Source organism: Oncorhynchus nerka, linkage group LG11 (assembly GCF_034236695.1).
Source record: "Oncorhynchus nerka isolate Pitt River linkage group LG11, Oner_Uvic_2.0, whole genome shotgun sequence".
Classification (NCBI taxonomy): Eukaryota; Metazoa; Chordata; class Actinopteri; order Salmoniformes; family Salmonidae; genus Oncorhynchus; species Oncorhynchus nerka.
The window spans coordinates 42,176,499-42,248,108 of NC_088406.1; the positions used below are offsets into that span (position 1 = coordinate 42,176,499).

Here is a 71,610-nt window from a genome sequence, read left to right on the forward strand (position 1 = left end):
CTATAACCACAGAAGGAACTGTAGCTCTGGTGGCAGTATAAAGAGGCACACTGTTTGTTTTGATTTTGTGAGAAACAACATGTCTGACTGCGCTCTTGGCCTGTAGCCTGGTTGAGCTAGTGTTAACATTTTTTATGTGAACTGACATTGTGGAGTGTTTGTGAAACAAGAGGGGGCCTTGAAGGAGCATCCACTTGAACATTGTCTCTTCTCCTCTTTGGGCTTTACTATTTGACCACCGATTTGGGCCCGGTACACTGGACAGAACACTGAGGTGCCTGGGAACTTGCACCCTGGAACAAGCTCAGGATTGGTGGAGGAAATAGAACTGTGCTTGGAGGGGGCCGTTCTCGCCTCTCTAGCGATGGGGACACCTTTAGGCCATCTGCTTCTTCTTCACTACCCCCTGGATGGGGTTAGAGGCCATCTGGCTCATTGGTGCCATGGGTGGAAGGTAGGCTTCTTAGACCAGGGGCCCTTAGGGTCCAAGGCTCTCTGCTGCCCTGGGCTCGCAGCCTGAGGGCTGGGCGTCTGGGGATCTTAAAGGTTGAGAGGGTCGACCTGCTGCAGCCTGGGCGAAGGTGCGGTGAGGCACAGGGGAGGCACTGGGTTGTGTCTTCCTAAGCAGACAGAGCTGGAGGGCTTCACCCTCCCTCTTTTATCCTCTCACAGTTTCTGTATCATCTCGACAGTGGGAATGAAAAGGCCTTTATGGTCTACTGGAGCATCCAGGATCTTCAGCTTCTCACTATCAGACACCATGGATAGATTGAGCCAACGCACCCTCTCCTGGAATGTCATGAGCCTCCTCACCCTTCCTGACACCTGAATGACGGCATTAAGCAGATGCAGGTTGAGGTTTGTGGCAATGTAGATCTTATCCCATAAACCCAGCACCAGTGTGACTGCTTTCTCCTCCTGTAGATCAGTTTGGTATGCTGAGAGAATTGAGGTGGTGCTGAGAGCCCTCACGACTGTGGCGACAGCCTGTATACCTTCTCTTTCATGGAGGACTGGAAGCGTTTGTACTTGGTTGGTAAGGTGGGGCTAGTCGAAGTCATGGAGTAGTTCTGGCTGGGGTGTAGATGGAAAGCCACAAAGTGTTCGATGGGTGGCATTTGGGCAAGCACAATCCCTTCCATGTCAACACAGTCCAACAACGACCCAACTTGAACAGGGTTCTTGGAGAAAGGTTTACTCCAGGTATGGGTAACCTCATGCAGCCATTCTGGGAAGACTGGTAGTAATTGCCTGGCCGCCCATTTGGATTTGAGTAGCCTCTTACCCTCATATCGGGACACGGTAGTCTCTGGTACTGCATTGGGCCAGAGAATCACCAGTCTTCATTTCCGTCAGATGATTCTGAAAGGAGGCTGTCGGAAAACCCTATGGACTCGTTGTCGTCTCCAATCAGGAAGCCTGGCAGGGAGGTTGCTGGGTCGTTGCTGGAGTCAGCGGGGCAATGGCATTGAGCTGGTCACCCCAGCTAGCGCTAACAGTCAGTCCAGTACTCCTCAAGGGGATATCCATGGTCTTTGATGAGCCATTGGGGATGCCAGCCCCCATGTTAGGGTCCTGTTGACGCAGGCTAGCTTGGCGTGCTAGCCTGAAATGGAGGCACAGTGTGGACAAAAGGCAGGGGAGGCTAACGCTTCTTGGGCATGTTGCAGCCCAAGGCAAGCGGAGCACACTGAGTCAGTGTCCTTGGCCAATACCCTGTTTCCACAGGAGCAGATTCGTGCCGAAAATTAGCTAAAATAACAATGAGATTGTAAAAAAAAAAAGCCTTTGTATAGGCTTTGTGTAGCAGGGTTATATTGGTGATTCCCCTTGCCACTTTATTGTTAAGCCAATGGGTTTTTGGTTTGAGTTTTGTCTTGCCTTCACCTACTCAATATCGCATCTTATTGGCTGGTTTGCGTAGCTTGCTTACGAGGGGGGATGTTCCAGTTAGAATCGTCCCAGTGAACAAGCACCAAACCAGCGGTAAATTTTTGGTTGCAAAGCACTGTACGTCAAAAGTGATTTTTATACTCCCAAGTGATGATTTAAATGTACAATTGATATCAATTTGTTTGTAAATGTTATTCGAACATCACACATAAGATGCAGCGTTTTTTGGAGAATATTTGTTGTGCAGTTTGTTGTAAAGAATTCCCGCCAGTACTAGCTAGCAACTTACTGTGTCTGGTGGGGGGGTTCATATATTTTGTACAGTGCGTGAGTGCAGAGTTGGATGGTGAGCCGTGCATTGCATGACGTGCAATTTTGTGCTGTTCCTATCAGGTACATTGTTAAAGATATTATATTGTATATTGTAATTGTATTATTTTGGTAACTAGTCCCAGTGAACAAGCACCAAACCAGCGTGCGTGAGTGCAGAGTTGGATGGTGAGCCGTACATTGCATGACGTGCAAATTTGTGCCGTTCCTATCAGAATAAATCTCCATGACTGGTGCTACATGTTGGAGTTCCGTGTCGATGACTGATTGTACACAACGCAAGTAGAGTACTGTTACATTTGCAAAACCAAATATGACATTTTCAAGTACACAGACAAAATGGGCATGTACATGATCTACAACAAATCTACAGGTATCTTAACACAGCTTCCGGGTATAAGAGCAATACCAAAATAATTGTAAAGCAGTCTCCGGTTGTTCATTACAGAAGGTACAGGAAACATCCATGTATTTTTTTGTAACTTTTCGAGATAATGTTTAGTACTTGTGGCTTAATTTTGTATGAAAAGTATTCCATCTATTCCATCTTATTAGTTAAAAGAAACTTATGAGAATGAGACCAAACATTTTTCCAATGAATATTTCTGATAAGGCCATTCCAGAAACACATGACATATGGGACAGAAACAAAATCACATTGGAATAAGGGACGTATTTTCCTATTGTTGTTAAAAACGGAAATATATATTGCCTACATTGCCTATATATTGCCTACTGGTGAGTCAGTTGGATCAACTGTCTGCATCCTTAAACTCTAGAGGTGATTGCATCAAAAACAACAACATTATCATTTGTAGTTATTGGTATTTTTTACCCCTTTTTCTCACCAATTTCATGGTATCCAATTGCTGGTAGTTACTGTCTTGTCTCATTGCTACAACGGGAGTATGGGCTCGGGAGAGACGAAGGTCGAGAGCCATGCGTCCTCTGAAACACAACCCAACCAGGCCTAATAAAATACCTTCATCATTGATCAGTTGACTCACCAATAGAAGATTGTTTTCAACCAAAGACCAGATTCTTTAGAGAATGAGTTAATCACATTAGGCACAATTGGTGGTGTTATCTGCTAACTGACTAATAATAATCTTCCTGTCTGCAGTAGAAATACCCTTTAAAACATTTGTCTTAATATGATAATTAAGAAGCTGTGTGGCTAATAGGGAAAAATAAGGTGATATTGGACACCCTTGTCTGACACCCCACATTAATTCAAACCTTGGAGAGGTACATGCGTTCAATTTGATAGAGCTATTACTATTTGTATACAGAGTTTAATAGTTTTACAAAATACATCTCCAAAGCCACATTTTGAAAGGGCATGAAAACAAAGCCATGTTTTACTGTAACAAAGGCTTTATAAAAATCCAAATGGAGCATAAAACTAATCAGAGTCCAAATCTGAGTAATCTATGATATCTAATACCAGTCTGACATTATTCAAGATGTGTCTATTTCTCATCAACCCTGACTTAGACTAATCTATAATGGCATCCAAAAAAGTGATTCATCGTTTAGCAAGGACAGGTGCTATTAGCTCATAATCGTTATTTAGGAATTTGAGTAACTAAACCTTATGTTAAAGTGGATGGGAGTGCTTCATTGGCTACCATTTTAAAGTACACTTCCAATAGAAAGGGAGCCAATTCTTTGGAAAATAAACTTTGTAGAATTCTGCAGTAAAACAATCAAACCCAGGGGATTTGTTAATTTTAAGGTGATTGATAGCCACTACAATTTCCTCTAAAAAGATGGGATTATCACATAATTTGTGATTGGAAGAATCAATGGAGATAACATTTCCAAGAGAATCAAAGAACTGAGATGTAGACTCTTCACAGTACCTAGACGTACACAATTCCCATAAAAATTAGCACTGTAGTTGGAAATTGTCCTATTCACCTTTACATTTTTAACAGTGTTACTTTTAGAGTGACATTACTCCAGTCTGAAAAAAATAAGCATAGTTCTGCTCTCCTTCTTCAAGACATTTTTTTCCGTGACCTGATGAAAGCACCCTTTGCCTTTAAATTGTACATTTTATCCAGTTTATTTTGCTACTTAATTAACTCGGATTTATCCGTGTCTGAAAGACTATTAAAAGGTCTCTGGAAGAGCCAGGTAAATCTTGATATAACAGTTCCCTCTTTTATCCTTCTGGTCTTTGCAACATCACTACTATAGATTCTTAAGTATTTATCCATTTCAAATTGTAGAAGTTCCCAGTTTGTCCTATAGAGATGTTCACTCTGGTCTTTATTGCACAAATACAGTATATAATAAAACCTATAATATTACATTTCATGTTTTAAGATGGAGCTATTAAGTTTCCAGTATGAAGCTTTGCGTTGAATGTCATTACAAGGAAATATTTTAACTTGTAAGCGAATTGCTCTTTGGGCTGTTAGAGGCGTGTCAAGAATATGAACAGATACATAATTTCTTAAGCCCTTTGAAACCAGCTAATAGTCAATAAGTGAACATCTGGTACATGTTTTGTTACACCAGGTATAGAATCTCTCAATAGGAAACCACTCTCTCCATATATCCACTAGATCAAACCTCTGCATAAATAACTTTAGACTGGCATTCAGAGAAGTAGACTGTCACGGAGGCCACCCATGAAGGGCAATATTAAAATCTCCACCTATTACTATAAGAGTAAGATTTAGGTAACCAATATAACATTTGATTTCCTACATCCTCCAGAAGGAAATCATTTTCTTGTTTTGAGTTGTACCAATACATATTTACAGTAACCAAAATTGTTTGACTAATTTCAATTACTAGACAAAGATAATGACCACTTGAGTCATGATCTGAATGAAAAATGACCGGCAAAACCATTTTTTATGTAGCGACATCTGCTGATCGTTCTGAACCATTTAAAAGCCAAATATCATTACCCCATTGGTCTACTGACATATATCTTGTATCTCCACCTTGGGTACCGCCTGCAGTTTCAGGTTCCAACGCCTCAAGTAGCTCTCTATTTCGGCGATCCATCTCCCACACGCATCCCACCTTCTTCTTTCTGGATGCGCTTTTCAAGGTGGGTAACCTTTCTTTCATATCTTTTATCTCTGCACAAGTCAACCTTATTTTTCAACGCTACAATTTGAACCGCGTTGCTACCAATAATTTCTTACCAGGGCATCAGATCTACTGTTGATTAAATGTGAAAACGTGGTATTGATGTCCGCCGAGTTGAAGTTACTATAAGACCTGCCTTTTTTAGGGGCAGGAGGTTTGCTGGAGTGATGGGTAGAGGTGGAAAGTCCTCAGTGTCCATAAGAGACAGTTGGGGAGTATCCACTGGGGCAACAGCGTAATCGTGGCAGCTAGCGATTACAACATTAGCTTGAGCTTCAGGAGCTTGTCTGGACATGTCCATTCGATGTGATGCTGTGTCCATGCTAGCCGTTTGTCTGTCTTTACGTTTCACCAGGGCTGAACTAAGCAATACGATTAAACTGTTTTAATAAATAATCTCAAATTGTTAAACAGTCAAAGGAAAGATAACTATAGCTAATTTGTAGGAGTTTAACACATTCACCATGAATTCCAAGTTTTAATACGGAGCTCGGTGAAAAGTGTGCGCTCACAGCGCCATCTTGGCGAGACCGCACGGTGCCTAGCGAGTCTAACAGCTTACCTTGCTCACCGCCTGTAATTATTATCTTAACATGATGCTCTGGCACTACCTGAAGGAGCAGAGTCTAACAGCGTACCTTGCTCACCGCCTGTAATTATTATCTTAACATGATGCTACCCTGAAGGAGCAGAGTCTAACAGCGTACCTTGCTCACCGCCTGTAATTATTATCTTAACATGATGCTACCCTGAAGGAGCAGAGTCTAACAGCGTACCTTGCTCACCGCCTGTAATTATTATCTTAACATGATGCTACCCTGAAGGAGCAGAGTCTAACAGCGTACCTTGCTCACCGCCTGTAATTATTATCTTAACATGATGCTACCCTGAAGGAGCAGAGTCTAACAGCGTACCTTGCTCACCGCCTGTAATTATTATCTTAACATGATGCTACCCTGAAGGAGCAGAGTCTAAAGCCAAGACAACTGGTAACAGTGTACCTTGCTCACTGCCTGTAATTATTATCTTAACATGATGCTACCCTGAAGGAGCAGAGTCTAACGCCAAGACAACGTATTGCATGTATTGTAATCTTTCAAATAAATGGTTAAACAAATACGTGGTGTTTCCTGTCTGAACTTGCCTCAACCACATCTTTCCATGCCTTATCTACACCATTAGCTCAATAAATGATTGTCATTAGTGCATTAGCATACATTCAAAATAGAGATTATTGAGAGAACATTTGCACATCTTCGTACAGTTGGCAACACTGATTAACAGTACATTGCAGCTCTCTGGAACTTAACAAATACAATAATTTGTTCCAAAATGTAGGCTATAGTTTTTTATCCTTTGATATGGTCTAGTATAGTGGTTCTCTTTAAATTTAATGTACCCCCCATTCACATATTGATCTGTGTATGAGTCTTCCCATTTCCCCCTTGTGGATAGGCCAGATACTGCCATGGGTACTTAGCCCAGGAAGAGACCCACTGTCTTACATAAAGCCTTTCAATACACTCCTGAGCCTATATCGTGGAACTAATTTCTTGCCACAGTGTGACATCACAACGTACACGCAAAACAATCTGGATACATTTTTTAAAGAAAAAGTGTTTTAATGAAAAACTTTGATTACAGAAAGTTACATCATTTACTTTAGAGCTTGAAAGATGTCTCAAGGGTTGCAGGTGAATGTCATTTTCTTCTTACATCTGCAGAGGGGAAAATGCAATGAATAGGTAGATATAGTACATGTAAGAAATTAATGATTTAACAAACTGACCAGCATTTGGGTAAAAGGATTGGAGGAATATTGACTCAGTTAACTAAATAATGTATAGCACATACTGTATACCATATGAGTCAGACACACCACACTACCAAAAGTATGTGGACAACTGCTCATTGAACATCTCATTCTAAAATCATGGGCATTAATATGGAGTTGGTCCCCCCTTTGCTGCTATAACAACCTCCACGCTACTCGCTTCAGCACTCGGCGGTCCTGTTCTGTGACCTTGTGTGGCCTAAAACTTTGCAGCTGAGCTGTTGTTGCTCCTAGACGTTTCCACTTCAGAACAGCAGCACCTACAGTTGACCGGGACAGCTCTCGCAGAGCAGAAATTGTATGAAATGACTATGACGTTGAAAGTCACTGAGGTCTTCAGTAAGGCCATTCTACTGCCAATGTTTCTCTACTGAGATTGCATGGCTGTGTGTTCGATTTTATACATGAAATGGCTGAATCCACAAATAGTTTTGTGCAGTGCATTCGTAAAGTATTCAGACCGCTTGAACTTTTTCCATATTTTGTTATGTTACAGCCTATTCTAAAATGGATAAAACATGTAACAAATGTCATCAATATACACACAATACCCCTAAATGACAAAGCAAAAACTTATTTTTATTTGTATAGATTCCTGCTAATTTATAAAAAATACATTTACATAAGTATTCAGACTTTGTTAAAGCACAGTTGGCAGCGATTACAGCCTCAAGTCTTCTACAAGCTTGGCACACTTGTATTTGGGGAGTTTCTCCCATTCTTCTCTGCAGATCCTTTCAAGCTCTGTCAGGTTGGATGGTCACTGTACAGCTATTTTCAGGTCTCTCCAGAGATCAAATCAAATTGTATTGGTCACATACACATGGTTAGCAGATGTTAATGCAAAGTGTAGCGAAATGCTTGTGCTTCTAGTTCCGACAGTGCAGTAATATCTAACAAGTAATTTAACAATTCCCCAACAACTACCTAATACACATAAATCTAAAGGGGTAAATGAGAATATGTACATATAAATATATAGATGAGCGATGGCCGAGCGGCATAGGCAAGGTGCAATAGATGGTATAAAATACATTATATACTGTACATATGGTATGAGTAATAAGAATATGTAAATGTTGTTAAAGTGGCAGTATTTAAAGTGACTAGTGATCCATTTATTAAAGTGGCCAGTGATTGGATCTCAATGTAGGCAGCAGCCTCTCTGAGTTAGTGATTGCTGTTTAGTAGTCTGATGGCCTTGAGATAGAAGCTGTTTTTCAGTCTCTCGGTACCAGCTTTGATGCACCTGTATGAACCTCGCCTTCTGTATGGTAGCGGTGTGAACAGGCAGTGGCTCGGGTGGGTGTTGTCTCTTTGGCCTTCCTGTGACATCGAGTGCTGTAGGTGTCATGGAGGGCTGGTAGTTTGCCCACGGTGATGCGTTGTGCAGACCCTCTGGAGAGCCTTGCTGTTGAGGGCGGTGCAGTTGCCATTCCAGGCCAAACCAGGCCGTGATACAGCCTGACAGGAAGCTCTCGATTGTGCAACTGTAAAAGCTTGTCAGGGTTTTGGGTGACAAGGAACATTTCTTCAGCCTCCTGAGGTTGAAGAGGCGCTATTGCGCCTTCTTCGCCACACTGTCTGTGTGCGTGGACCATTTCAGTTTGTCTGATGTATACGCAGAGGATCTTAAAACTTTTCACCTTCTCCACTGCTGTCCCTTCGATGTGGATGGGGGGTGCTCCCTCTGCTGTTTCCTGAAGTCCACGATCATCTCCTTTGTTTTGTTGACATTGAGTGAGAGGTTGTTTTCCTGACACCACACTCTGAGTGCCCTCACCTTCTCCCTGTGGGCTCTCTTGTCGTTGTTGGTAATCAAGCCCACTACCGTTGTGTCATTTGCAAACTTGATGATTGAGTTGGAGGCGTGCATGGCCACGCACTCGTGGTGAACAGGGAGTACAGTACAGGAGGGAGCTGAGCATGCACTCTTGTGGGTCCCCAGTGTTGAGGGTCAGCGAAGTGGAGATGTTGTTTCCTACCTTCACCACCTGGGGGCGACCCATCAGAAAGTCCAGGACCTAATTGCACAGGGCGGGGTTGAGGCCCAGGGCCTCCAGATTGATGATGAGCTTGGAGGGTACTATGGTTTTGAATGCTGAGCTGTAGTCAATGAACAGCATTCTTACATAAGTATTCCTCTTGTCCAGATGGGATAGGGCAGTGTGCAGTGTGATGGCGATTGCATCATGTGTGGACCTGTTGGGGCTGTATGCAAAGTGAAGTGGGTCTAGGTTGGCCGGTAAGGTGGAAGTGATATGATCCTTGACTAGTCTCTCAAAGCACTTAATGATGACAGAAGTGAGTGCTACGGGGCGATAGTCATTTAGTTATTTTTGTAGTCCGTGATCTCCTGTAGACCCTGCCACACACGTTTTGTGTCTGAGCCGTTGAATTGCGACTCCACTTTGTCCCTGTACCAGCATTTCGCTTGTTTGATTGCCTTGCGGAAGGAATAACTACATTGTTTATATTCAGCCATATTCCCAGTCCTCTTTCCATGGCTAAATGCGGTGGTTCGCACTTTCAGTTGCCATCCATCCATGCTGTTAGTTTTGCGAGAATGCCACTATCCATCCACGGTTTCTGGTTAGGGTATGTTTTAAATAGTCACAGTGGGTACCACATCTCCAATGCACTTCCTTATAAACTCACTCACAGAGTCAGCAATACTGTATGTCGGGTGAGCAGAAGGACTTGAGTTCCTGTATGTTCTTATGATTACACCATGAGTCGTTAATCATGAAGCATACACCCCCGCCCTTCCTCTTCCCAGAGAGGTGTTTATTTCTGTTGGCGTGAAGCATGGAGAAGCCCGGTGGCTGAACGGATTCCGACAACATCTCCCGAGAGAGCCATGTTTCTGTGAAACAGAGAATGTTACAATCTCCGATGTCTCTCTGGAATGCAACCCTTGCTCAAATTTCATCGACCTTCTTGTCAAGAGACTGGACATTGGAGAGTAGTATACTCGGGAGCGGTGAGCGACGTGCACGTCTAGGGAGCCTGACCAGGAGGCCGCTCCGCCTGCCCCTTCTGCAGCGCCGTTGTTTTGGGTCGGCTTCTGGGATTAGATCCATTGTTCTGGGTGGTGGTCCAAACAGAGGATTCGCTTCGGGAAAGTTGTATTCCTGGTCGTAATGTTGGTAAGTTGATGTCGCACTTATATCCAATAGTTCTTCCCGGCTGTATGTAATAAGACTTAAGATTTCCTGGGGTAACAATGTAAGAAATAATACATAAAACAACAAAATACTGCACAGTTTCTGTTACGTTCCCCAGTTTCTGTGTTGTGGTTTGTGTATTTTCATGTATGTATTTCAGGAAATGGCTTCCTGAAATTCTCCCCAAGCAGCTGATTGGTCAGCCCCATTGATGATTGGAGAGCTGACCCCGCCCCCTTGTCAAGACGCAGCTGTCTCCAATTACCAACTCCTTCTGAAGCTATATAAGTTCTGTTGCTCCGAAGAGAGAGGAGGCTGATGACAGAGGGGTATATCATATTTTGGTTGTTTTTCAGAGAGATTAGATACTTTTGTATGTACTATGTTAGTTGTTGCTGAGAGAGGTGATTGGTATGTTCCGGGTTAGGTTGGTGCTCAGAGAGCGAGAGCTTCTTTAATGTCCGGAGTTAGTTTTTTCTCAGTTTTGTTGTGAAGTAGTTTGTAATATTCTGTTTCATTTGTTCCCAGGGGGGAAGGGGAAGGCACCTAGGGAGTGCTTAGGCAAAAGGCCCACGGGCATACATAGACCCATAGTATATACTCTGTCTATGCACACTAGGTAAGACCTGGGCGGACCACCCCCTGTATTTTGGTTAGCGCACCAGGTGGTGCTAAGTTAGATAAGTAGTGGGTAGGCAGGTAAGATAGGAGGGGGGCTTTGACATTTACTTTCTTTGCTTTGGTTCCGTCCAGCCCCTTTTCCCTGTATCACTGTGTGAAGGAATACATTCCCAGTAAACGGTAAATTCTCTGCCTTTTGTCATCCTTACTCGCACCTACAGTCCCATACCTCTTTCACACCACGGAGAGTTGAGTTGTAGCAGGGTGTTACGTTCCCTCTTCCTAGAGGCGTATGTAACAGTTTCCTAAGGACTCGAAGCGAGGCGACAATCTCTGTCAGCAGCATCTTGCTAACTTTAGGTGGGTTCAAATCCGGGCTCTGGCTGGGCCAATCACGGACCTTCAGATACAGGTCCCGAAGCCACTCCTGCATTGTCTTGGCTGTGTGCTTAGGGTTGTTGTCCAGTTGGGTGAACCTTCGCCCCAGGCTGAGGTGCTGAACAGGTTTTCATCAAGGATCTCTCTGTGCTTTGCTCTGTTCATCTTTCCCTCGATCCTGACTAGTCTCCCAGTCCCTGCCGCTGAAAAACATACCCACAGCATGATGTTGCAACCACCATGCTTCCAGACGTGACGCTTGGCATTCAGGCCAAAGAGTTCAATCTTGGTTTCATCAGACAAGAGAATCTTGTTTCTCATGGTCTGAGTCATTTAAGTGACTTTTGGCATACTCCAAGCGGGCTGTCATGTGCCTATTACTGAGGAGTGGCTTCCGTCTGGCAACTATACCATAAAGGCCTGATTGGTGGAGTGCTGCAGAGATGGGACAACCTTCCAGAAGGACAACCATCTCCACAGAGGAACTCTGGTGCTCTGTCAGAGTGACCATCGGTTCTTGATCACCTCCCTGACCCAAGGCCCTTCTCCCCCGATTGCTCCATTTCGCCAGGCAGCGAGCTCTAGGAATAGTCTGGGTGGTTCCAAACTTCTTCCATTTAAGAATGATGAAGACCACTGTGTTCTTGGGGACCTTCAATGCTGCAGAAATGTATTGGTACCCTTCCCCAGATCTATGCCTCGACTCAATCCTGTCTCAGAGCTGTACGAACAATACTTTCGACCTCACGGCTTGGTTTTTGCTCTAAAATGCACTGTCAACTATGGGACCTTATATAGACTGTGGGCCTTTCCAAATCATGTCCAAGCAATTTAATTTACCACAGGTGGACTCCAATCAAGTTGTAGAAACATCTCAAGAAGGATCAATGGAAATAGGATGCACCTGAGCTCAATTTCGAGTCTCATAGCAAAGTGTCTGAATACTTATATGGCATCTGTTTTTTATTTGTAATACATTTGCAAACCTTTGTCATTATGGGGTATTTAAAAAAATATATATATATATATTTTTTTTTAATTCACCTTTTATTTAACCAGGTAGGCTAGTTGAACAAGTTCTCATTTACAACTGCGACCTGGCCAAGAAAAAGCAAAGCAGTGCGACAAAAACAACAACAGTTACACATGGAATAAACAGTCAGTAACACAATAGAAAAATACTATATACAGTGTGTACAAATGAGGTAAGATAAGGGAGGTAAGGCAATAAATAGGCCATAGTGGTGAAATAATTACAATTTAGCAATTAAACACTGGAGGGATAGATGTGCAGAACATGAATGTGCAAGTAGAGATACTGGGGTGCAAATAAAACAAAATAAATAAATAACAGTATGCGGATGAGGTAGTTGGATGGCCTATTTACAGGTGCAGTGATCTGTGAGCTGCTCTGACAGCTGGTGCTTAAAGTTAGTGTGGGAGATATGAGGCTTCAGTGATTTTTGCAATTCATTCCAGTCATTGGCAGCAGAGAACTGGAAGGAAAGGCGGCCAAAGGAGAAGTTGGCTTTGGGGGTGACCAGTGAAATATACCTGCTGGAGCGCGTGCTCTAGGTGGGTCCTGCTATGGTGACCAGTGAGCTGAGATAAGGCGGGGCTTTACCTAGCAAAGACTTATAGATGACCTGGAGCCAGTGGGTTTGGCAACGAATATGAAGCGAGGGCCAGCCAGGATAGTCAGTTTTACGAGGGTTTGGCAGCATGAGTGAAGGATGCTTTGTTGCGAAATAGGAAGCTGATTCTAGATGTCATTTTAGATGTAATTTTGTATTGGAGATGCTTAATGTGAGTCTGGAAGGAGAGTTCACAGTCTAACCAGACACCTAGGTATTTGTAGTTGTCCACATATTCTAAGTCAGAACCATCCAGAGTAGTGATGCTGGATGGGCGGGCAGCTCGGTTGAAGAGCATGCATTTAGTTTAACTTGCATTTAAGAGCAGATGGAGGCCACGGAAGGAGAGTTGTATGGTATTGAAGCTCATCTGGAGGTGAGTTAACACAGTGTCCAAAGAAGGGCCAGAAGTATACAGAATGGTGTTGTCTGCGTAGAGGTGGATCAGAGAATCACTAGCAGCCAGAACGACATCATTTGATGTATACAGAGAAAGGAGTCAGCCCGAGAATTGAACCCTGTGGCATAGAGACTGCCAGAGGTCCGAACAACAGGCCCTCCGATTTGACACACTGAACTCTATCTGAGAAGTAGTTGGTGAATCAGGCGAGGCAGTCATTTGAGAAACAAAGGCATTGTCTATTGTCTGTAGATTGATGTTAAAAATGTTAATTTAATACATTTTAGAATAAGGCTGTAACGTAACAAAATGTGGAAAAAGTGAAGGGGTCTGAATACTTTCCTAATGCACTGTATAGCGTATCTAAAATGATCATTAATTCAAGATTTTAAATAGATTACCAGCTTGTAACCCCTACTTGCAAAGGAAGACATATTCTGTCTCTGCCTGGTCACCTGAATAAAATCACAAGACAGGTAAGTCCCAGTAAATGAACACAAGTTAACCAAATGTTAGTAATAAGAAGAGCGAAAAATACTTTGGGGAGGGGGTTTAGGTTTAAACTTACTTGGCTGGTAGTAGTCGTAGATCTTGATCACCGCTGGCTTTAGATTCTTTACTCGGACCTCCTGCGTGATGTCCAGTGTGTGGTTGAAAGGAAATAATGATGGTAACTGTTCGGAGGAAAAAACATTGGTCACAATTATTTAAACGTTATTCAAAAGTTTCCAATCAACTTTGCTGACTGAAGGACATTCCACACAAAACAATTCCAGAGTAGATATACAGTACAAGTCTAAAGTTTAGACACACCTGCTCATTCAAGGGTTTTTCTTTATGTTTACTATTTTCCACATTGTAGAACAATAGTGAGGACATCAAAACAATTAATAACACATATGAAATCATGTAGTAACCAAAAAAGTGTTAAACAAATATTATATTTGAGATTATTCAAAGTAGCCACCCTTTGCCTTGCACACACACTTGGCATTCTCTCTACCAGCTGCATGGAATGCATTTTAAAGAACAGGTGTGCCTTGTTAAAAGTTAACTTGTGGAATTTATTTCCTTCTTAATGCGTTTGAGCCAATCAGTTGTGTTGTGTCAAAGGTAGGGGTGGTATACAGAAGATAGCCCTATTTGGTAAAAGACCAAGGCCATATTAATTTTTAACGAACTCTATCTACATGTATAGTTGAAGTCTTAAGTTTACATACACCTTAGCCAAATACATTTAAACTCAGTTTTTCACAATTCCTGACATTTAATACTAGTAAAAATTCCCTGTTTTAGGTCAGTTAGGATCACCACTTTATTTTAAGAATGTGAAATGTCAGAATAACAGTAGAGAGAATGATTTATTTCAGCTTTTATTTCTTTCATCACATTCCCAGTGGGTCAGTGGTTTACATACACTCAATTAGTATTTGTTAACATTGCCTTTAAATTGTTTAACTTGGGTCAAATGTTTCAGGTAGCCTTCCACAAGCTTCCCACAATAAGTGAATTTTGGCCCATTCCTCCTGACAGCTGGTGTAACTGAGTCAGGTTTGTAGGCCTCCTTGCTCGCATACGCTTTTTCAGTTCTGCCCACACATTTTCTATGGGATTGAGGTCAGGGCTTTGTGATGGCCACTCCAATACCTTGACTTTGTTGTCCTTAAGCCATTTTGCCACAACTTTGGAAGTATGCTTGAGGTCATTGTCTATTTGGAAGACCTATTTGCGACCAAGCTTTAACTTCCTGACTGATGTCTTGAGATGTTGCTTCAATATATCCACATAATTTTCCAACCTCATGATGCCATCTATTTTGTGAAGTACACCAGTCCCACCTGCAGCAAAGCAGCCCCACAACATGATGCTGCCACCCCCGTGCTTCACGTTTGGGATGGTATTCTTCGGCTTGCAAGCCTCCCCATTTTTCCTCCAAACATAACGATGGTCATTATGTCCAAACAGTTCTATTTTTGTTTCATCAGACCAGAGGACATTTCTCCAAAAAGTACAAACTTTGTTCCCATGTGCAGTTGCAAACCGTAGTCTGGTGGTTTTGGAGCAGTGGCTTCTTCCTTGCTGAGCGGCCTTTCAGATTATGTCGATATAGGACTCGTTTTACTGTGCATATAGATACTTTTGTACCTGTTTCCTCCAGCATCTTCACAAGGTCCTTTGCTGTTATTCTGGGATTGATTTGCACTTTTCGCACCAAAGTACAATCATCTCAAGGAGACAGAACGCGTCTCCTTCCAGAACAGGAATGACGGCTGCATGGTCCCATGGTGTTTATACGTGCGTACTATTGTATACAGAATATTTCAAGAACTTTGAACGTTTCTTAAAGTGCAGTCGAAAAACCATCAAGCGCTATGATGAAACTGTCTCTCATGAGGACCGCCAAAGGAAAGGAAGACCCAGAGTTACCTCTGCTGCAGAGGATAAGTTCATTAGAGTTTACTGCACCTCAGATTGTAGGCAAAATAAATGCTTCACAGAGTTCAAGTAACAGACACATCTCAACATCAACTGTTAAGAGGAGACTGCGTGAATCAGGCCTACATGGTTCAATTGCTGCAAAGAAACAACCACTAAAGGACACCAATAAGAAGAAGAGACTTGCTTCGGCCAAGAAACATGAGCAATGGACATTAGATCAGTGGAAATCTGTCCTTTGGTCTGATGAGTCCAAATTTGCTAAAGAAAAAAAGTTTGTTCCAACTGCAATGTCTTTGTGAGACGCAGTGTCATGTTATGTCTTGTCCCTGTGCTTTCTCTTCTCTTCGTTTCCCCCTGCTGGTCGTATTAGGTTACTATCTCTCTCTCTCTCTATCGTTCCGTTCCTGCTCCCAGCTGTTCCCCATTCTCCTAACGACCTTGTTTACTCTCTCACACCTGTCTCCTCTTTTGCCCTCTGATTAAGTCTCTATTTCTCTCTCTGTTTCTGCTTCTGTCCTTGTCGGATTCTTGTTTGCTTTGCCCTTGTCCCGTCCTGTCGTAATCTGCCTCTTCATCAGATGCTGCGTGTGAGCAGGTGTCTCTGTCCTCTACGGCCCGCGCCTACCCAGAGGGACCTGCAGTCTGTTGCCGCTAGCCCTGCAATTCTCCTCTACTACTAGAAGGAGGACTCTCCTGCAAAGATAGAGGATTTATGTTTTCCCTGTTTGGACATCTCCTGTAAAGATTGAGGATTTATGTTTTCCCTGTTTGGACATTAAAAGACTCTGTTTCTGTTGAATCGCTGTTGGGTCCTCACTCACCTGCATAACAGAAGAATCCGACCAAGAATGGACCCAGCGACTTCGGATCATCTCTACTCAGCCGTCGAGATCCAGGGAGCGATGCTAGGCAGACACGAGCAGGAATTGTCTGCTGCTCGACATGCCGTTGAGACCCTGGCCGCCCAAGTCTCCGACCTCTCGAAACATATTCACAATCTCCGCCTCGATCCACCGGCTACTTCCAGGGCTTCCGAGTCTCCGGAGCCCAGAATTAATAACCCACCGTGTTACTCTGGGGAGCCCACTGAATGCCGCTCGTTCATCACCCAGTGTGATATTGTGTTCTCTCTCCAGCCCAACACGTACTCCAGGGGTACAGCTCGTATAGCCTACGTCATATCTCTCCTTACTGGACGGGCTCGTGAGTGGGGCACGGCAATCTGGGAGGCAAGGGCTGAGTGTACTAACCAGTATCAGAACTTTAAGGAGGAGATGATACGGGTTTTTGATCGTTCAGTTTTTGGGAAAGAAGCTTCCAGGGTCCTGTCTTCCCTATGTCAAGGTAATCGATCCATAACGGACTACTCTATAGAGTTTCGCACTCTTGCTGCCTCCAGTGACTGGAACGAGCCGGCGTTGCTCGCTCGTTTTCTGGAGGGTCTCCACGCGGAGGTAAAGGATGAGATTCTCTCCCGGGAGGTTCCTTCCAGCGTGGATTCTTTGATTGAACTCGCTATTCGCATAGAACGACGGGTAGATCTTCGTCACCGAGCTCGTGGAAGAGAGCTCGCGTTATCCGTTTCCCCCCTCTCCGCATCACTACCATCTTCCTCCACTGGCTCAGGTGCTGAGCCCATGCAGCTGGGGGGTATTCGCATCTCGACTAAGGAGAGGGAAAGAAGAATCACCAACCGCCTCTGTCTCTATTGCGGTTCCGCTGGTCATTTTGTCATTTCATGTCCAGTAAGCGGAGGGCTACTGGTGAGCGCTACTACTCAGGTCTCTCCTTCAAGATCCTGTACTACCTTGTCGGTCCATCTACGCTGGACCGGTTCGGCAGCTTCCTGCAGTGCCTTGATAGACTCTGGGGCGGAGGGCTGTTTTATGGACGAAGCCTGGGCTCGGGAACATGACATTCCTCTCAGACAGTTAGGGGAGCCCACGGCCATGTTCGCCTTGGATGGTAGTCCTCTCCCCAGGATTCAGCGTGAAACGCTACCTTTAACCCTCACTGTCTCTGGTAATCATAGCGAAACCATTTCTTTTTTGATTTTTCGTTCACCTTTTACACCTGTTGTTTTGGGCCATCCCTGGCTAGTGTGTCATAATCCTTCTATTAATTGGTCTAGTAACTCTATCCTCTCCTGGAACGTCTCTTGTCATGTGAAGTGTTTAATGTCTGCTATTCCACCTGTTTCTTCTGCCCCCTCTTCACAGGAGGAGCCTGGTGATTTGACAGGGTGCCGGAGGAATATCATGATCTGCGCACGGTCTTCAGTCGGTCCAGGGCCACCTCCCTTCCTCCTCACCGGTCGTATGATTGTAGTATTGATCTCCTTCCGGGTACCACTCCCCCCGGGGTAGACTATACTCTCTGTCGGCTCCCGAACGTAAGGCTCTCGAAGATTATTTGTCTGTAGCTCTCGACGCCGGTACCGTAGTCCCTTCCTCCTCTCCCGCCGGAGCGGGGTTTTTTGTTAAGAAAAAGGACGGGACCCTGCGCCCCTGCGTGGATTATCGAGGGCTGAATGACATAACGGTTAAGAATCGTTATCCGCTGCCCCTTATGTCTTCAGCCTTCGAGATCCTGCAGGGAGCCAGGTTTTTCACTAAGTTGGACCTTCGTAACGCTTACCATCTCGTGCGCATCAGGGAGGGGGACGAGTGGAAAACGGCGTTTAACACTCCGTTAGGGCACTTTGAATACCGGGTTCTGCCGTTCGGTCTCTCTAACGCTCCAGCTGTCTTTCAGGCATTAGTGAATGATGTACTGAGAGACATGCTGAACATCTTTGTTTTCGTTTACCTTGACGATATCCTGATTTTTTTTTTCCGTCACTCCAGATTCATGTTCAGCACGTTCGACGTGTCCTCCAGCGCCTTTTAGAGAATTGTCTTTATGTGAAGGCTGAGAAGTGCGCTTTTCATGTCTCCTCCATCACATTTCTCGGTTCTGTTATTTCCGCTGAAGGCATTCAGATGGATCCCGCTAAGGTCCAAGCTGTCAGCGATTGGCCCGTCCCTAAGTCACGTGTCGAGCTGCAGCGCTTTCTCGGTTTCGCGAATTTCTATCGTCGTTTTATTCGTAATTTCGGTCAGGTGGCAGCTCCTCTCACAGCCCTTACTTCTGTCAAGACGTGCTTTAAGTGGTCCGTTTCCGCCCAGGGAGCTTTTGATCTCCTCAAGAAGCGTTTTACATCCGCTCCTATCCTTGTTACACCTGACGTCTCTAGACAGTTCATTGTCGAGGTTGACGCGTCAGAGGTGGGCGTGGGAGCCATTCTGTCCCAGCGCTCCCATTCTGACGATAAGGTCCACCCTTGCGCGTATTTTTCTCATCGCCTGTCGCCGTCAGAACGTAACTATGATGTGGGAAACCGCGAACTGCTCGCCATCCGCTTAGCCCTAGGCGAATGGCGACAGTGGTTGGAGGGGGCGACCGTTCCTTTTGTCGTTTGGACTGACCAAAAGAACCTTGAGTACATCCGTTCTGCCAAACGACTTAATGCGCGTCAGGCTCGTTGGGCGCTGTTTTTCGCTCATTTCGAGTTCGTTATTTCTTATCGTCCGGGCTCAAAGAACACCAAGCCTGATGCTTTATCCCGTCTCTTCAGTTCTTCAGTAGCCTCCACCGACCCCGAGGGGATTCTCCCTGAGGGGCGTGTTGTCGGGTTGACTGTCTGGGGAATTGAGAGGCAGGTAAAGCAAGCACTCACTCACACTCCGTCGCCGCGCGCTTGTCCTAGGAACCTTCTTTTCGTTCCCGTTCCTACTCGTCTGGCCGTTCTTCAGTGGGCTCACTCTGCCAAGTTAGCCGGCCACCCGCTAACTTGGCAGAGTGAGCCGGGTACGTTCGGGGTACGCTTGCTTCTATTCGCCAGCGTTTTTGGTGGCCCACTCAGGAGCGTGACACGCGTCGTTTCGTGGCTGCTTGTTCGGACTGCGCGCAGACTAAGTCCAGTAACTCTCCTCCTGCCGGCCTTCTCAGACCGCTTTCCATTCCCTCTCGACCGTGGTCTCACATCGCCTTAGACTTTATTACCGGTCTGCCTTCGTCAGCGGGGAAGGCTGTTATTCTAACGGTTGTCGATAGGTTCTCTAAGGCGGCTCATTTTATTCCCCTCGCTAAGCTTCCTTCTGCTAAAGAGACGGCACAAATCATCATTGAGAATGTTTTCAGAATTCATGGCCTTCCGTCAGACGCCGTTTCGGACAGGGGTCCGCAATTCACGTCTCAATTTTGGAGGGAGTTTTGCCGTTTGATTGGGGCTTCCGTCAGTCTCTCTTCCGGTTTTCACCCCCAGTCTAACGGTCAAGCAGAACGGGCCAATCAGACTATTGGTCGCATCTTACGCAGTCTTTCCTTTCGAAACCCTGCGTCTTGGGCAGAACAGCTCCCCTGGGCAGAATACGCTCACAACTCGCTTCCTTCGTCTGCGACCGGGCTATCTCCTTTTCAGAGTAGCCTCGGGTACCAGCCTCCTCTGTTCTCGTCCCAGCTCGCCGAGTCCAGCGTCCCCTCCGCTCAGGCTTTTGTCCAACGTTGTGAGCGCACCTGGAAGAGGGTCAGGTCTGCACTTTGCCGTTATAGGGCGCAGACTGTGAGAGCCGCTAATAAGCGTAGGACTAAGAGTCCTAGGTATTGTCGCGGTCAGAGAGTTTGGCTCTCCACTCGTAACCTTCCCCTTATGACAGCTTCTCGCAAGTTGACCCCGCGGTTCATTGGTCCGTTCCGTATTTCTCAGGTCGTTAATCCTGTCGCAGTGCGACTTCTTCTTCCGCGACATGTTCGTCGCGTCCACCCGGTCTTCCATGTCTCCTGTGTCAAGCCTTTTCTTCGCGCCCCCGTTCGTCTCCCCCCGTCCTTGTCGAGGGCGCACCTATCTACAGGGTCCGGAAGATTATGGACATGCGTCCTCGCGGCCGTGGTCATCAGTACCTAGTGGATTGGGAGGGTTACGGTCCTGAGGAAAGGAGTTGGGTTCCATCTCGGGACGTGCTGGACCGTTCGCTGATCGATGATTTCCTCTGTTGCCGCCAGGTTTCCTCCTCGAGTGCGCCAGGAGGCGCTCGGTGAGTGGGGGGGTACTGTCATGTTATGTCTTGTCCCTGTGCTTTCTCTTCTCTTCGTTTCCCCCTGCTGGTCGTATTAGGTTACTATCTCTCTCTATCGTTCCGTTCCTGCTCCCAGCTGTTCCCCATTCTCCTAACGACCTTGTTTACTCTCTCACACCTGTCTCCTCTTTTGCCCTCTGATTAAGTCTCTATTTCTCTCTCTGTTTCTGCTTCTGTCCTTGTCGGATTCTTGTTTGCTTTGCCCTTGTCCCGTCCTGTCGTAATCTGCCTCTTCATCAGATGCTGCATGTGAGCAGGTGTCTCTGTCCTCTACGGCCCGCGCCTACCCAGAGGGACCTGCAGTCTGTTGCCGCTAGCCCTGCAATTCTCCTCTACTACTAGAAGGAGGACTCTCCTGCAAAGATAGAGGATTTATGTTTTCCCTGTTTGGACATCTCCTGTAAAGATTGAGGATTTATGTTTTCCCTGTTTGGACATTAAAAGACTCTGTTTCTGTTGAATCGCTGTTGGGTCCTCACTCACCTGCATAACACGCAGAGTAGGTGAACGGATTATCTCTGCATGTGTGGTTCCCCCCGTGAAGCATGGAGCAGGAGGTGTGATGGTGTGGGGGTGTTTTGCTGGTGACACTGTCAGTGATTCATTTAGAATTCAAGGCACACTTAACCAGCATGGCTACCACCGCATTCTGCAGCGACACTCCATCCCATCTGGTTTGCGCTTAGTGGGTCAATCATTTGTTTTTCAACAGGACAATGACCCAAAACACACCTCCAGTCTGTTTAAGGGCTATTTGACCAAGCAGGAGAGTGATGGAGTGCTGCAACAGATAACCTGGCCTCCACAATCACCCAACCCCAACCCAATTGAAAGGGTTTGGGATGAGTTGGACCGCAGAGTGAAGGAAAAGCAGCCAACAAGTGCCCAGCATATGTGGGAACTCTTTCAAGACTGTTGGAAAAGCATTCCTCATGAAGTTGGTTGAGAGAATGCCAAAAGTGTGCAAAGCTGTCATCAAGGCAAAGGGTGGCTACTTTGAAGAATCTAAAATCTAAAATATATTTTGATTTGTTTAACACTTTTGTGGTTACTACATGATTCCATGTGTTATTTAATAGTTTTGATCTCTTCACTATTATTATACAATGTAGAAAATAGTGAAAATAAATAAAAACCCTTGAATGAGTAGGTGTGTCCAAACTTTTGACTGGTACTGTATGTGTAAGGGCCGACGCCGGACAGGAGAAGCAGGTATGGGGAGTCAAACATTTATTCAGGAACTGACATAGAACACGACAGGAACAGCGTCAGCACACGGGTAAACAAGGACATATGACAAACAATCCCGAAGCAGGGAACAGAGCTAGGAAACAGACAGATATAGGGAAGGATATTAAACAAGTAATTGATCCCAAATGAGTCCAATGAGTGCTGATGCATGTGATGGGGAAAGGCAGGTGTGCGTACTGAAGGTGGCTTTAGTGAGTAATGTTGGGGAGTCTGGCGCCCTCGAGGGCCAGAGGGAGGAAGAGCGGGAGCAGGCGTGACAGTATTTCAACAGAATTACATCAATATATACAGTATATGTTATTTAAAATGAATTTCATTATATTGAGAGTGCTATGTGCACTGTTCAAACTGGTCTCACCTCTCTCAAGTACATTAACACATGGTCATCTTTGGTATCGACACGATCCACTCGACCTGAACCCCTCAGCTGTGAAGACAGGCCATTCACTGATTATTCATATGGCATGGACAAAAAAGGTCAGTTTCTGAAAAGTTCACAGATGAGAGGCAAGAGCTACATGGAAAAAGGTTATAGGTAACACCATAAATGTATGATAATCACAAAAACTCACCCTCCCCAAAGACTCTGGGTCTGGGACAAACCCAGAAAGCATTTTCAAATCCACTATAATCATATTGGTGGTCAGCTCCTTTCCATGATATCTGTGAAAGCAAAGAGATGCCTGTGATATCAAAGTGAGATTTTTACAATTGCTTGAAATAAAACGAATAGATAAAATCGATACTTTTATTATATTAGCCATAAAAAAGACATGGTTGTCTGATGTGTTTTCGTACTGTTACTGGTAGAAACTAGAAATTCCATAACCTATAGGAAACCAAGTAAGTTGGGCCAAGCCCATTCTGTAAGACATGCTCCAAAATAAAAACTGAGTGTCATCAATAAACTGATTGAAAGAATGCTTCTGTGAACGCAAATGTGTCATTCATTCTTACTGAGACTGGAGTTTCAGCGTGACTCTGGGTCTCAAAGAGTTACTGTTGCAGTCCACCTCTGGCTTCACCTGGATACTGAGCGTTGTGCTGTCAGTAGGAGTAGGGATGTTGTAGTGGAGCGCCACCTGGGAAAGAGGGAAGAACAAGTCAGGGAAACCAACCTGTCCAGAAATATACAATTTAAAACTTAGGGAAAAAATAAACATTTCATAAACCAACTATCAAGCCAGACAACGCTTCTTAAATGTTTGAAATTCACAGTAATATACAAATCCATATCTTGCACTTTAGTATTGGGAGGAGTGTATTCACTGACCTGCACTGAGGCACAAGCACTGCCCTTCACTTCCATGCTGTACTTCCCTTCTGTGTCCTGCAGCGCCCTCTCCTGGTAGAGAAGCTTGTTGTTTTGGTTCACTTCGAAGAGGTGCTGTGCCCCACTGGGAGAATGTACTGTGACTGTGCTGGCACCCTCTCTACTGTACACCCTGGTGGAGTAGAGAGCCAGGGCCTGGAGGGCCACCACTGTGTCCTAAACACACACACCAACAGACCACAGACATATGTTCAAAATGAATGAAAAAAGCCCATTTTACATAAAGGGGGGATTTTTACATTGATCTGTTACTAGAGTGACTATTTCCCATTTCCATCCATTATGCTTTCTTGCCTCCATTTCAGTGCAAGTTATCCTCGCCAGGCTTGACATGACAAGAAGCACATACATGCCTGTTGTGAAGTCAAGGTGGTAATAATGCCTCACTACTAGTGCACAGCACAGGGTGCCGCTTCAGAACGGAGGTGTTTTGGAAGTATACCTGTGTGGAAGAGAAGCCTCCGTAGGCGTTCTGCTGTCTCACCAGCCACCTGACGATGCGGGAGGCGTAGCCAAGGTCAGTGGTAGACAGAGGGGAGGCACTGAGGGAAGCCAGCAGAACATAGGAGCTGATTTCCACCGCCAGGGAGGCTGAGGTCTCTAAGGAGGTCTGAGTCCAGTGCAGGAGACCCTCTGAGGGGTGAGGAACACTATAAAATACTTTGGGTGTTTGATTGAGCCTATCTGGAGTGCCAGATGGGAGGAGGGTTTGCACTTTTGGGATTACTCCATTGGGTCCATTGCCCAGGTAAGCTCAATCAAGGCAAAACACCACAAACAGATCTTGGACCAGGATATGTCTCACCTTCTTGTAATGCGATCGTGTCCAGGTGCTGCAGAAGCTGGGCCCGGGTCTCCATGTCCCCTGCCAGGGTAAAGGTGTAGGCTAGCAGAGCAGTAGTGTAAGTGTTAGACAAATCACTGGTGGAGTTCCTCAGGCAAGACAAGCTGCGGTACACAACAGGATCCTGGAGCACAAAATAACAGAGCAGCACATTAAGAGACATGATAGCCTGGTCCCAGATCTGTTTGTAATGGCAAGGTAATACAAACAGATCTGGGACCAGGCTAGACACATTCATGCTTGAGCACTTTTAGTTTTTCAGTTTACATTATTATAACTATGCCTGTACTTTTTATGTTAACAGCACACTGTCATTCAGGACTGCTTATGGTAACAGCTATTCTTATTTATATTCCATATGCTACATTTTAGAATATCTAAAAGACAGTTGACATAAAAAATAATAATAACAATTTTACCTTTATTTAACTAGGCAAGTCAGTTGAGAACAAATTCTTATTTTCAATGACAGCCTAGGAACAGTGGGTTAACTGCCTGTTCAGGGGCAGAACGACAGATTTGTACCTTGTCAGCTCGGGGATTCGAACTTGCAACCTTTCGGTTACTAGTCCATGCTCTAACCTCTAGGCTACCTTGCTGCCCCAATGTATACAATAGACTTCATACAGGAGGCTAAATCAGTTTCCTGTAATGGACGTTGTTGAAGTGAGAAACAATAGTTATGTGGAGATGCTACGTACCGACACTGACATGTTGAGCTCCAGCATTGAAGCAGTGATGTAGGCCGTCAGTGTGACTTCATCTGTCACCCCACCCTACAAAACAATATGCCAAATACTAAAACATGTGTAAACTGTAGCCTGATACAAGTCTGTAGAAATCATCATTCCCAACTTTATGGCTGGTCCGACGAGACGTAAAACGACATCTTCTTCTATCAGTTTATTATCAATATAAATACCTTCATTCTGTTGTTAAAGAGTTTCCCCAATCTAATGAAACAGCCACGTTCGCCTTGTTGACGTTTCAACCAAGTCTTGGTTTGCTCAATTGTTACTGGATCAATATAAATGAAAGATTTTGCTTTGCCAAAGGATCTCAAAACAAAAGCAGTCAGCCTGAGAAAAGAGAACTTGATTTGAATGTCCCGTCATAATACCCACATAAGGTTGTTATAAACATGACAGAGCTTGACATTACAAGCAACAAAAGATTATTTTAATTTATGTCACATCCATGGTCTCCCTGTCAGAGACAATGCCATTTGATTGGTCAATACTTAATTGAAACAGACACAGTTATAATGTGTTTACCAGTAGGTGAAACACAATACTTACCAAGTGTTCCCTGAACCTTGTCCAAATGTGCTGTATGCACCATCAACATGCTTGTAGTTCAGCTGCCTTTGGTAACCTGTCGGTGAGTTTTTAAAGCAAACAACAGTAACCAAGTGTGTTTTATATTCACTGAGGGTGCGCCCCAAATGGCACCCTATTCCCTAGTGTACTCTTTTTGCCAGGAAAAAAGTAGTGCACTATGTATGGAATAGGGTGACATTTGGGATTTAAAAAAAAATCTATATTCTATAATCAAATGATTTTAGCAAAACATCTGGAAGTCCCAACATGTGTTGGGTCAGTGATGCTCTGTTGATAACACTGTAATGTCATCTGTGCTGTAGCTCTATAATTTACATGATAGCAGGGTTGTAGTCACTAGGGCACACTGTGGTGAAATGTTTAAAAATGTTCTTCAACGGAAAAAAAAGGGGCTCTTATTGGACAAATCCAGCTCTGTTTCAGTCAGTTTTCTTCCGTTTGGTGCCTAATCAATACGACCCATATTTTGAGGAACTCTCTTACCACTAGTGAGGAACTTGATGGCCTTGTCTTGGATGGCTGGAGTGAGCTGCTCTGTGTTCCTCAGGTACTCCAGGATGTAGATATTGGGGGCGAGGAGGGCCATATTCTGCTCTCCACACCCATACGGCATCTGCAACAGTCCATCCAGGTTCTTCAGGGCCCGACCCAGGATGTCACCTACAGGTAAACATGGGACTTCTGTGATACTGTCGTCTTTAGCAAACAGCAGCATTATCACTGGATAAGGGCTGCTTTTCCCACCAAAACTCCTGTCTAAACTCACCAAGCCTCTCTAAATAATACAATGGTTTATTTTACCCAGGACTGAGAGAGAAATTCGATCAGATCCATCCACCACATTCTTGGGGAGTTGCAGTTCCACCTCCTCTGTCATAGTTACTCCTGTGGACACACAGATGATAAGATTAATGGAGATAATCAGTTCAACCAAAGTGAACATTCAACGTTCATGTATTACTGACCAGTTGGACACAGCAACCAGTTGTAGGTGTCGGTCTTCTCTGTTCCCTCAGCCTGAGAAGAGAGGATATTATTTTCAGTCAGAGGTAGTTACACTAGGTATCTGTACAACAGTATGTTCCGTCACAACAGTAGGCTACATACCTTCACCAGCAGGCTCTGTGTGACTGTGTCGATGCGTCCTCTCTCCGGTACGTTCACAATCTCATTGTCACACGCAGCGTGGGACTGGACAGCCTCTGCACTAACGGACACATTCATAACCCCTACACACACGTTGACAGACAGAGTGCAGCACAGGTTACACAACATCCAATATGGTGACAGAGTACACAACTCAGGCTGACATCCATTCTGCTGTTTGAACGGTTGAATGAAGACTGGTGATTTACCCAGGATAGAGGGTGCCATTGTCCAACTGAAGGTCTTTCGTCCCTTGGCACACAAGCATGATGAGTACTGGACATCCTTCAAGGGTGTGAGAGTGTAGTCTAAGGAGTGAGCTGGAGTCACAGAAACCTGCCAAATAGGAACACTTGTAAGTTAACATGGAAAACTAATGAAACAACTTAAGAGACGATCATGATGCGGTGCCGTACCATGATGCACTTGGACAGGTAGTTAAACACAGTGGCCTTCAGCTCAAAGTGCTCTCCACGGATGATGGAGTACGGCAGGGTGAGTTCCAGGAAGAAGGGCTGGAAGACAGTGAGCTCCACTGGAGGAGCCAGGCCGAAGCCGCCAGGAGCCAGGCAGAATGCTTCTGTCTCCCAGGTGGTGATGGTGTCTGGAACTGTGAGGGGCATGTCTGCTGTGCCAGATTCCCTGTAATGCAAAGGTCAGAGTTCAAACAGAAAGACACTAAGTGTCCCATGGAGAACAATGGAGTATGACTTTACAAATTCTTTAAACACTGTTTCTTTAAATGTTTTTAAATATATTTAAGCTTCATCTAACTGGGGAGTCCTATTGAGGTCAGAGGCCTACAGTAGGTAAAAGTGGAGCAAGTTGAGCCACCCTTGTTTCTAGGAAACCATACACAAAATTAATAATTTGACCAAATATTTAGGAAGATAAATAATTTCATGGAGTCTGTGAAGGAAGAAACCATATGGAAAAAGTGGTCAGCAAGTCAGGTCCAAAAAACACTTGTTCACCAAGTCAAATAAATGTATTCTGTTTCACTATGATTGTATCTAAACCAAAGTAGATCATTGTAAGATTGTTCTATACATCAGTTGGGATCTTTATAAGCTTAATTTTTTTTCATGTCCTAAACCTTGCATGAAAGTGCATCTCTGTAGCTGTGTGGGCAAATATAGTCCAAATGTTTGTCTTGGGGTAAATTGAGCTGAGGGCCACGGGGTAAGTTGAGCCAATGGTAAATTGAGCACATTGAAGTGTTTTCTTCCTAGGCGTAAAGCAATGCAATATCGCTGGGATATTTCATTATTTTGTATTTATTTTGTATTTAGAGCTGTAAACCCAAAGACTTCCAGTCCTTGCCATTATCGCAAATTACAAAGTGTTTTTTTTAGGTGTTAAGTGTTTGTTAAAGGATGCTTAGCAAAGACGTGTTTGTGATTGTGTTGAATTGTGTTTGGGAAATAAAGATAGACATGGTAATATTTAATTCAGAACAGACATTTGTAGGCAACCTAACTAACCCTATCACGCGACTCAATTTACTCCACACCGGGGGTAAATTGTGCAAGGAGACCCCTTTTTTGGACAAGCTATGTTTTCCAAACTGTAATGTCTCCATGAATTATGTTTATTTCAAGGGATACACAACATCCTGAAATATATGTAAATCTTTGTTAGAAAAAATACTGTGTTTTTGCTTGACAGAGTAATGCTGAATGTAAAACAAATCTAAATGTACCACACTCTCCCCTACTTTGTAATGCAGTTCGATGATGTTCCTAATCTACACCACTACTGTATGTTTTGATACAGACCGGTCGGTTGTTTAGCAACAAAACCGACACGTGCGGAAATATGGAGCAAAACAGACGGGGTTGGCTTAGACTGTTGACAACATCTAAGCTATATTTTGCCTTCAAATGTCTATTGAAAACATAAATACATTTGCACAATGAGCACTTGTTGTCTCTCAAATACATCGTTACAGTTGTTGGTAGCAAGCTAGCAAATGTTTTGCCATATTAGCATAGACATGACATGAGTCAAAACACCTCAAAACAAGAGATGGTATCAATAAGAAGATACAACGAGCTGAAACGAGACACCTACTATTCCCCACATGGCCTCTTGTTATTGTTGCTAACTATCTGACCGTTCAGAATCATAACCTTCTGCCTCATCGATGTGCGCGCATTATTTTCTTGACGTTTATAAGGCAACAGCCTCACTGCAGTGCTCTTACCCAACTTCCACAAGATCCCATATCCACGTCTCAGGGAAGAACGTACGGACCGTCTGTATGGGTGGTGGAGGTGCAAGGCCACCAGCTGCTCCAGCTGCTCCAGCTTGAGCCACCAGAAGTCCGTCCATGGTTCGATGGTGAGAGTAGCTTATATAGCGTCCTATTAAAACAAAACATAATCATTATTCTCGTGTTAGAATGAGCCTGGTCAAACCAGACAGAATGCTGAGGTCACTGGTGACCTCATGTTAGAATAACATTTCCCAAGATTCACCAAATACTTCTGGCTTAATGACTTTGACAATTAACTTGTTCTTGGTGTTTCTGTATCAATATAGACTTTGGGGTCTTTTCGACCCCAGTCCAAAACACCTAATTCCATCTATAGTAATGAGATAGATAGGACCCTTGTAATAATTTATGTTTCTTTGTAGACATAATAACAAATTACCCATACTTACCTGTATCAGTGATGTTGACCAGATAGACAGATTATCTACAGAGATATAGCTCCCCATGTACCCACCTAAGATTGCAGTTTTTTATACCACATATTTTATGTATGTGTACAAAACCAAAATGAATTCACTTTTCTGCATATAAAATCTGCCAATAGTATAAAAAGCCTGCCAATGGTATAAATACTTGATAGAACTGCAATAGCGAACTTAGATACACTCTGAATCTACACAGAAAGCTGTACCAGTGTGTAGTCTCCAAAAAGTAGTTATTCTAGGGCCAATCTAAAAAAGTAGTTATTCTAGGGCCAATCTAAAAAAGTAGTTATTCTAGGGCCAATCTAAAAAAGTAGTTATTCTAGGGCAAATCTAAAAAAGTAGTTATTCTAGGGCCAATCTAAAAAAGTAGTTATTCTAGGGCAAATCTAAAAAAGTAGTTATTCTAGGGCAAATCTAAAAAAGTAGTTATTCTAGGGCCAATCTAAAAAAGTAGTTATTCTAGGGCCAATCTAAAAAAGTAGTTATTCTAGGGCAAATCTAAAAAAGTAAGTTATTCTAGGGCCAATCTAAAAAAAGTAGTTATTTGAATCCAGGTTTCTCTGGAGATGTAATATTAAGTTATACATATCCTCAGAGGGTGGAGGGGGACCTGTATCAGTGATTTTGACAAGATGGAAAGATCACCTGCATAAATTAAGCTCCTTTTGTTCTCGGCTATGTTTTAAACTGGTTATAAATGGCAATAGTTTTTACCACATAATATGACAGAATTAGTATTTACTTAAAAATTCTAAAAAACGAAATGATGCTATAATCAAATTATGATACATTTTGTTTTTAGCACTTATGTGGATTGTACGTTGGAAAAAAACAGCACATGATTTAAGGGACAAATGTATATTTTCGGTTTACAGAATATGCTAATTAACTGTAATTTTGCAAAAAATAGTCTGTTTTGGTTAATTTTTTATTTCAGATAACAAGATTTACATGTCTAATGATGTATTGAATTAAGTTGATATGTTGCTATGATTGTTGATTTTTTCCAACAGTTTCTTCTTGAGGTCAAAATGACCCCAGTTGGTTATCCATGTAATATGTTAGCATGAGGGTTAAAATTGCAATAATAAACACAACCCAGACTGTTAACTCATTAAGTACCAATAGGGAGGTGCTTTCCAGTTCCTTTAATGAAAGCACACCAAATGGCCAACATTGAACAGACTCACTCCAAGTCTGCTGTTGTCACTTCTTAGTCCTCTGAAGCTACTTGTATTGCCAGCACCACAAAAGCAGTTTACATGGTGGTATATGACCGTTGATATTCACTACACCGAGCTCTGTTACCTTGTCAGCATTCAGCCTCTTCCCTGGCTCCAAGATGTGAACACTCTGGTCCACAGCACTGAGGCCACAGAGGGAGCCGGGCTGGGCCAAGAGCTGCAGGGTGTTCTCCTCCCCTGGAACTGCTTGTGAGGGTGAGAACTCCACCGACACCTAGTGCACATGACATACATAAGTGTACATTATACACCTTTATACACGGAATGATATCTATGTGCATGGGAAATACTTGACACTTTTTATACCTTCCATAAAATGAACATAGTATGTTTGTGATGTGCAGAAGCCAAGAGAGTATAACACATGAAGAAGCATGCCCACATATACACACACCTTGTGCCTGAAGCATTTCTCAGTGGGGAAGTTCATGCTGTGGGCGATGACAGTCTCACTGGGTAGCATACTGTACACAAGGACCTGTACCACTGGCGCCATCTCTGGAACCACTGCCAACTTCAAGGTGACTTCACCCTCAGTTGCTGTAACACAAAAGCATGTCAAACTGTCATTGTCATCAAGCACCTTCAAGTACGTTCATAATTACTTTATGAAACTCCCTCACCAGGACTCCCCTGCTGCACGGTAACCTTGATATGTCCATGCTGAACTATCACCCCTCTGGATAAGGCCTGGAGGAGGGAAAGGAAAAAACAGTTATCCCGGTTATCCCATCAAGTCAGCAAGAAGGAGATGATGAGAAGTACTGGTGTTGTATAGAGACATCCTTCCTTTGAAGATGAGAGGCTGGGACAATGTCTTAAATGACCCTGGTCAAAAGTAGCGCACCATTTTGGACTCACCCCGGGTTTGCAGGTTGTCACAACTTGTTCCTTGTTCTACTCACCAGGTAGATGACATCCACGGAGCCCTTTGGGACAGTCTCCTCTACGATGGCGTACTGGATGGTGATTGACACTCCCTCCCAACATGCCAGTGGGTGCTCCATCTTCTGAATAGCCAGAGAGCTGAACGTTTTACTGTGAGGGGCAGTGGGCTGGATCAGGGAGAGCTTGTGGTGCCCTCTTTTGAAATAGGGGACCCTGTATCTAATATTCTCCACTTGTGGTGTGTTGCTTACCTGGAAAGCAACAGAGGAGAGAGAGAGTATAACTAAAGGCCCAATCCCAAATCTACCCTTAGACCCTGTACAATATACTTGTGGAGATCTGAGAGGATTCGTTTTTTTTTTTTTTGACAGGTGTAAGCAATAGAGTATGTCAACATCTCCACCTTGCCCTCTGATAAGCTAGGTGGAAGTTTTACCATAGTCTTTGTTATACACATGGTATCTTCTCAGATCTCAACAAGAGCATGATAGGCCATAGGGTGTAGGTTCAATGGTGTGTCTTCCAAAACCTAGAAGAAATCATACTTACTATGAGGTTAATATTCTTTTTGGGCATTCTGGTTGTGTTGAGGGAGAAACTGGCAGTACCATGACTGTCCGTGGTTAGGTTCTGTAGAAGATTTGAGGACCTGTCTTTCTTCTCCAAAAGGTAGACTAGCATGTCTGCGATAGGTGTGTTGTTGAAGTGAACAACGTTAATCTGAGGGGAAAGGGGGGGGGGAGTTGTAAGTGGTGATGTGTGTCACTGTTACCGACCATTGGTAGTTAAGTAAACAGGAATGTCAAAGACAAATGGCATCTACAATTCAACTAAGTCTAAGAAACAATAACACTGTATTTGGACGCACTTTGCCCTCGATAGTTGATCCATGCTCATAGATTTTGGGTGTGTCGACAAATGTGAGTTTTCCAATCACATCTGAGAGAGCAATGTGTTTTTCCTTTGACTGTGTAATACCTGTCAAAGGAAAACAAATGAAAATAGGATGGTTTATTTCACAACGACACACGCCACCATGATGCACAATGGCAGTTCACAATGCAGGAGCTGAATTCCAGTGCAGCTTATTCAACGTAGTAAAAACACGATTACAAACGAAGACATGAATAAAACCAGCATAATATGAGGATGTAGCACCAAAGGTCAAATACACAGGTCTTGCCAATCTTCACAATCTAATTAAACATGCAATATTGACATTATGTAATTCACTCTCAGAAAATAAAAAAGTTTTAATTTGACTTCAGGCAAATGTTGTCATCACTTCTACCGTCTCCAAATTGTTAAGATAAATGACTTGCCTGTCCCCTCCTCCTCTACTTTTGCATTAAACTCAGCCTGTCTATGAGCATTTTCTGGCCAGCATCCTTTGTGAAAATTGACATGTTGAAGACATGAGAAGCACAGCCAGTTTGGTCCATCTGGGAAAAGCAAGCAAAACCACACACATTAAGAAATTATTTAAATAAATGTAACCAGATCATTTTCAAATGTAATATGATGGTAAAAACAAGTATATAGTTTCTTCAGGAAAGCATACAGACCTCTATTGACTCTTTATGGCAGGGGGGTGTATAAGCAGGAACTCCTTCTGGATTTTTCTCATCAATTCTTATTGGTATCAATATATTGGGAACTAAGGGTCGGCACAACTCTACCTCTGCTTTACCAGGTACAGGTTGCCCATAAGTGTATCTGATTTTATTTCAGAATAAAACACAAACATACATCAGACACATCAACTATCATACATTTCCTACATAGAGAGACATACCATATTATAAGTCTCATATGAGACATTATAAATCTCATACATGCGTGCTTATAACAATACATTATAATGCTTTTAAGTAAAGTGTTTTCAACATTATCAATCGATCTGGACCAGTATTCATAAAGCCTATCAGAGTATGTGTCCTGATCTAGGATCAGTTTGAACTTTTGGATCTAATGAACAAGATCTCATGTACAGGGGGAGCCTGATCCTAGGTCAGCAATCCTACTCTGAGATGCTTTATGAATACTGGCACAGCTGTTCATGTACTGTACATGCCACTGTCCCAAACCTTTGAAGGCTCAGGGACTCATAAGAACAGTTTATGACATTGAGCAGTAGCATTGTAGGTCTTCAACTAGAAAAATACATTTCTTAAAGAAAATGTGTGTGCTTGCTAGCTTGTCTTGAGTATTTATGGTTGTGAGATAAGTCAAAGTTGTGACTGTGGCAGTAATAGTAATAATAGTAGTAGTAGTAGTAGTAGTAGTAGTAGTAGTAGTAGTATAGTAGTAGTAATAGTAGTAGTAGTAGAAGTGACTGCAGTGTTATTGGTATTAGTAGTGACTGGTAAATGGTAGCATTAAGCTGTATTGAAGAAATCTAAGTTGGGTCAGCCTGCACATCTGAAATCCAAAATGTACTATTCTAGTCTATGGCGCTCTGTGCAAGCTTTGAGCTTTGAGTAAGCACACTAATTAACTATTAGCTGTCATTACTTAGACCTGGGTTCAAATACTTATTTCTAGGCATCAGTATTTTCAAATAATGTGGCCAAATCAACTACTTATTTTTGAAGTATTTGAAAGTATTTTCATATTATTGCCTATAAATATCCTACTATTTGAAACTATTTTAAATGACTTGCGTCCAAATAAATGATTTTAAATACCTCTATGACTAAACAGACCTGGGTTTAAATGCATGGGGTATTTAAATATTTGTATTTGAAAATGCACTTGTCTATGTATTAGAGTAATTTGTAACTACAGTGCATTATAGAACAGAGATAGTGTTGACTCACGTTGCACACACTTCCACTTTATACTCCTCTTGAACAATGCTGATCTCATCGTTGAGGTTCATTTTGATCTCAAATTTCGGCAAAACTAGAAATAAATGAATAGCAGTTAACTCATGAATGTTCCAGGGTTGTGATGCATTGATTCAACTGCCAGAGCCATGACAATACCTAGCATGAAAAGTAAAATAACAAAGCTTAACCTACCATACTTTTCTACCTTGAAGCGATGGTATATTTTCTTTTCACCAATCCACACTACAATAGCATAGGATCCTACGGGTGCTTCAGAGCTCAGGGGGTAAGAAAGCTGCAGAATGTTGCCATTGGATGTAGTTTTGACCCACTGTCCAATCCTGTTCTGATGAACATCCTGTTGGTTCATAGAACAAGAGGCACATTGAGCAGGGCGCTACACCTATTGGAACCCCTCTTAGAAGAAAGGGTTCCAAACGGGGTTCTTTGTCTGTCCCCATAGGATAAATGTTTTTGGTTACACTTAGAACCCTCTACCTGGAACCAAAATGGTTTTACCTGGAAATAAAAAGGGTTCTTCAAAAGCTTTTCCTATGGGGACAGCTGAAAAAACATTTTAGGTTCTACAAAGCTATTTTTATTTTTAGGAGTGTAGGTTATGTAGGCCAAACATCCCTTTCTGACATGTAGAATCTATCTGCAACGTTCTGAAGTTTGCTTGCTGAAGGTGGCCCAGATGTGATCACATAAAGCAGATAGGGAGTCTTCTGGTAACTGCCATGTAGAAATGAATGATGACCTACAGTACCTAGCTGGGGGAGTCCTTGTCTTATAATGTACTAGTATTTACAGTGAGTCATCATACATTGATAGACTAATATGGGTCTTACCTGCAGTTCCACAATGTTGTACTGTGAAAGGCAAGACAAAAGACTGGTTAATGTTTTATGAATAACTCTCAAATTCCCCCAAAATTAAAAGAGGAGCAAAGCTGTCAGCAAAAATAGGAACTAGGCAGATGCTTGGCTTTGTCTCTTCAATTAAATGTAAAAAAAGAATCTACAGAGGAGCATAGCAGATGTCTACAACCGTAGGAACTAGCCAGGCGATTGGCGTTGTCTCTTCAAGTAGACATCACACGTAGCATTTGCATCTGACTGGGACTCTAACATCAATTTAGTAGATTAACTTAATCTCATGAAAGAAAATCCAATACATTCCAATCTGACCTTTTATGAAATTGAAAACCCCATGTCCTGTGGTGAATCTTTGAGGACCTTCAAATCAGCCCACGCATGTTTATTTAGAGAACATCTGTAGTCATGTACTTTTGCCCTGAGTGCTATGTGTCTCAACTGTTTGTGTAGTCTGATTAAACAGACAACACAGGCTAAAAAGCATACCTTCAGATATTTGGATTTTACCCAATAGATTCCCATTTCCAAAGTCGTATTGTTCATGGAGTACTGACGAGACACGTATGGCATGGGGTGGCTAGTTGATTGCTGAATTTAAATAAGCATTTACAGTATACTGTACATAATAATCGTTTGTCCAAACCATTATGGCCAATAGGGCAGGAGCCTATCTCCTGTTTCTATAGTGTGAGGTAGTCTGGAGAGAACACTAGTCTGTCACCGGGGGCAATTGTACACCAGGAAGGCCTGAAAATATTTTTGGTATCTCAGACTGTTCTGGCCATTCTCACATTGAAAATGAATTGGGATGAACGATGTTTGATACACTTTTTACATTTGAATCACAAACCATTAAAAAAAAGGATGAAAGTGACCATTTTAGACCTGTTTTACACCCATGCCTCTTGTAAGCCTCCATGATCCATGAACCACACATGATAAAGACATCATCTTGTCATTACACTCCTTATAGTGTGCTCTAAAATATGGAGCATGTGTAGATTCAGGAATAAAAATGTTCACATTCATTTATACTAAGTTAAAATATTGATATGAATATCACAAAAGTACCCTTTTTTATTTAGCTTTTCTAGACATACAGTTTGAAACAATATACCCTTCAAATGCGTCATAATTACAGTGGTGCTCTGCTATACATCGACATGTACATTATACTGTAGGTCAATAACCAATCACATACAGCAAATCACCAGCAAACAGAGTTCTCTCTGATTTCATTTCCCATTCACAGTGGTACTGGTGCTCATAAAGTGTATCATAACTTCAAAAATAGTAGAGCACCCACTCTGGAAATTTGATGTACAGGAGTATATTGTTTTAAACTATTGTGGAGATTGTGATTGAATTCAGGAAGCATCCCTCACTATCTTTCCCCCTTGAAATCATTGGATCAGCTGTAAGCATGGCTGAGACATTCAAATTCCTGGGAACCATCATCTCCCACAACCTCAAGTGGCAGGACAACCTCACAGCGATCACCAATAAACCACACCAGCGGATATACTTCTTACTTCAGCTGAAGAACTCTCACGCACAATTCTGGTTCAGTTCTACGCAACCATTATCGAGTTCATACTCACCCCCCGGATCACTTTCTGGTTTGGGAATGCGTGTGCCTGGTCCAAGGGCGAACAGCAATGGATTGTCCAGTCTGCTGAGAGGGTCACCGGGTGCTACCTGCCCTCCATCGAGGTCCTGCACGATTCCAGAGCATGGAAGCATGCAGATCAAATCAACCCTGACCCCTTCCACTCCATCTTCCAAAGTCTCCCCTCTGGCAAACGGTTCAGGTGAATCACAAACAAAACCTCCCACCACGTGAACAGCTTCTTCCCACGGGCCATGGCCCAAATCACCTGGTCTACGATGATCTTCTCATCCACGGACTATGCACCCTGCACTATTATCCAAGAACTGCGAACTTCTCTTTGCACTATTTGCACACCCTAATATGCTTTTTTTCATATATACTGTAGTTGGGTCTGAAATGATTGACACACTTGATGAGGATGAGTAAACATTACTGAAAATGTTTCATGATGCCGTTGACCTTAACAAGGGCCCCAGGACCAGCGAAAGCAAAAATGTCCAAATAACATCCAACACCATCTTTTACAGTAGGTATGGGGTTCTTTTCGAAGCCTCGCCGTACATATTTCCCCGACTGCACATCATCATGCGTAGGGTGCCGTCTTTCGGATGGGACATTAAACGGTGTCCTGACTCTCTGAGGTCATTAAAGATCCCATGGCACGTAAGAGTAGGGGTGTTAACCCCGGTGTCCTGGCTAAATTCCCAAGCTGTCCCTCATACCATCACGGTCACCTAATCATCCCCAGTTTACAATTGGCTCATTCATCCCCCTCCTCTCCCCTGTAACTATTCCCCAGGTCGTTGCTGTAAATGAGAATGTGTTCTCAGTCAACTTAGCTGGTAAAATAACGGTAAAAAAATCATATTTAACGGTAAAAAATATATATTTATACATCCCTATATACATCATTTCTGTAGCTATGTTTTTATAGTGAACCTTGTAGTTATACTACAGTGTACATAGCACAGGAGGTTGGTTGCACTTAATTGGGGAGGACGGGCTCATGGTGATCCCTGGAGGGGATTAGTGGAATAGTTTCTATGTGTTTGACGCCATTCCATTTGCTCCGTTCCAGTCATTATTATGAGCCGTTCTCCCCACAGCAGCATCCACTGGTAAATAGTGTACATACCGCATGTGGATTTGTGTAAAACTCTGCTTCTACATAAGTTGTATCCTGTAATCCTGTTTATTGTCTGTCTGTATATTCTTATTGTGGCAGCACCATTTTAGTCTAATTCCAGGACATGTAGGACATGTAAATGAATGTACACACATATCATATATATATATACAGTTGAAGTCGGAAGTTTACAAACACCTTAGATTGAAACTCAGTTTTTCACAATTCCTGACATTTAATTTAATCAGAGAAAAATTCCCTGTCTTCGGTCAGTATGTAAAAACCGACTTTAACTGTGGGGAGAACAAGTATTTGATACACTGCCGATTTTGCAGGTTTCCCAGTTATCATAGGTACACTTCAACAGTGAGAGACGAAATCTAAAACAAAAACACGTGGAATTGTTTTTAAATTTAAATGTTTGAATATGAAATGATTCGTGATGGGATGAAATGTGATTTTAGCTTCTAAAATGTGAGATTTGGGTTTTCATAAGGTTAGGGCTATGCTGTGAAGGGACATGGGCTATAAAACTTTTAAAACACGCCCTCCTCTCCCTTCCTATATAAAGCCTTGATGACAATGTAACCTCCTGTTCCGAGGATGTGAGGACGACGGTCTGATGTCAGAATGGTTCAGATAATAACTACAGAACGAAGCCAACATCAGCATGAGCTTTGGTTGCGAATGGTATGAACTTTGAACTCTTATTCACTACAGAAGTGATACCTCCTAGCCGTTGAGTTAGCAACAGCAGCTGCAAACGCAGGTTAGGAACTCTCTTAGTTCGCTGGACTTTATCCTGCTAACTGTTCCAAATGTCCGAACTGAATTTGGTAAAAGGGCTTTTATGTACTCTGCGCCATCGCAACTTACAAAATACTTTTAAACTGGAAGAACTTGTCCCGATTGGTGTTTTTAAATCACTGATGAAGGATTTTGAGGCTGATTCCCTGACCTGTCAATGTTTGTGATTTGCTGTTTTATACTCTTGTGAATTCAATGGTTTTTACTCGATTACTTGTAGTTTTTCATGTTGTCTGTCTGTAATTTTTTTGTAATGACTTGGTGCTGCCTATCTTGGCCAGGGAGCTCTTGAAAAAGAGATTTTAATCTCAATGAGCCCTTCCTGGTTAAATAAAGGTTAAATAAATAAAAACAGACAGAGTATCCCGTCTACCACACAACGACCTTACTACAACGTATCCAATTGACCACCAGAGACATTCTTCAAAGGACAAAGGACTCGGTATGGCAACACGGCCATCCATCTATAACCAACCTACCGAAGCGCAGCTCAGAGTAAATATTTATTGCATTTTCCTTTTCCAAATGGGCTGTAATTTAGAATGCATAAGATACTGTATTTACGATAGCACAGCTTTGCCCTTTGTTCCTCAGTCTTCCGGCTCTTTCACTCAAACCCAGCCCCTTTTCTTTTGTGTAACAAGCTGTCATATCTGTTCCGCCCGCTAGGGACGTTTTCCTTTATGACGTCATTTGTAATCAAGTTATGATTAATTATGTGTATGTGTAATTCTATGTGATTAGTTAGGTATTTAGTAAATAAATAATTAAACCCAATTTGGTATTGCTGATTCAACTTGTTAGCCAGGGTTCGTGAAGATAACCAAGAATTTACAACTTTTAGATGAGACTGAATTAAGGTGACGATTAATATGACAGCTATTGATGTAAAATATTACTAGGTCTTTAAGAGGTTATTCGGAAGATAACAGCTCTATAAATGTTATTTCGTGGTACCCCGACTCTCTAGTTAATTATATTTACATGATTAGCTCAATCGGGTAATATTAATTACGGAGAAATTATTTTATAGAATAGCATGTCATATCACTTAATCCGGCATAGCCAAAGACACGACAGGAGGAATGGGAGAAGGTCATGTGGTCTGATGAGACAAAAATATAGCTTTTTGGTCTAAACTCCACTCGCCGTGTTTGGAGGATGAAGAAGGATGAGTACAACCTCAAGAACACCATCCGAACCGTGAAGCGTCTGTTCCTCTAGTGATGTAGAGGTTAACCCAGGCCCTGTAGACTCCAATACCACACCTATTCCCCAGATGCTATCGTTTGTTGACTTCTGTAACCGTTAAAGCCTTGGTTTCATGCATGTTAACATCAGAAGCCTCCTCTCTAAGTTTGTTTTATTTACTGCTTTAGCACACTCCACCAACCCTGATGTCCTAGCCGTGTCTGAATCCTGGCCTAGCAAGGCCACCAAAAATTCTGACATTTTCATCCCCAACTACATTTTCCGCCAAGATAGAACTGCCAAAAGGGGCGGGGTCACAATCTACTGCAGAGATAGTCTGCAGAGTTCTGTCATGCTATCCAGGTCTGTGCCCAAATAGTTCGAGCTTCTACCTTGAAAAATTCACCTTTCCAGAAATAAGTCTCTCACTGTTGCCGCTTGCTATAGACCCCCCCCAGCCCCCAGTTGTACCCTGGACTCCATATGAGAATTGATTGCCCCCATTTATCTTCAGAGTTCGTACTGTTAGGTGACCTAAACTGGGATATGCTTAACACCCCTGCCGTCCTACAATTTAAGCTAGATGCCCTCAATCTCACACAAATTATCAAGGAACCTACCAGGTATAACCTCAAATCCATAAACATGGGCACCATCATAGATATCATCCTGACCAACCTGAGCTCTAAATACACCTCTGCTGTCTTCAACAAGGATCTCAGTGATCACTGCCTCATTGCCTGCGGTCAAACGATCACCCCTCATCACTGTCAAACGCTCCCTAAAACACTTCAGCAAACAGATCTTTCTAATCGACCTGGCCCAGGTATCCTGGAATGATATTGACCTCATCCCGTCAGTAGAGGATACCTGGTTATTCTTTAAATGTACTTTCCTCACCATCTTAAATAAGCATCTCCCATTCAAAAAATGTAGAACTAAAAACAGATATAGCCCTTGGTTCACTCCAGACTTGATTGCCCTTGACCAGCACAAAAACATCCTGTGGCGTACTGCATTAGCATTGAATAGCCCGCGACATGCAACTTTTCAGGGAAGTCAGGAACCAATATACACAGTCAGTTAGGAAAGTAAAGGCTAGCTTTTTCAAACAGAAATTTGCATCCTGTAGCACAAATTCCCAAAGGTTTTGGGACACTAAAGTCCATGGAGAATAAGAGCAAATCCTTCCAGCTGCCCACTGCATTGAGGCTAGGAAGCACTGTCACCACCGATAAATCCACGATAATCGAGAATTTCAATAAGCATTTTTCTACGGCTGGCCATGCTTTCCACCTGGCTAAGACTCTGCACCCCCTGCAGCAACTCCCCCAACCTACTAGCCTGTTCAACCTCTCTTTCGTATCGTCTGAGATCCCTAAAGATTAGAACACTGCCGCAGTCATCCCCCTCTTCAAAGGGGGAGACACTCTAGACCCAAACTGTTATAGACCTATAACCATCCTGCCCTGCCTTTCTAAAGTCTTCGAAAGTCCAGTTAACAAACAGATCACCGACCATTTAGAATCCCACCGTACCTTCTCCGGTATGCAATATGGTTTCCGAGCTGGTCATGGGTGCACCTCAGCCACGCTCAAGGTCCTAAACGATATCATAACCGTCATGAATAAAATACAGTACTGTGCAGCCATCTTCATCGACCTGGCCAAGGCTTTCGACTCTGCCAATCACCGCATTATTTTGGCAGACTCAACAGCCTTGGTTTCTCAAATGACTGCCTCACCTGATTCACCAACACTTCTTAAATAGAGTTCAGTGTGTCAAATCCGGACCACTGGCAGTCTCTATGGTGGTGCCGCAGGGATCAATTCTCGGGCCGATTCTTTTCTCTGTAAATATCAATGATGTCGCTCTTGCTGCTGGTGATTTTCTGATCCACCTCTACACAGACGACACCATTCTGTATACTCTGGCACTTCATTGGACACTCTGTTAACTCACCTCCAGACGCGCTTCAATGCCATACAACACTCCTTCCATGGCCTCCAACTGCTCTTAAATGCAAGTAAAACTAAATGCATGCTTTTCAACCGATTGCTGCCCGCACCTGCCCGCCTGACTACCATCACTACTCTGGACGGTTCTGACTTAGAATATGTGAACAACTACAAATAGCTAGGTGTCTGGTTAGACTGTAAACTCTTCTTCCAGACTCACATTAAGCATCTCCATTCCAAAATTACATTTAGAATCAGCTTCCTATTTCACAACAAAGCCTCCTTCACTCATGCTGCTAAACATACCCTCGTAAAACTGACTATCCTGCCAATCCTTGACTTCAGCAATGTCATTTACAAAACAGCCTCCAACACTATACTCAGCAAATTAGATTAAGTCTATCACAATGTCATCCGTTTTGTCACCAAAGCCCCATACACTACCCACCACTGCGACCTGTACGCTCTCGTTAGCTGGCCCTCGCTTCATATTTGTCGCCAAACCCACTGGCTCCAGGTCATCTATAAGTCTTTGCTAGGTAAAGCCCCACCTTATCTCAGCTCACTGGTCACCATAGCAACACCCACCTGTAGCATGCGCTCCAGCAGGTTTATTTCACTGGTCATCACCAAAGCCAACTCCTCTTTGGCCGCCTTTCCTTCCAGTTCTCTGCAGCCAATGACTGGAACTAATTGCAAAAATCACTGAAGCTGGAGACTTATATCTCCCTCACTAACTTTAACATCAGCTGCCAGAGCAGCTTGCCGATCACTGCATCTGTACACAGCCCATCTGTAAATAGCCAACCCAACTACATAATCCCCACATTGTTATTTATTTTTGCTCTTTTGCACCATAGTATCTCTGCTTGCACATTATCATTGGCACATCTATCACTTCAGTGTTAATGCTAAATTGTAATTATTTCGCCACTATGACCTATTTATTGCCTTACCTCCATAATCTTACTATATTTGCACACACTGTACAATATATAGATTTTTCTATTGTTTTATTGACTGTACGTTTGTTTAACCATGTTTAACTCTGTGTTGTTGTTTGTGTCGCACTGCTTTGCTTTATCTTGGCCAGGTCGCAGTTGTCAATGAGAACTTGTTCTCCCCTGGCCTACCTGGTTAAATAAAGGTGAAATAAATATATATAATAGTTCCAGCTTATACATACTATATACATTTTACAGACACAATCTATTTTACAATAGTTTTATTTTGTTTGTCTTTAGTCCTGGCCTTCCTCTAACTTCCACCTCTCCCATATATTTCTGATGTCCATCCAGTTTGATTTCTATTTGCCATATATTTTTAACTGTGCTATTTCACAAAAGTTCTGAGCCTATGTACATTTTGCAGACACAGTGCATTTTACATTTGTTATCTTGTTATCTTGTCATCTATCTATTAACACCATCCATATTGGATTTCTGTTTGCCATATATTTTTCAACTGTGCTGTGATGCTTCAGAAAAGTTCTGAACCTTTCTATTCTCATAGTTTCTACAGATTGTAAATAAAGATAAGCATGTAAATGTATTCGGCGAGTAAAAAATATTCCGATTTTTTTTAACGAATAACATCAAAAAGGGTACTTTTGAGATATTCATATTAATATTTTTATTTTTGAATTAAATAATGTGAAGTATTTTTGTTCAGAATCTAGACATACTCCTTTTAAATAAGACTATACGGAGGATAACGACACCAATATGTTGTCTGTGTCACGTACAGATCATGGATCATAGTGTCTTCCAAGGTCTAAAAGAGGCACTTTTGGTTTGTGATACAATTATAAAAAGCATATGAAACATACTTTCTCCCAATTAAGTTTCAATGTGAGAAGGGTTAGGGTTAGAATACCCAAAATATTTTCTGGCTGGTTGGACAACACTTCAGTACATAGTGTTACATAATACATGATTGCTATGTCTGTAACACATTATTATGATGTTGTGATACTTCTGTATCTGTCTTTTTGTTTGAAATAGTGGAGATACTGATCTAAATGAAGACCAAATAGGTCATTGTTTTCAATATTTAATGTTTTACATTTTCAACACTCACCAGCTGATTGACAGGGCTAAAATTGGTATCCAAGGTGATGACTCTAAAATTCACTGTAAGAAAACAAAGACTCAATGAGAATTTCAGGAGACAAACTATTTATAGTTACTTACTCTGGATAAAATGTACAACCGTTGGTAATAAGTCCCCATTTAAAATCAATTGCAGATAAGTTCGCGGAAAATATTAACATTTTCGATATCCAATGATAATATCCAGGAAAGGAACGCCTTATAACATGTGGAATGACAGTTCAAACTCCATTACAGTGTAAATATTCAACCCACAACAACAACTGTTTCTTAGCAAGCAGACTAATTTTGTAGACTACTGGTCTTGTGTAAATCTACCTGTTTGTCCGGGGTTGTAGATTGGTTTATCCGTTTGGAGGAATGTCATCGGGCTGTTGGGTTTGATCATGACCTTTTTCTCCTCCGTGGATAGAAATGTTTCACCTTGAACCTTCACCTTAAAATGTTGCACTTCGTCACTCTCCACATGAGGGGCCTGAAAGGGAGACAGAGAGCAACACTGATAAACTAATGTACCAATAACATATGATATCATACTGTGGTCCTGTGTGGCTCAGTTGGTAAGACCATGCTGCTTGCAATGGCAAGGTTGGGGGTTCAATTTCTGCAGGGATCACATAGGCTATTGTGAGTTGCTTTGGATAAAAGTTTCTGCTAAGTTATATATACAGTTGTAGTCAGAAGTTTACATACACCTTAGCCAAATACATTTGAAGTCAGTGTTTCACCATTTCTGACGTTTAATCCTAGTAAAAAATTCCCTGTTTTAGGTCAGTTAGGATCACCACTTTACTTTAAGAATGTGAAATGTCAGAATAATAGTAGAGAGAATGATTTATTTCAGCTTTTATTTATTTCATCACATTCTCAGTGGGTCAGAAGTTTATATACACTCAATTAGTATTTGGTAGCATTGCCTTTAAATTGTTTAACTTGGGTCAAATGTTTCAGGTAGCCTTCCACAAGCTTCCCACAATAAGTTGGGTGAATTTTGGCCTATTCCTCCTGACAGAGCTAGTGTAACTAGCTAGGTTACTAGTCCTCCTTGCTCGCACATGCTTTTTCAGTTCTGCCAACAGATTTTCTGTAGGATTGAGGTCAGGGCTTTGTGATGGCCACTCCAATACCTTGACTTTGTTGTCCTTAAGCCATTTCGACACAACTTTGGAAGTATGCTTGGGGTCATTGTCCATTTGGAAGACCCATTTGCGACCAAGCTTTAACTTCCTGACTGATGTCTTGAGATGTTGCTTCAATATATCCACATAATTTTCCATCCACATAATTTTCCATCCTCATGATGCAATCTATTTTGTGAAGTGCACCAGTCCCACCTGCAGCAAAGCAGCCCCACAACATGATGCTGCCGCCCCCATGCTTCACGGTTGAGATGGTGATCTTCGACTTGCAAGCCTCCCCCTTTTTCCTCCAAACATAACGATGGTCATTATGGCCAAACAGTTCTATTTTTGTTTCATCAGACCAGAGGACATTTCTCCAAAAAGTACGATCGTTGTCCCCATGTGCAGTTGCAAACTGCTGGCTTTTTTTGGCGGTTTTGGAGCAATGGCTTCTTCCTTGCTGAGCGGCTTTTCAGGTTATGTTGATATAGGACTCGTTTTACTGTGGATATAGATACTTTTGTACCTGTTTCCTCCAGCATCTCCACAAGGTCATTTACTGTTGTTCTGGGATTGATTTGCACTTTTCGCAAATCATCTCTAGGAGACGCGTCTCCTTCCTGAGCGGTGTGACGGCTGTGGTCCCATGGTGTTTATACTTGCGTACTATCGTTTGTATAGATGAACATGGTACCTCAGGCGTTTAGAAATTGCTCCCAAGGATGAACCAGACGTGTGGAGGTCTACAATTTTTTTTTCTGAGGTCTTTGCTGATTTCTTTTGATTTTCCCATGACGTCAAGCAAAGAGGTAGGTAGGCCTTGAAAATATATCCACAGGTATACCTCCAATTGACTCAAATGATATCAATTAGCCTATCAGAAACTTCTAAAGCCATGACATCATTTTCCGGAATTTTCCAAGCTGTTTAATGGCACAGTCAACTTAGTGTATGTAAACCTCTGACCTACTGTAATTGTGATACAGTGAATTATAAGTGAAATAATCTGTTTGTAAACAATTTTGGGAAAAATTACTTGTGTCATGCACAAAGTAGATGTCCTAACCGACTTTCCAAAACTATAGATTGTTAACAAGAAATTTGTGGAGTGCTTGAAAAACGAGTTTTAATGACTCCAACCTAAGTGTATGTAAACTTCTGACTTCAACTGTATATTGTACAGTGCATACTAGTATCTGACCAAAACCAGGTATGAATTTCAGCCTGAATTTAAGCCACCACATTGATATTTCCCATAAAATAACCTGGTATTACATAACCAGGTATTACAAAATTAAGAGATGCATCACAAAGCAGAGAAAGTACACTCTTATTGAATGGTTCTGGATGTCGACCAGTGCTGAGCTGACCTGAAACTGGAAGCAGCGGTGAAACTCTTGGTCAGAACTCTCCTGGAGAAGTATTTTGTTCTGCTCATTGGCGATCAGAGATATGGTCATTACCAGGGTCTCGTTGGGCTGCAGAAGGCTGGCACAAAGCTTGGCCTCTGAGCCTGCCTGGATTACTGCAGGAATGGCTACCATGTAAACCCTACAGAGAACATACACACCAACAAACACAAAGGAAAATCAGTACAAAATGAGAGGCTACGTAGGTGAAATCGACAGAAGAAATGCCTGCTGAAAGGGTCGATGAAAAACAGCTCTTAATCTGCTCTCTGACTGAGAGAACGTTACGCCAAGATGAGACGCAATAAATCTGATTACTCAATTCTAACTGTATGACTGTGCAGATTTACTTACGGCCTTGGAGTTTCTTGACAGACACAAAGCCAGTGAAAGCAGGCAAATAGTATCCATATCCAAACCTGAAGCCCAGGAGGAACCATGACAAAAAGAGAAAAAAAAACAAGTCAGACTATATCCCAGTATTCCTACCTGCAATACTTCCCTACTGCATTGTGCAGAGGAACTGGTATCCAGGTTTAAATTATTGAAGTAAAAGCCCTGTGAATGATTGACCCATTTTTTTCAATAATAGTGCTTTGCTGTATTGTGATTGGCAGATTCTCTGGCTTTGGGACTATGCATGCACCGTCAATAAAAAATGACTGCCAAAACAAAGGAAATACCAACATAAAGTGTTGTAAATAACCAGTGCAGTCAAAAACTTAATTTTCCTGTGTTTTATATACACTGTTTGTACAAACACCTATGCTCTTTCCATGACATAAACTGACCAGGTAAATCCAGGTGAAAGCTACAGAATGATCCCTTATTGATGTCACGTAATTAAATCAATTTCAGTCAGTTTAGATGAAGGGGAGGAGAAGTATTTTTAAGTCTTGAGACATGGATTGTGTCCTGTATGGTAGTAGGTGCCAGGTGCACCGGTTTGAGTGAACTGCAAGAACTGCAACGCTGCTGAGTTTTTCCACACTCAACCGTGTTCCGTGTGTATCAAGAATGGTCAAATCGAATCAAATTGTATTTGTCACATGCACCGAATAAAACAGGTGTAGGCCTTACCATGAAATGCGTACTTACAAGCCCTTAACCAACAATGCAGTTTTAAGAAAATGGGAGCCACCCAGTCTATGACTTGGGTGGCTGGAGTCTTTAACAATATTTTGGGCCTTCCTTTGACACGCCTATTAAAGAGGTCCTGGATGGCATCTCGCGTCTTGTGACGGCCGGCCGCCCAACAACCTGCCCGCTTGACCCTATCCCCTCCTCTCTTCTCCAGACCATCTCCGGTGACCTTCTCCCTTACCTCACCTCGCTCATCAACTCATCCCTGACCGCTGGCTACGTCCCTCCCGTCTTCAAGAGAGCGAGAGTTGCACCCCTTCTGAAAAAACCTACACTCGATCCCTCCGATGTCAACAACTACAGACCAGTATCCCTTCTTTCTTTTCTCTCCAAAACTCTTGAACGTGCCGTCCTTGGCCAGCTCTCCCGCTATCTCCACTGGCTTCCAGTTGAAGCTCGCATCCGCTACAAGACCATGGTGCTTGCCTACGGAGCTGTGAGGAGAACGGCACCTCAGTACCTCCAGGCTCTGATCAGGCCCTACACCCAAACAAGGGCACTGCGTTCATCCACCTCTGGCCTGCTCGCCTCCCTACCACTGAGGAAGTACAGTTCCCACTCAGCCCAGTCAAAACTGTTCGCTGCTCTGGCCCCCCAATGGTGGAACAAACTCCCTCACGACGCCAGGACAGCGGAGTCAATCACCACCTTCCGGAGACACCTGAAACCCCACCTCTTTCAGGAATACCTAGGATAGGATAAAGTAATCCTTCTCCCCCTCCCCCCCCCTTAAAAGACCTAGATGCACTATTGTAAAGTGGCTGTTCCACTGGATGTCATAAGGTGAAAGCACCAATTTGTAAGTCGCTCTGGATAAGAGCGTCTACTAAATGACTTAAATGTAAATGTAAAATGGCAGGAAGTTTGGCCCCGGTGATGTACAGGGCCGTACACACTACCCTCTGTAGTGCCTTATGGTCGGATGCCGAGCAGTTGCCATACCAGGTGGTAATGCAACCAGTCAGAATGCTCTCGATGGTGTAGTTGTGTAACTTTTTGAGGATCTGTGGACCCATGCCAAATCCTTTCAGTCTCCTGAGGAGGAATTAGGTGTCTTTGTGTTTGGACCATGATAGTTTGGATAGCAAATAATTTGAAGTTCTCGACCCACTCCACTACAACCCGTCAATGTGAATGGGGGTGTGTTCGGCCCTCCTTCTCCTGTAGTCCACAATCAGCTCCTTTGTCTTGCTGATGTTGAGGGAGAGGTTGTTGTCCTGGCACCACACTGCCAGGTCTCTGACCTCCTCCCTATAGACTGTTCTATCATTGTCGGTGATCAGGCCTTGCACTGTTGTGGTGTTAGCAAACTTAATGATGGTGTTGGAGTTGTGCTTGGCCACGCAGTCGTGGGTGAACAGGGAGGGAGTACAGGAGGGGACTAAGTCAGCGTGGCAGATGTGTTGTTGCCTGACCTTTCCACCTGGGGGGCGGCCCGTCAGGAAGTCCATGATCCAGTTGCAGAGGGAGGTGTTTAGTCACAGGGTCCTTAGCTTAGTGATGAGCTTTGTGGGCACTATGGTGTTGAACGCTGAGCTGTAGTCAATGAACAGCATACTCACGTACGTGTTCCTTTTGTCCAGGTGGGAAAGGGCAGTGTGGAGTGCAATTAAGATTGCATCATCTGTGGATCTGTTGGGAACGTGTGCAAATTGGAGTGGGTCTAGGGTTTCAGGGATGATGGTGTTGATGTGAGCCATGACCAGCCTGTCAAAGAACTTTGTGGTTACACACGTGAGTGCTACGGGAGGTAGTGATTTAGGCAGGTTACCTTCGCGTTCTTGGGCACAGGGACTATGGTGGTCTGAATGAAACATGTAGGTATTACAGAGTCGGTCAGAGAGAGTTTGAAAATGTCATTGAAAACACATGACAGTTGGTCCTTGCATGCAGTACAAGTCCTGGTAATTCGTCTGACCCTGCAGCCTTGTGAATGTCGGCCTGTTTAAAGGTCTTACGCACATCGGTTACGGAGAGCGTGATCACACAGTCATCCAGAACAGCTGGTGCTCTCATGCATGCTTCAGTGTTGCTTGCCACGAAGCCAGCATAAAAGGCATTTAGCTTGTCTGGTAGGCTCCCATCACTGAGCAGCTCGCGGCTGGGTTTCCCTTTATAGTCCATAATAGTTTGCAATCCCTGCCACATCCGACGAGCATCAGAGCCGGTGTAGTAAGATTCAATCTTAGTCCTGTATTGACACTTAGTTTGATAATTCGTCTGAGGGCATAGCGGGATTTCTTATAAGCATCCAGATTAGTGTCAAGCTCCTTGAAAGCGGCAGCTCTAGCCTTTAGCTCGGTGCTGATGTTACCTGTAATCCATGGCTTCTGGTTGGGATACACACGTACAGTCACAATGGGGACAATGTATTGATGAATCCGATGGTATACTCCTCAATGCCATCGGATGAATCCCAGAACATATTCCAGTCTGTGCTAGCAAAACAGTCATGTAGCTTAGCATCAGAATCATCTGACCACTTCTGTATTGAGGCGAGTGACTGGTACTTCCTGCTTTTGTTTTTGCTTGTATGCAGAAATCATGATGATACAACTATTGTGCAGATTTGCCAAAGGGAGGGCGAGCGAGAGCTTTGTACGCATATCTGTGTGTGGAGTAAAGGTGGTCTAGACTTTTTTATCCTCTGGTTGCACGTGTAGAAATGAGGTAAAACGGATTTCAGTGTGCCTGCATTAAAGTTCCCGGTCACTAGGAGCGTCGCTTCTGGATAAACATTTCTAGTTTACCACCCGAAGGACATCCAGCCAACTTCTGACAACTGTGTGAAGCATTGGAGTCAACATGGGCCAGCATCCTTGTGGAATGCTTTCAAAGCCTTGTATTTTTATTTATTTATTAATATTTATTTAACCTTTATTTAACCAGGTAGGCAAGTTGAGAACAAGTTCTCATTTACAACTGCAACCTAGCCAAGATAAAGCAAAGCAGTTTGACACATATAACAACACAGTTACACATGGAGTAAAACAAACATACAGTTAATAATACAGTAGAAAAATAAGTCTATATACAATGTGTGAGCAAATGAGGTGAGATAAGGGAAGTAAAGGCAATAAATAGACCATGGTGGCGAAGTAAATACAATATAGCAATTAAAACACTGGAATGGTAGATTTGACAGTAGATGAGTGTGCAAAGTAGAAGTACTGGGGTGCATAGGAGCAAAATAAATAAATAAATACAGTAGGGGAAGAGGTAGTTGTTTGGGATATTGATAGATGGGCTATGTACAGGTGCAGCGATCTGTGAGCTGCTCTGACAGCTGGTGTTTAAAGCTAGTGAGGGAGATAAGTGTTTCCAGTTTCAGAGATTTTTGTAGTTTGTTCCAGTCATTGGCAGCAGAGAACTGGAAGGTGAGGTGGCCAAAGGAGGAATTGGCTTTGGGGGTGACAAGTGAGATATACCTGCTGGAACTCGTGCTACGGGTGGGTGCAGCTATGGTGATCAGCGAGCAGAGATAAGGCGGGACTTTACCCAGCAGGGTCTTGTAGATGACCTGGAGCCAATGGGTTTGGCGACGAGTATGAAGCGAGGGCCAGCCAACGAGAGCGTACAGGTCGCAGTGGTGGGTAGTATATGGAGCTTTGGTGACAAAAAATGATGGCACTGTGATAGACGGCATCCTATTTGTTGAGTAGGGTGTTGGAGACTATTTTGTAAATAACATCGCCAGAGTCGAGGATCGGTAAGATGGTCAGCTTTACGAGGGTATGTTTGGCAGCATGAGTGAAGGATGCTTTGTTGAGAAATAGATTTGAATTTGGATTGGAGATGTTTTATGTGAGTCTGGAAGGAGAGTTTACAGTCTAACCAGACACCTAGGTATTTGTAGTTGTCCACATATTCTAAGTCAGAACCGTCCAGACTAGTGATGCTGGACGGGTGGGCAGATGCAGGCAGCGATCGGTTGAAGAGCATGCATTTAGTTTTACTTGTATTTCAGAGCAGTTGGAGGCCACGGAAGGAGAGTTGTAGAGGTGCAACTCAATATTAGGAAGGTGTTCCTAATGTTTTGTACACTCATTGTATATCGTATATCTTATCCGGGGGCCTGTCATGCCAAATAGTGTCCCCACGGCCAAATAGTGCCCCTCTCTGCGTCACAATGGAATTCAATGAGTTCTAGCTTCTGTTGCTGACCGGATTACATTATGAACCAAAGAGTATTATGCTGTTGCTTGGCTCTATTTTAACTCGTAGCGGTCGCAAAGGAAGGAGGATGCTGGCAGCTCTAGTTCTATTTCACTGCATAAAAGCTCGCTCAGTCTGAACAAAATTATTACCTCAGAATTTCTCTCCAAGGAGGGTGTTTTTGACGGTCCCAACCTGCTGACTACCTGCTGCTTCAGAATGGAAAGAGAATGTATATTTATATTTGTCTTCATATAAGTCAATATTGTTTAATAGGAATAAATCATTTAAGCTGTTTTTAGATTGACGTTGCTTGCTACTGTAATTACTTACATCAGCCTGTCTAGTCAGCCAGCCAGCTAGCCAGACAATTTTATTTAGCTAACGTTAGTTGTAACTGTTATCGTAGCTGGTTGTATGTAGCTGGTTGTATGTAGCTTGCACTTTAATGGCATCCCTCAGGGAGATTTTATTTTATCTTTCCAACCAGGCAAAGTATTATGAAGACACCACTGATCTCGACAAGAGGTGCAGCATTCAGAGAAATTCACAATTCAGGGGGGAAATAGTGGAAGACAGACAGAGAGAGAGAGATGGAGAGAGAAACAGAGAGAGAAAGACAGCAGTGCAATTGCACTTAAACTTTAGTATTTCAACAACTCTTCTCTTCCAACTTGTTAGGCAATCATATCTACCTACAGGGGAAGGATGGCCAGCCATACAGGAGGGTGATTTTTACTAAGGAGGAGAAAGAGGCCGTGTTGAACGAGATGCATGCTGGCCATTTCTGAGTGTAGCGCATGATTGCCAAAATCAACCTACGCTTCTTCTGACAGTGAATTGTCAAGGAAGTGGACAGCTGGGCAAGTGAAATAAACTTTTGTTTATCAATCACGTTCTATATTATCTGAAATGATTATGATTTCAATTAATGTCATATCAGAGAGTACACACTTTTTGCAGAAAGGTCAGGACCCTATCTAGCCTGCCAAAGGTTTGAGAGGAAGACTGTGGCACCTGAGTTGAAGCCCATCAAAGTTGTTTCACCTTCACCAATATTATAAATATACATGTCACGGTTGTCATATGGAGGAGACCGATAAACAGCTGCCTCTGATTGAGAACCAATCCAGGCAACCATAGACATATAAACCCCTAGACATAAAAAAACCCATAGACATACAAAAACCCCTAGACAATACAAAAACTAAACAAACCACCCTCGTCACACCCTGACCAAACCAAAATAACAAAGAAAACAAAGATAACTAAGGTCAGGGCGTGACAATACAGTTGAAGTCTGAAGTTTACATACACCTTAGCCAACTACATTTAAACTCAGTTTTTCACAATTACTGACATTTAATCAGAGAAAAAAATCCCTGTCTTAGGTCAGTTAGGATCACCACTTTATTTTAAGAATGTGAAATGTCAGAATAATAGTAGAGAGAATGATTTATTTCAGCTTTTATTTATTTCATCACATTCTCAGTGGGTCAGAAGTTTACATACACTCAATTAGTATTTGGTAGCATTGCCTTTAAGTTGTTTACCTTGGGTCAAACGTTTCAGGAAGCCTTCCACAAGCTTCCCACAATAAGTTGGGAGAATTTTGGCCAATTCCTCCTGATAGAGCTAGTGTAACTGAGTCAGGTTACTAGTCCTCCTTGCTCGCACATGCTTTTTCAGTTCTGCCAACAGATTTTCTGTAGGATTGAGGTCAGGGCTTTGTGATGGCCACTCCAATACCTTGACTTTGTTGTCCTTAAACCATTTCGACACAACTTCGGAAGTACATTGTCCATTTGGAAGACCCATTTGCGACCAAGCTTTATGTCTGATGTCTTGAGATGTTGCTTCAATACATTCACATAATTTTCCTACCTCATGATGTCATCTATTTTGTGAAGTGCACCAGTCCCTCCTTCAGCAAAGCAGCCCCACAACATGATGCTGCCGCCCCTGTGCTTCACGGTTGGGATGGTGTTCTTCGGCTTGCAAGCCTCCCCCTTTTTCCTCCAAACATAATGATGGTCATTATGGCCAAACAGTTCTGTTTTTGTTTCATCAGACCAGAGGGAATTTCTCCAGAAAGTACAATCTTTGTCTCCATGTGCAGTTGCAAACCGTAGGCTGGCTTTTTAATGGCGGTTTTAGAGCAATGGCTTCTTCCTTGCTGAGCGGCCTTTCAGGTTATGTTGAAGAAGGACTCTTTTTACTGTGGATATAGATACTTTTGTACCTGTTTCCTCCAGCATCTTCACAAGGTCCTTTGCTGTTGCTCTGGGATTGATTTGCACTTTCGCACCAAAGTACGTTCATCTCTGCGTGGTCCCATGGTGTTTATACTTGCATACTATCGTTTGCACAGATGAACATAGTACCTTCAGGTGTTTAGAAATTGCTTCCAAGGATGAACCAGACCTGTGGAGGTCTACACATTTTTTCCTGCGCTTTTGGCTGATTTCTTTTGATTTTCCCATGATGTCAGGCAAAGAAGCACTGAATTTGAAAGTAGGCCTTGAAATGCATCCACAGGTCCAGCTCCAATTGACTAAAATTATGTCAATTAGCCTATCAGAAGCTTCTAAAGCCATGACATCATTTTCTGGAATTTTACAAGCTGTTTCATGGCACAGTCAACTTTGTGTATGTAAACTTCTGACCTACTGGAATTGTGATACAGTGAATTATAAGTGAAATAATCTGTCTGTAAACAATTGTTGGAAAAATTACTTGTGTCATGCACAAAGTAGATGTCCTAACCGATTTTCCAAAACTATAGTTTGTTAACAAGAAATTTGTGGAGTGGTTGAAAAATGAGTTTTAATGACTCCAACCTAAGTGTATGTAAACTTCCGACTTCAACTGTAAGTTTCAACACCCATGTGAAGACCACCTCTAGTGAGAGCCTGGTTTTGCTGACTGAGTTCACCTTGACCACGCAGTCAGACAGGGAAAGGACTTGCTGGATGATGTTCGAGGGCCTCGGCGTCCCTGCATTGTACCTGGCCTCTCAGTCGCTCCTGGCCCTGCTGTCTTCAGGCAGGGTCAAATCAAATCAAATGTATTTAAATAGCCCTTCGTACATCAGCTGATTTCTCAAAGTGCTGTACAGAAAATCCAGCCTAAAACCCCAAACAGCAAGCAATGCAGGTGTAGAAGCACGGTGGCTAGGAAAAACTCCTTAGAAAGGCCAAAACCTAGGAAGAAACCTAGAGAGGAACCAGGCTATGAGGGGTGGCCAGTCCTCTTCAGGCTGTGCCGGGTGAAAATTATAACAGAACATGGCCAAGATGCTCAAATGTTCATAAAGGACCAGCATGGTCAAATAATAATAATCACAGTAGTTGTTGAGGGTGCAGCAAGTCAGCACCTCAGGAGTAAATGTCAGTTGGCTTTTCATAGCCGATCATTAAGAGTATCTCTACCGCTCCTGCTGTCTCTAGACAGTTGAAAACAGCAGGTCTGGGACAGGGAGCACGTCCGGTGAAGAGGTCAGGGTTCCATAGCCGCAGGCAGAACAGTTGAAACTGGAGCAGCAGCACGGCCAGGTGGACTGGGGACAGCAAGGAGTCATCATGCCAGGTAGTCCTGAGGCATGGTCCTAGGGCTCAGGTCCTCTGAGAGAGAGAAAGAAAGAGAGAAAGAGAGAATTAGAGAGAGCATACTTCAATTCACACAGGACACCGTATAAGACAGAAGTACTCCAGATATAACAAACTGACCCTAGCCCCCCAAACTACTGCAGCCTAACTACTGGAGGCTGAGACAGAAGGGGTCAGGAGACACTGTGGCCCCATCCGATGATACCCCCAGACAAGAAGAAAACAGGAATGATATAACCCCACCCACTTTGTCAAAGCACAGCCCCCACACCACTAGAGGGATATCTTCAACTACCAACTTACCATCCTGAGACAAGGCCCACAAAGATCTCCGCCACGGCACAACCCAAGGGGGGGGGGCGCCAACCCAGACAGGAATATCACATCAGTGACTCAACCCACTCAAGTGACGCACTCCTCCTAGGGATGGCATGAAAGAGACTCAGCCCCTGTAATAGGGTTAGAGGCAGAGAATCCCAGTGGAAAGAGGGGAACCGGCCAGGCAGAGACAGCAAGGCCGGTTCGTTGCTCCAGAGCCTTTCCTGTTACCTTCACACTCCTGTGCCAGACTACACTCAATCATATGACCCACTGAAGAGATGAGTCTTCAGTAAAGACTTAAAGGTTTAGACCGAGTCTGCGTCTCTCACATGGGTAGGCAGACCATTCCATAAAAATTTAGCTCTATAGGAGAAAGCCCTGTCTCCAGCTGTTTGCTTAGAAATTCTAGGGACAATTAGGAGGCCTGCGTCTTGTGACAGTAGCGTACGTGTAGGTATGTACGGCAGGACCAAATCAGAGAGATAGGTAGGAGCAAGCCCATGTAATGCTTTCTAGGTTAGCAGTAAAACCTTGAAATCAGCCCATGCTGTCACGTTCTGACCTTTATTTCCTTTGTTTTGTCATTATTTAGTATGGTCAGGGCGTGAGTTGGGGTGGGCAGTCTATGTTTGTTTTTCTATGATTTGGGGATTTCTATGTTTCGGCCTAGTATGGTTCTCAATCAGAGGCAGGTGTCAATAGTTGTCTCTGATTGAGAATCATACTTAGGTAGCCTGGGTTGCACTGTTTGTTTGTGGGTGATTGTCTATGTTGATTGCTTGTTTCAGCGCAGTTCGCATTAGCTTCACGGTTGTTATTTTGTTTATTGTTTTTGTATAGGGTTTCAGTGTTCAGTGTTTTCTTTATTAAAATGAATGATGAACATATACCACGCCGCATTTTGGTCCTCCGATCCATCTCGCCTCTCCTCTTCATCTGAAGAGGAGGACGACCGTGACACTTGCCTTAACATGAAGCCAGTGTAGGGAGGCTAGCACTGGAGTAATATGATCACTTTTTTTGGTTCTAGTCAGGATTCTAGCAGCCGTATTTAGCACTAACTGAAATTTAGTGCCTTATCCGGGTAGCCGGAAAGTAGAGCATTGCAGTAGTCTAACCTAGAAGTAACAAAAGCATGGATACATTTTTCTACATCATTTTTGGACAGAAAGTTTCGGATTTTTGCAATGTTACGTAGGTGGAAAAAAGCTGTCCTTGAAACAGTCTTGATATGTTCGTCAAAAGAGAGATCAGGGTCCAGAGTAACGCCGAGATCCTTCACAGTTTTATTTGAGACGACTGTATAACCATCAAGATTAATTGTCAGATTCAACAGAAGATATCTTTGTTTCTTTGGACCTAGAACAAGCATCTCTGTTTTGTCCGAGTCAAAAAGTAGAAAGTTTGCAGCCATCAACTTCCTTATGTCTGAAACACAGGCTTCTAGCGAGGGCAATTTTGGGGCTTCAACATGTTTCATTGAAATGTACAGCTGTGTGTCATCCATATAGCAGTGAAAGTTAACATTATGTTTTCGAATGACATCCCCAAGAGGTAAAGTATATAGTGAAAACAATAGTGGTCCTGAAACGGAACCTTGAGGACAAACCAGTCACAGAGACAAACTGATGTCTTTCCGACAGATAAGATCTAAACCAGGCCAGAACTTGTCCGTGTAGACCAATTTGGGTTTCCAATCTCTCCAAAAGAATGTGGTGATTAATGGTATCAAAAGCAGCACTAAGGGCTAGGAGCACGAGGACAGATGCAGAGCCTCGGTCTGATGCCATTAAAAGGTAATTTACCACCTTCACAAGTGCAGTCTCAGTGCTATGATGGGGTCTAAAACCAGACTGAAGCATTTCCTATACATTGTTTGTCTTCAGGAAGGCAGTGAGTTGCTCCGCAACAGCTTTTATAAATATTTTGAGAGGAATGGAAGATTCGATATAGGCCGATAGTTTTTAAAATATTTTCTGTGTCAAAGTTTGGCTTTTTCAAGAGAGGCTTTATCACTGCCACTTTTAGTGAGTGACGTACACATCCGGTGGATAGAGAGCCGTTTATTTTGTTCAACATAGGAGGGCCAAGAACAGGAAGCAGCTCTTTCAGTAGTTTAGTTGGAATAGGGTCCAGTATGCAGCTTGAAGGTTTAGAGGCCATGATTATTTTCATCATTGTGTCAAGAGATATAGTACTAAAAGACTTGAGTGTCTCTTTTGATCCTAGGTCCTGGCAGAGTTGTGCAGACTCAGGACAATTGAGCTTTGAAGAAATATGCAGATTTAAAGAGGAGTCTGTCATTTGCTTTCTAATAATCATGATCTTTTCTTCAAAGAAGTTCATGAATTTATTACTGCTGAAGTGAAAGCCATCCTCACTTGGGGAATACTGCTTTTTAGTTAGCTTTGCGACAGTATCAAAAATAAATTTGTTCTTATTATTGTTCTTATTTTCCTCAATTAAGTTGGAAAAATAGGATGATCGAGCAGCAGTGAGGGCTCTTCGGCACGGTACTGTCTTTCCAAGCTAGTCGGAAGACTTCCAGTTTGGTGTGGCGCCATTTCCGTTCCAATTTTCTGGAAGCTTGCTTCAGAGCTCGGGTATTTTCTGTATACCAGGGAGCTAGTTTCTTATGATAATTTTTTTTAATTTTTAGGGGTGCAACTGCATCTAGGGTATTTCCGCATGGTGACCAAAGGCATCCCCAGCCTTCTGGTGAGCTCTATGTTGGAGAACGATGCAGACCTGTGGCAGCTGCTCCTAGACAACGTGGTCCTGACAGGGGGATCCAGCCTCCTTCCCACAGACGGAGGGAGGAGGCCTCAGCTCTGGCCCCGCCAGGGGAATTCATGGTGCCAGTCCATGTGATGGATACTGCCTGGATGTGGGGCTCCCTCATGTCCTCTTTCTCCATCTTTGGAGACATCTGCATCAGTGCCTTGGAGGACCTGGAGATGTGTCCATCACAAGTGCTGGGTGGGTCCATCACAAGAGTGATGCCTGATGCCTTTCCCTGGCCTGCTCACCAGAGACAATTAAGTGAAACACTGATTCTGATTAAAGGTATTTTTCCTAAATGTTTTCCAAGGAGAATAAACAGCACAAAATAACTTGGATATAGCATAGGCTGCAAGGGGGCAGACATAGGTTGGAAAGAAAAACTCAAAAAGTAAAAACACATTGGCCTATGGGAATAAGAGCTCATGTTTGGTATTGAAATGAAAGGATTTGATTCCATGCTAATAATAATGAGTGGATTTTGAACATATCTGTCACCATGGCATACAAAGCTGTCTGATTCCTTTATGCATGTCTCCAGAAACCGTTATGTCACTGCAACCGGGAAACTCACTACCATCCCACTCCACTGTCTACTCTTACGGGAAACCCCAGATAAATAACGCTGATTGAACGACAGATTGATTACTTGTCAGGTCTCTTGGTTGAAGAGACTTGCGCAATGGAAAAGTCAATCGGAATTGATGAGGACGGATCTGTAACCTGTCTGTGACCTAATCGAGATGCTGAGCTCGAGGATAAACTACTGCCCGTACACATCCCCGCCACACCATGTCCATAAATAATTATCCAGATTGTCTCAAGAGCGCATCGTAATCCGTCCCCTAGATAGGACTACCGGGAATCACTGTTAAAATGCACTCAACTATCTGCCTTCCCAAGCTGTCAATAGAGTTGGTTTGCTACTGAAATACTGGCGTTGAATGTATACATTTCCCTCAATGTATTGACAGTGTAATCTACGTATCTATACCTCAATTGTTGTAGATTATATTATGTTTAGATAGGTACGTAGAAAACAGTTTGCGTTTCATTGCATTATTGTAAACGGTGCCGTTTATTGAGCACTAGATGGCAGTACAGTATTTGAAAGAAACAAACTCTAGAAATATTGAAGTCTAAGAATCTGTCATCAGTGCACACACTTGTTGTTGGTTTGGGTGTAATTTACTATAGCTGGGGTAAACCGTTTTAACTATTTGAACACCTCCAATCCTAAATGATGTGTCAGGATGTACAAATAGTGACATGTATACACTTTCTATAGCAGACTGTCCACCAGTGCAGAAATGGTCCTTGCAAACCTTTGTGTCTTGCCTTTAGTAGGTCTAGGTCTATTCCATTTCCGTATAAACAATTTACCTTGGAGAGAAGTGCAAATTATGTTACAGAAATTGCATGAAATCTCAACAAAAAGACAAATGGTTTGGGGAGAATATTTGGTTGCAGTGCTATAAACTATATGCCGATGTGTCATTGCTCTAATTTGATTGATGTTGATGCAGAGATGCACACATTGACAAACTGTTTTGTTAAAGCACACAACAGTATTTTGATACTGTAGCCTACAGTACTTAGATTGTATTTGTTCACATGTTCTCCACAGTGTCATGGGCATTGTTATGATACTCTGTCTTGGTGCATTTTCTTAGGTTTCTCAAGTGTCCTTAATAGTGAAGATATCAAAACGATGAAATAACACATATGGAATCATGTAGTAACCAAAAAAGTGTTAAACAAATCCAAATATATTTTAGATTTGAGATTCTTCAAAGTAGCCACGCGTGGCTGTATATTTACCACCACAGATGGATGCTGGCACTAAGACCGCACTCAGTCAGCTGTATAAGGAAATAAGCAAACAGGAAACCACTCACCCAGAGGCGGTGCTCCTAGTGGCTGGAAACTTTAATGCAGGGAAACTTAAATCAGTTCTACCTAATTTCCATCAACATGTTAAATGTGCAAACAGAGGGGAAAAAATTGTAGATCATCTGTACTCCACACACAGAGACGCGGACAATGCTCTCCCTTGCCCTCCATTTGGTAAATCCGACCACAATTCTATCTTCCTGATTCCTGCTTACAAGCAAAAATTAAAGCAGGAAGCACCAGTGATCCGGTCTATCAAAAAAAAAAAGTGGTCTGATAAAGCAGATGTTAAACTACAGGACTGTTTTGCCATCACAGACTGGAACACGTTCCGGGATTCTTCCGATGGCATTGAGGAGTACACCACATCAGTCAGTGGCTTTATCAATAAGTGCATCAAGGACGTTGTCCCCACAGTGACTGTACGTACATACCCCAACCAGAAGCCATGGATTACAGACAACATTTGCACTGAGTTAATGGTAGAGCTGCCGCTTTCACGGTGCGGGACTCTAATCCAGAAGCTTATAAGAAATCCTGCTATGCCCTCGGACGAACCATCAAACAGGCAAAGCGTCAATACAGGGCTAAGATTGGACACTCGTCTTATGTGGCAGGGCTTGCAATCTATTACAGACTACAAAGGGAAGCACAGCTGCGTGCTGCCCAGTGACACGAGCCTACCAGATGAGCTAAATCACTTCCATGCTCACTTCGAGGCAAGCAACACTGAGGCATGCATGAGAGCTTCAGCTGTTCCGGACGACTGTGTGATCACGCTCTTCGTAGCCGACGTGAGTAAGACTTTTAAACAGGTCAACATTCACAAGGCTGCGGGGCCAGATGGTTTACCAGGACGTGTGCTCCGTGCATGTGCTGACCAACTGGCAGGTGTCTTCACTGACATTTTCAACATGTCCCTGATTGAATCTGTAATACCAACATGTTTCAAGCAGACCACCATAGTCCCTGTGCCCAAGAACACGAAGGCAACCTGCCTAAATGACTACAGACCCGTAGCACTCAAGTCCGTAGCCATGAAGTGCTGTGAAAGGCTGGTAATGTCTCACATCAACACCATCATCCTGGAAACCCTAGACCCACTCCAATTCGCATACCGCCCCAACAGATCCTGTTTATCATATAAACACTCTCTGTTTATCATATATGCATAGTCACTTTAACTGTACATTCATGTACATACTACCTCAATTGGCCCGACCAACCAGTGCCTGTATGTAGCCTCGCTACTGTTATTTTTCACTGTCTTTTTACTGTTGTTTTTATTTCTTTACTTACCTATTGTTCACTTAATACATTTTTTGCACTGTTGGTTAGAGCCTGTAAGTAAGCTTTTCACTGTGAGGTCTACACCTGTTGTATTCGGCGCAAGTGACAAAAAACTCTGATTTGATTTGATTTACTTTGCACGCTCTTGGCCTTATCTCAACCAGCTTCATGAGGTAGTCACCTGGAATGCATTTCAATTAACAGGTGTGCCTTGTTAGAAGTTAATTGGTGGAATGGCTTTCCTTCTTAATGCATTTGAGCGATTCAGTTGTGTTGTAACAAGGTAGGAGTGGTATACAGAAGATATACAGAAGACCCTATTTGGACCATATTTGGTAAAAGACAAAGTCCATATTATGGCAAGAACAGCTCACATAAGCAAAGAGAAATGACAATCCATCATTACTTTAAGACATGAAGGTTAATCAATACAGAAAATGTTTTGAAAGTTTCTTCAAGCGCAGTCGCAAAAGCCATCAAGTGCTATGATGAAACTGGCTCTCATGAGGACCACCACAGGAAAGGAAGGGCCATTGTTACCTCTGCTGCAAAGGATAAGTTCATTAGAGTTAACTGCACATCACAACATGCACTTAAAATTAACCTTACAATTAACAGTGTTGTGCGATTTGGAAAGCCATAGTCAGCCAATAAATAATATAACAAGGTTTTCAACTTTAGCTCACAATCTGTGGATACTATATGATGAGAAATGTAAAACAATTATGTAAAACTTCACAGCACAATGGAAAAATATATAGCACATGTGTAACGGATGTGAAACGGCTAGTTAGCGGTGGTGCGCGCTAAATAGCGTTTCAATCGGTGACGTCACTTGCTCTGAGACCTTGAAGTAGTGGTTCCGCTTGCTCGGCAAGAGCCGCGGCTTGTGTGGAGCGATGGGTAACGATGCTTCGTGGGTGACTGTTGTTGATGTGTGCAGAGGGTCCCTGGTTCGCGCCCGGGTATGGGCGAGTGGACGGTCTAAAGTTATACTGTTACACATGGAAACCAAACGAGGGTGGTCTATGATGATAGGTGGGATGGACTAAAAGTGGCTGAGGGTTGAGATGAAATAGTTTATGTATTATTATTATGTGACTGCTTTATATAAAAGTACCATCTATGTAAAATGTGTATACAAAATGTATGCAAAATGTGTATACAAAATGTGTATGTAAAATGTATGTATATGTAGCAAAGAATCTGTAAAAAAAAAACTAAAAGATATTTGTCCTCTGAAGAGGGGTTTATAATTTAAATATAATATTATTCTTTTTTTACTGCACCTCAGATTGCAGACCAAATAAATGCTTCACAGAGTTCAAGTAACAGACAAATCTCAATATCAACTGTTCAGAGGAGACTGCGTGAATCAGGCCTTCATGGTCGAGTTGTACTGTAAAATTAAGCATAATGTGTAATTATGGCTCTAGTTTGCAGGAATGGCTGTTTCAGTTATTTGAAAAACGCAAAATTCTCAAATGTATGAATGGGGGCACAGCCCCCTCTCCCGGTCCACCCCCCAGGCATCCTCACATATTCTGTGCCCGCTAACTTTTTCAGGTGCATTATGGCCCTGCTCATCAGCAAACGCTGGAAATATGAGCACCTCAATATCCAAGCAGCCACTTAACAGTGTAGCCTAATATTAATTTTGATCGAAAAGTATAAGGGTATAGTGGATGCTTTTCAATGGAGTGAAAATCCAGGAGCGAACAGTTCCAGATTATTTATATGTATCTCGAACGGAAAAGTCAGGCAGAAAGTTGGAGTTCCCCGTGGTGCTTTGGCCAGGCTTGCGGATGTAGATTGTGTTGAATGTGTGTTGATACCAGAGCTCACTGGTCGATATAGGTTAAAAAATACTCTCACTTCCCTCCACGGAGGGGCAGTGCTCACCCGGGCACAAGCGTGCTCCACTCCTGGCCTTTTCGCGGGCTCAGACTCCTGACAAAGTTGTTTCCCACCAGGCATTATATGAATGATTACAATTAAATAATAGCAGGAAATGATGGCAATGTGATTATACTCACGAAGTTATAGGTACATTTTTTAGGTGTAAAAACACAGGCAGTAAGGCATGATTATTCTAACACCCAGCACACGTTTTGGTCAAAAGCATAACAACATTTTGGTCAAAAGGCACAAGAACCAGATTCCAAAGCAGTTGCACATATAAGAGTTAAAAAACAAGTTATAATAATAACTATTATTATTAGGCTATTATTATTATTAAAAGTATTATTATTGTCATTATATATATATACGAATTACAAATTCATTTTAAATATATATATATAATTATCGGCCTATTTAAAATGAATTTGTAATTCGTGTTATCATAATAAAAAGTATACGTTTCATAAATCAAAAGACTGCTCAGGCATAATTATTAGGCGCATACAATTGACTTGACAAATTATTATTTAATTTTTTTTGTGATGGGAGCATTTATACCGTATTATTATTTGTATATAATAGTATAGTCTCCACGCTTTATCCTCGTGGTCCATCTCCTTATTTCATTTCAGAAACGTTTTGCCTGGGCATAGCATTGATAAAATATCGCTGTTGATCACTTGATTGATTACCTTGCTCAAAGGTCACGCGGGTGCGCGGTAATTTCCTTGTGCCGGAGGCTCCCTTCTCACTTTTTAGTCTAGCTTCGACAGCTCCTATTAAAAGTATGTATTTATTTTAACACCTAAACAACCCCACAAACATAACTAAATGCATTGAAATAAACAATCAATTACCCGATAATAACGTGCGTTCCTATTTTCTGCAGAAATTACGCAAGGAAACACACTTTATTAGGTTAAAATAGGACCCAAACATTGTGGACTGCCCAACCCCTTTTTTCGATTCGAATTATATTCGAACAATGGGACAAGCAAGCTAATAATTTAGCTATACTTGCAAAGGTTCTTGAACCCAATGAATGTCTAATAATTACAACCCACTGGGCTGCACATATCTCTCCAGCGTTCCCTGGTCCTGCCATTCCGCGCCTCCGGGTCAGCGTGTCATAATAAAGTATGTATTCTGAAAGTGGTCTCGAGAACAGTGAGTTATTGCAATGAATGAAAACTGTTTCCATTTAGGCTAATTGAGGGCGCTGCCTAGAGCTGTAGCTGTGGGTCTGAAAGGCTGCATGCCTGCCTGCGTCTCAAGCCACACTCTCCAGCACACGGTGTACTTAATAGCTCAATTTATGTCATTACTTTGGGGCTAGGCTGAGGTATAACCACAATAAAGTACCTATATAAACCCTTCTTGACTTGGTGACTTAAATTACTTGGGGATTTCTCTAAACTAAGTATGTTGGATGAATAACTTGAGACAGTATTTCCTTAATGACACCTTTATGAACATTTAACATGTAGTTTGACTGCAAATGTATTTGACTTAATTGGATAACACACACACACACACACACACGTTTTCTATTGATACTGTGGTAATGACTCAAAAGCCCACAGTTATCAAGGACATATCCGCCTTTACACTTGAATTCAGATTTCAGAGAGGTATATTAGCATAAACGGGGTCCTACCTATAGGCGTATACTTGATTTGACTAATTTGCCAAATTGAAAGGTATATTGGACATCGGCCAAAAGGATATCTGATTTTTGTCGTTTACAATTTATATGATGTCATTACTTAAATCAATTTCAACATACTTTGGAATCAATAAATCGAGTTCAGAAGCCATTAAAGTGTTCACGTGCAAGATCAACATGACCTCATGAGGATCTAATTAATGAGCAATTACCTTAATTATACTCCGTTTTAATTAATAGACAAATACACCTTGCAGTTAATATCTCTCCACTACCACTACACTGCAATAGCCCAATAAGATTGTTGGGGTTTTCATTGTTAGGTTTATTGAATGAGTCTTATGTTGATACGGTTGTGCCCAAATCCGATGAGAGTGAAGCAAAATAAACCATTTCAATTGTGCAGCAGCCTTACCCAAAAGTTATAGACTATGCGAGTTCAACATTGATTTTGGTTATCAATTTGCATGCAAGCGATGGAATTTACGCATGCACGCCAGCAGAAAGAGGTATTCGTTCAAAGTATTTAAAATATTAAGAATTGTCACAACTTCACACAAAAAAGCCAAGGACAGCCTCATATTAGAGCTGTCAGTTCAACTGCCCACATACCAGGGGAGGGGAGGAGGGGTTCATTCATTTCCTAGTGGTCGCTGTGATGGTCAAAACACAATTAAAACATATAAAACATTTGATGAAAACGTTTCACATTAGTAATTTAGCCGAGCATTCATGAATGTGATTTCATTTAAGCACAATAGGTAGGCATGCATGTTGAAAGTTGAGAATAATAGTTCATTATAATACATGTGTCTGGCTCTCCGTAGATCCGGGGTCGTGGCGTCTCCATTTCTGACTCAGTGATCTTTAAAGATCTGACACGAAGGGATCTCTCTCCGATTGCCATCTACCTAGATCAGTCATATCAAGAGATAAATCGTTCGAAACTTTTTTGGCGGTGCTGGTAGTTTTGTTATGCGCATGTGCGAAGGTGTCCAAACTGACAATGCTGGAGAGATAGCGAGTCTGGATTGAGAAACACAGAGAAAAGGACAGAGAAAAAAGAAAAAGGAGGAAAAGATCTAAGAAAAAATCTAACAAACCCACGCCGAAAGACTGGCATCATGAGGTCCAAAGGCAGGGCACGGAAACTGGCCACAAGTAGGTGCAATATCCCTTTCTTTGCCTTTTGAAACTGCCATCTTGTAAATGTGTAAATATCTCAGTTATCAATGCTGTTTCGCATCGACAAAATGAAGTACAATATATTGTATCGTGTTACATGAGTGTCAGTAGAAAATATCTCCCACTCACGACTGAGCAGCGGTACAGTTTGGAGAAGTTGGTTCAGCGATTTCGAGTTGATGCTGTCAGTGCCAGTTAGTTTCGCGAATTAAATTAAATTGGCGTTATAAGTAACACAAAGTTGTGCAAACGGTAGAGGCACTTCCCAGGGAACGAACTACTATCGTTATTGCGTTGTGCTTTGTATAGTGGGCGCTACAGAGTTGGCCAATTCTCGTCCCGTCCTGCGACGCTGTTGTTGCACGCGCTTGGTTTCTGGCCACTTCAATTTGCAGGAGCGACTTTGAAAAGGCAGGTTGGCTCATTCAGATTTAGGAAACGAAAGATCCAGAATGAAATACTTCATTTAAATATAATCAGGTACCATTGCTGGCGCAACGACAATGCCCAAAACATATATTTTTTCCCTGTCTGATGTATCATAGAATAAATGCTTATGGGGTGTTCGCTCTAACTATCATTACGTTATAGCCTTGGGTTATTGCGCTGTATTGTATCTTTTATTATGGTGCGTTTAGTTTGAGCAACAAGTCAATCGTCTTTGTTATAGAATTAATGTTACGGTTTGGGTACAAAACGTGTTTACGTCTTTATGTTATGTAGAAATGTAATGCCAGTTCTTGATCAACCATTGCCTCCCGCACCTTAGTAAGTTGAGGTTATTTGTATTTTACCACTGCACATTGAGGGGCACGGAGGTTTTGAACACCAATATTGAGTAGCCTAATAAACCATTTTTGTAATTGTGAATTGGTTAAATTATTAGTCTGAGTTCTGGAAGCAATTCAACCCCCTGGGAGCAACACACTGATTTGGGTAAAAAGTGTTTACTCCAATAAACTGTTATTGTGGTCTACAGCAATCTACCAAAATGCACAACAATGTTTATATAAAATGTAGGCCTATCAGCAAAATTGCAAGCGGATACAGTAGCTATAATCATTATTTACATTCCTTCAGGTAGTTTAGGCTACACAAGTATAAACGTTGTAGATAATTATTTCAAATTGTGTATTGCAATTTAATTGCATTTTCTGAGTCACTAACATCTCCAATTGTGTTTAACCTTTATGAATGTGTATAGCCTGTTGTCTAAGTTTTTACAGTATTTTTCAGAGAGAAAAAAACGTTCTAATTTTAAGTATATAATTTGAATGTTTTTAATGATAGTTTCCTCATGTCTGGACAACAGTGTAGCCATAGGTCAACATCGGTAGGTCGCAGTCCTGGAGCCAGGGATCGCAGGTGTTATTCTTTCAATAAACGTCCGCGAGACCTGACAGTCATCTTATTGTGTGTGTTTGTGTGTGTGTGCGTCACTTTGTCTATATATTTCTGCTACAAATGGATCATTTCTCTGGACCTTTCTGGAGCTCAGACAGAGGAGAAAGGACCTTAAAACCCTTTCCTCTTTAGGATGTTAGCCTACTTGATTTAGGCCTACACACTACACTCAGTGGATGACACTCGTCCAACCAGCAGTTTTATTTAGAAAATTGATTTGTGAGTGTTTTGTTAGTTCAAACAATTCTGGGCATCGTTTCCCAGTTGCGATGTAACTTAACGATAATCGTACCAGATGCATCGTTATTTACGAGCCAACTTTTTAAGTGTTTCCCAAACAAGCACGTAGAGAGAACGTTCGCTAAGTGCATGGTTAGACCATGTGTCGATGCTGATAGGATTGGAAGAAAAGCAGAGCTGCTCTCGGATCAGCTTTCTCTATTCAAATCAACATCAACATTATAATTATTCCATAATACTGACGATGGATCAGCTTCTAATCTAGAGAGATGTTACCACCTATGGCTACAAATATGCTATTGAGGCGGCTCATTATGCGTACCCAATAATAATGCTCTAAATCACAGATTGGGCACATCATTGCCCACATGTTGTCACACATGAAATACATTTAGGCAAACATTACAGACAGTAGCCTTGTCGCAAAATATAACTAAAATAGAACAAATATATTGTACATATGGCCTATATAGATAGGCATGTAGCCTATGTATCTGTAGCCTGCAGTCATCTCTGTTCTCATTTGAAGTATCAACTTTCATTCTGAAATTATCTGCAATCACCAGGTCCGGCCCAAGCGTTTTGGGGGCCCTGTTCGAAATGTTGTTGCAATTTCCTGCAATTCTACACATTTTACCATGGGGTGCAGAGAAAATGTTGCAGTTTTAAAGTAACTTTGCTGCAATTCTACACATTTTGCCATTGGGCAGAGAGAAGATTTTACAGTTCAAAAAAAAAAATATATATATATATATATATAATAATGCAATTCTAGAAATTTTGGCATTGTGAGGATAGAAAAATTTGCAGTTTTACAGCTATTTTCCTACACACACTTAATAGGGGCCCCCTGGAGGTCAGGGCCCCTGGCCAAGTGCCCTTCATGCCCGGTCCATAATTCGACCATGATTACTACAAGTTTAGATAGCTGGCTAGACTAATTTACCAATCTAAAAATGGTTAACTGACATGGGCTAATTGAGTGACTGTCAGTGACTGACATAACAAGAAAAGTACTTCTGATGGACATCCAAATATAACAATTTCACCTTGTGTATTCTACTATTCTAACTCTCAATAGTAAGTTGATACCGCAACTGAGTTCCCTCAAAAATAATATATATCGAATATACAGTACCAGTCAAAAGTTTGGACACACCTACTCATTCAAGGGTTTTTTCTCTATTTTTATTTTCTATTTTCTATTCTAACTTGTAAGTTGATACCGCAGAAAAATAATATATATCGTAGTACCAGAAAAGACATCCATTCAACTATGAAAAACTATAACACATATGGAATCATAGTAACCAAAAGAGTGTTAAACAAATCAACATATATGTTAGATTTTAGATTCTTCAAAATAGCCACCCTTTGCCTTGATGACAGCTTTGCGCACTTTTGGCATTCTCTCAACCAGCTTCACCTGGAATGCTTTTCCAACAGTCTTGAAGGAGTTCCCACATATGCTGAGCACTTGTTGGCTGCTTTTCCTTGGACTCTGCGGTGCAACTCATACCAAACCATCTCAACTGGGTTGAGGTCAGGTGATTGTGGAGGCGAGGTCATCTGATACAGCACTCCATCACTCTCCTTCTTGGTCACATAGCTCTTTCACATCCTGGAGGTGTGTTTTGGGTCATTGTCCTGATGAAAAACAAATGATAGTCCCACTAAGCGCAAACCAGATGGGATGGCGTATTGCTGCAGAATGCTGTGGTAGCCATGCTGGTTCAGTGTGCCTTGAATTCTAAATGAATCACATACAGTGTCACCAGCAAAGCACCTCTACACCATCACACCTCCTCCTCCATGCTTCACGGTGGGAGCCACGCATGCGGAGATCATCCGTTCACCTACTCTGCATCTCAGAAAGACACAACGGTTGGAACCAAAAATACAAATTTGGACTCATCAGACCAAAGGACATATTTCCATTGCTCGTGTGTCTTGGCCCAAGCAAGTCTCTTCTTCTTATTGGTGTCCTTTAGTAATGGTTTCTTTGCATTAATTCGACCATTAAGGTCTGATTCACGTAGTCTCCTCTGAACAGTTGATGTTGAGAGGTGTCTGTTACTTGAACTCTGTGAAGCATTTATTTAGGCTGCAATCTGAGGGGCAGTTAACTCTAATGAACATATCCTCTGCAGCAGAGGTAACTCTGGGTCTTCCTTTCCTGTGGCGATCTTCACGAGAGCCAGTTTCATCATAGCACTTGATGGGTTTTGCAACTGCACTTGAAGAAACTTCCAAAGTTCTTGAAATGTTCCACATTGACTGAACTCCATTATGGCTGTTCTTGCCATAATATGGACTTGGTCTTTTACCAAATAGGGTTATGTTCTGTATCCCACCCCTACCATGTCACAACACAACTGATTGGCTCAAAGGCATTAAGAAGGAAAGAAATTCCACAAATGAACTTTTAACGAGGCACACCTGTTAATTGAAATGCATTCCAGGTAACTACCTCATGAAGCTGGTTGAGATAAGGCCAAGAGTGTGCAAAGCTGCCATCAAGGCAAAGGGTGGCTACTTTGAAGAATCTCAAATAGAAAATATATTTTAACACTTTTTTGGTTACTACATGATTCCATATGTGTTTTTTCATAATGTTGATGTCTTCACTATTATTCTACAATGTAAAAAATAGTGACAATAAAGAAAAACACTTGAATGAGTAGGTGTGTCCAAACTTTTGACTGGTACTGTATATCTTTTATAATGTTTTGGTCTGGTGCCCTCTATCATCGGGCCCTAAGCAACTGCTTATGTATGACTAGAGCCGACCCTGGCAGTCACAGTCAGAAAGATCTTTATTATATGTTTAGCGGCGATCTCATGTGAGTAAAGTGATGCAGAAGGGCAAAAATATATATAATATTGCTCTTTGGCTGCTCTACGAGGAGTCTGGATCACTCATAGATGTGCAAAGGTTTTGTAAGAGCCACGTTACCTACGAATGCTCTGGGTAACATCTCGACTTGTAAAGATACATTGTAAGACGGTTCTAACGATGATCTTAACGCTACGAAGGCTCTGGGAAAGGAGGCACTGACTCAAAGATAAAGTTGTTATTCATGTAGAAATATATCCAGTTTACATGTTGTGTGCATGCTGTATGCTGCCTTTTTGTATTAGAGTACCCCCCCCCCTACCCCCCAGGGATCTTGCGAGTATTTGTGGATTTTGTTCAGTGCAAGATACTAAATAAATGAGATACATTTTTCACATCCGTTTTGTCATTTTTGGTTGGAAATTATATTGTCAGTGTGTTTCAAAATGCTCACCAAAATAATATT

At 42.5% G+C, this 71,610-nt stretch overlaps 1 protein-coding gene and 1 pseudogene across 14 annotated transcripts in view; one reads left to right on the forward strand and one right to left on the reverse strand.

Annotated features, from left to right (window-relative positions):
• Positions 1-6,934: 6,934 nt before the first annotated feature.
• On the reverse strand, positions 6,935-47,251 carry LOC115136894 (alpha-2-macroglobulin-like; annotated as a pseudogene).
• Positions 47,252-66,346: 19,095 nt separating this feature from the next.
• Positions 66,347-71,610, forward strand: part of LOC115136895 (histone-lysine N-methyltransferase MECOM-like) — a 202,613-nt gene continuing 197,349 nt past the window's right edge. For 8 of the 14 annotated variants that reach the window (XM_029672772.2, XM_029672778.2, XM_029672774.2 and 5 more), the window contains exon 1: positions 66,347-66,640. In XM_029672772.2, coding sequence (XP_029528632.2) covers positions 66,604-66,640 — 37 coding nt within the window. In that variant the 5' untranslated portion in view covers positions 66,347-66,603. The remainder of the gene's footprint in view (positions 66,641-71,610) is intronic. The other 6 variants (XM_029672776.2, XM_029672775.2, XM_029672780.2 and 3 more) reach the window with 1 other exon arrangement.